The sequence below is a fragment of the Rhipicephalus sanguineus genome, chromosome 10, assembly GCF_013339695.2.
Source record: "Rhipicephalus sanguineus isolate Rsan-2018 chromosome 10, BIME_Rsan_1.4, whole genome shotgun sequence".
In the NCBI taxonomy this organism is placed as follows: domain Eukaryota; kingdom Metazoa; phylum Arthropoda; class Arachnida; order Ixodida; family Ixodidae; genus Rhipicephalus; species Rhipicephalus sanguineus.
Window position 1 is genome coordinate 39,374,524 of NC_051185.1, and position 60,948 is coordinate 39,435,471.

Sequence of the window (60,948 nt, forward strand, 5' to 3'; positions counted from 1 at the left end):
GAAGAACTCCTGATTATGCTTGACAACGCTGAGGTTTGATAACGTGCATCTAAATCGAAGTACATGGGTGTCTGTAAGCGTTTCGCACCGCAACGAAATGCTGCTTCCGTGGCCCGGAATCGAACCCACGTCCCCGAATTTAGCAGCGCATCATCTTATAGACCGTTAAGCTATACCGCGGCAGGTGTCGTAGGCTGTGTTCCAATGCTGGCCAGCATCGTAGGCAGTCTACGCTGACAGCTTAGGAGACAGCATTGAGCCCGAGTCCGAGTAATGGAACGCGTCTGTTGATTTTGTTCTCTACTTCTTTACGTATTTTTTTTGTTAACAGAGGGAGCCTGTAATGTCAATTTACTTAACCGGTATTTTAAATAAATAAATAAATAAATAAATAAATAAATAAATAAATAAATAAATAAATAAATACACATATTCGTACTGGTGATAGTGATTCGGTGATAAGAGGTGCAATTCACTGTATCCAGGCATTACTCGTGCTACATATTTAGTAGTCTTTCAAATTACCCAATAGATCGGTTCTTTTTCCGCATCTCCTCTTTTTTATATATATATAAACAAAACAGCTATTTGATTTCTGAGCCAAATTATAGGATACAACAGAGGTTGTTTATAGGGGCCCTGCGACACAGATTAAGCATATCGTTTTCAACGCTTGTTCTGGTACTGTGGAATGCGCCGACATCGTTGCGCTAGTGGCAACGCCGAACACGAAGATGTTATAACTTAATTTCGGCGGAATCAACTACCTTGATTTCGGACTACAGCGACACACATCGGTTTTTTTTATTATTATGGGAAGTGACGTTACCTGATGCGACCAGTAGCATTTAATATTCAGATGGTAGTAGCTATAGGCCACATTACTGAGCGCTACAAGGTATAAAACCCCTTCTTATACTTTGTCAGAAACAAATCATTTTGGTTAAAAAAAAATTTGCAGTGTCTTAGCTCGGCTGTGCCAGTATATACGTAGCGTTAGCAAAGGTTCAGTTGAATATTCTTAGCTTTCCAGATTGTCTAGGATTATTAGCCTTCTTCTGTTCATTCTTCGTACGCTGAACCGCTAATTGCCAGGCAGTGCTGGGCAGTATCGAAGATACATGTATCTTCGATACTCGTTGGGTATCTTGTATCTGTATCGCGATACGTCTTGCAAAACGAGTATCTGTATCTGTATTTCCGATACATTCAATAATGTATCGTGTATCTTAAGATACAAGATACTGCTATAGAAACACCACCACCACCGTCCTCAAGGTGATATTGCTGCCACTAAGCCACCTGAATAAAACTAACGACAGTAACATTCTTGCATATTTCCGCCAGAGCGCTCCAGCGAGCACAGGCGATGATGTTTAAGCGTCCCTATTGGTGGAGCAGAGTCACGTGACGGCGCTCGAGCCATCGCGGCAAAAACAAGCGTGCGAACGTCTACGCGCAGCCTACCTTTTTTTCTAGCTGTTTCCTTTCTTTTTAGTTGGGTTGATGTCATGACACTTGTTCATAGACCCTGCACTCTGCTGCGTACTCCAATGCGTGCGGCGTCTTTCGCACAAATTCTGATGCCGCTATACTGTCGCTATCGAAGTTTGTCTTGCGGGATGCTTCGTCGCAATATCTCAAGAATGCAAGAATGGGGCTGCTTTGCGTCTCGCGCCTTTCACACGTCAGCGATTTGAAAGATCTTGTGGATGCAAGCTTGACTTACATAGTACGATGAGATTGACTTACATGCAAAGGAGATTCTAACAACCGTCCCACTATCGGTGCTGACGTTAGATGCTATAGAACAAGCATTGACGTAACAGGAAATATTTTGACGTACTGTGTCTTTGTTCTTCCTGCTAAATTATTCGAAAAGTTATTTTAATGATAACTTGATTGTCAGCACAAGTGCTTTCTTTGCTGTCTTCCGTTTGCATCCCATACATTACCTAATCCTCTGCATAGTTTCTTTCCCATCTGTTTATTGTAATATGTCTTTTGTAACCTGCTTCTAAAATACGTTCTCTGCTTTATTCTTATTTTTAACTGTCTGCGAACGTAGTTTTATTTCATATTTCGCGAGCTTTCTCTAAAAGCCCGAAAACATTCACCACGCAACATGTATGCTGCCAAAATAAAATTGGGTCGGTCGTTTTTAAATTCGCTCTACGATGTGTCGAAACGTAGTTGGCCCTAAAGTGAATATTAAAAATGTCGCAATGTCGCATAATTGTTGCAATTAAGCTTAGTACAAAACATATCATAACGAGTGCCACATGACGGCAAACCAAATACCTTTGGTTTCATTCAGCGGCGGTTAACCACTTGTTTTTTTTTTTTTAATATTGGGTTCTACTTACGTGAAACACCCTGTATACTTAATCACTTTGATTGGTTAATACAGAACCACCTTGCTATTTGAGTTAAATATATTCGTTTTCCTTTTTTTAGGTCACTTTAAAGTATTCTTATTGTGACAAATCCGTAGGTAAGCAGAGCTAGAAGTGACAATAGTGTGAATAGCAGTGATAACCTGCGGCGTTTTGTGCCGCTACAATACCTCTGAGACGTTTCGTGGCGGCTCAGGTTCTCTCAGAGAACAAATGGTAAAAGATTGCACGTCAGTGAATATGTTGCTAACGAACGCTTTACGCCAGCAGATAAGTAAAATATGAAAAATGACTGCAGTTTTATGTCCTCAATTAATTGTGAGCGCCGACTATGTAGTTCATCGTCTTTACACGATGCGTCACAAACAATACCGCTACCAACGTTGCTGCTGCTGTACACCTGTCGGTGGATGCGGTATTACGAAAACAATACGCTTGCGGACAAGGTAAGACTGCACAGCGGTATTTGCGCCATCGTGCGAAGGCACTTGCAAGTAGATGGTAACCAGCTAGCTGGTCGCCAAGTAGAGCAGCGACACCAATAAACTACAGAAGTGTCAAGAAAAAACAACTAACAGCGCAGCAGTTAAAGAGCTGTCATGTTAAGCAGCCAAACAAATCCCAATAAGTCGTTTAGAAATGAAACTAATACGCTTTGAGCAAGAAAGTTTGTATCTTGTGATACAAACAGCTATTTCGTTAAAATTAAACAAAGCTGGTCGCAGTTAAGAAATTTTCAAGTAAACACATTTCTAATAGGCCTTTGCTGCTTCATTATATAGATATATAACAGCAAATTTGCAAATGTATCGAAGTATCTTAAGATACAATTGGGAAGTATCGTATCGGATACAATTATTCCGCGAGTATCTTGTATCTGTATCTCAAATACTTCTTGCCCGAGTATCTTGTATCGTATCGCGATACAATTTCAAAGTATCTTTGCCCAGCCCTGTTGCCAGGCAACTACTTCGGGATCCGATGAGATAAGCTTCTCGGCTCTTCTGCGCCGTCGAGCAGCATTTGCGCTCTCCTTCTCCATGGCGTTACCCACCCGCAAACGCCAGTCGGAGGCGCTATCAAGCGGCCCCAGCGCAGTGTCAGACGGCGACTGCATAGCGAAGGCGAATAGTTGCGCGCGCGCCGGCGCCACTGTGTCCATGGCTACGACGTCACTCCTCTCGAATGCGGCGCAGACCAGCAGCGTCGAGCCGCGCGCGGCGGTGGAGGAGTCTGCGCGCGCGCCAGCGCCAGCGTGTCTGCCGCGCCTACGACGCCACTCCTCCCGAACGCGCAGACAAGCAGCGGCGAGCCGAGCGCGGCGGTGTCGGAGAGCGCTTGAGATACCAGCTCCTGTGACCCAGCTATGTGACATTGATACTGATCCTCGCGTATGCGCACCACGGCTCATGACCATCCACGCGAAATCGGCTCCGGCTAGGCAAGTGTAGCTAACGCTACAAAATGACGTACTTTCAAATCAACGGACACGACACTAGGTGCGCTGTGCAACTGGTTGCAATCGTAATCACAAGATACTCGTCAACTCTTCCGCATTTGGCTTTTTCGGCGTCAGGCGACATCGACCTCACCGCTACCTGCGAAACACGCAACGCTCGGTTCGGCCCAATGCTGTCAAGGAAAGAAGAAAAATTCTAAACGCTTACCAACTCGACGCCTTCCGCGGCATCGGGTGGTGGCGTTTCATCCGGGCCCTCGGACAAACCCTCGCGTTGCGCGGGGCTCAGCGAAGCACTTTCAGTTCGCATTGGCTGGTCCTCACACGGCACGATATACAAGGCATCACTCCGTCGCAAGAGCTCGCGCTCGAGGTCCGTTAGGCCTTCTTGCATACTCATTGTGTGCACTACCACGGCCGGACTGGACAGGCGCGTCTGCTAGCCGACGCACGCCGTTCGTCGCGTAGAATTATTGTAGGAAACTGTATGGTTCATCGTAGCCATGGTAGCAACGCTGTCAAAAAGAGCGGTGGCGAAGTACTGTGTGAAGGCCACCATGAGGCGACACTTAAGCTGTCTCTCTAGTGGTACATTCGACTGGTCGTTTGAGAGCACTCTGACTGTGTTTGAACTTTAAAGCTCTTCAACGAGAACTAGCAGGTATGCAAGTCATTTTCTCCTTCCTGATCATGTTCTGACCCTATAATGTTAGTAGCAATCGTTAGTTGCTATTTCGCGTAGTTTTTCCCAGCGCTTGCGGAGCGCTCGAAAACGGCCCGTCGATTGTACCATATACGACGCACGCAGTGATTGGAACCTACCACTGACGTCAGCGGGAGAATCAAATGCGCGAGGGAACGTTTCTTGTCGTCGTCTGCTCGAGTTTTCAACTTTGAAGACTGATAACTTCAGTTTTCTTGCACCGATTTTCATCCTTTTCTTGCGTTCGTCTCGGCATTCATTAGTACACGCATTCCAGTGCTAAATAAGACAGTCGCAAAATTTTCGCAGGCCCCCTTAACGTATATGAATATGGGCCGACAGGATCAATACATCAATTGAGGAGCAAAAGATGGCCCTCGCCTTCGAGTTGTCTTATGCGAATGCATAAGGAACCATGTGAGCTTTTTTTTTTTTTGCGTGCAGTGACGTATGCTTTCTTTGTTCGTTTTCGGACCGAACAGTGTCGTTATTTTCAGATCCAACAGTTGCGGCTGCCTTCGTGGTCGCCCTCCTCGTCGTGTGGCTCGTCTCGTGGTCACCCTCGAACCACGCTGCACCTCCTAGAGCCGCCGTGACTGGTCCTCTATCATCGAAGGCCCCGGATGGCTCTAAGAGGCAAAAGAAGACAAGAACAAGAAGAAGACGAGGAAGACACAGCTCGCGCGCAGCCCCACGAGCACCGCTGCCGCTCGAGTCTTCACCCGACTGCCCCGCTACCTGCACCCAGCCCGATCTCCCGCCCCCGTCTACTACACCAGGATGCAGTCCTGCCTGACTCAAGCTAGAGCTGGAAGATTATCTTTAAATTCGGCCGTAATGATTACAGGTGTAAAAATCAGGACAAAGTGTGCGGAAGTATCAGCAAAGCTGCGGAGAGAATATGCCCGCTGTCCCTCATTAAAGCGCATCAAGTAATGAATGAACGAATTGAACCTTTACTTCATGGAATAGGGCGGCTCTAGGCCGCAGTTTGCGATTAGGTGGGGAAGGGATTGCTGGGTGAACAGCCTCAGTATATTGAACTGGTACCAGTTCTCGTTAATTCATCGTATGCGTAGAGTTGGGTAAATGTCCAATAGAGTCGCTCTCGCACGAGATGGTCGACCGCTTCTACACCGCTCAAAACAGGCCACTTATAGCATAATTCGCGAGTGCTTTTTGTCCTTCATCATTACATTTTAGGACGTTGCCTAATGTTCTTATGTCGTCATGTGACATGTGCTGGATCTTCAATCTTCCTCGCGAGAAAGCTGAGCAACTCCGAATGAGGTGGTGTAAATCATCTCTGCATAATTTCTAACAGTGTGGGCATCGAGTGTGCCAGTGTGTTTGATATTGCTTGTCTTGATCCGATACATTTATCAAGTACATGCACGGTGTGTACGCTGCGCTGGCCATAACCTTGTTCAGAAATATTTATTGCTGGCGGGTAAGTCCACACTTGTCGCTTAACAGAGCTGTAAGATTATATATGCTTGGGATCGACATAGTTTTCATGGTCTTTGTTTTTTTCACGTACGTCGTGTTTTAAAGATCACACAAAATACTGCCGACGTTTACGATACTCCATAATGCGAAACATGGGTGCTGTGCTGCTGTACGAGTGTTTAATTTCGCCATTTACTGGTTGGTTGGTTGGACCTTCGCAACCTGGCGCAACCCACTGTGGGGGATCGGCCATAAGGTGCCGCCATTTACTGATCGAGGCAAACACTTTCAGAGCGACATGTGCGTACGTGCCGTCAGATATTCCTTTTTTCGTTTAATTTTTAATGCTTACTTAAATTGTGTTGTTACATGTTTAACTCTGCTATATTACGTATATTTCGTTACTGTATCTTATTTTTTTATTCGGCAGCGCGCACTGATATTAGACATTTTATTTTATTTTATATATTTTTCTTTTTTAACTTTTGGTGCTCATTTCTTCTTTTTTTTTCGGCGGCAAAGATTCCAGTGTAACCCAAGCGCAACTTCTTTTTCTGTCTTTTAAAAAAGTGTTTCGTGCGTTTATGTTTAAAATATTTATTTTGTGTTTCGTCGGCGAATGTTCTACAGTAATCCAGCCCCCTTCAGCGAAAAAAAAAAAGCGTTGCGTGGCTCAGTCGTTCGAGCAAAGAGACCTCTGGCCACGCTTGTTCGCTCGATTACGGCGAGAGACAACGGACGCCGCTATAAACCTAGGAACAGGCGCGCTCTAAAATTGCCGCGCAATTAGGTTAACAGCACCGTGGACAATCGAAACCGAAAACATCTGTGAAAAAAGGTTAAAGAAGGTGATCAAGCACAAAAAGAAAATGACAAAACTGTAAAAACAAAACATCTAAAGGGTAACAAGATGTGAACAAGCACAAAAATAAAATGACAAAACACCGTAAAAACACCAGCATTAAGCGCCCGTCAATCAAGCATGTGACACCACAGTGCACGCTGCAGTGAAAAATACACGGGAGTCACGGGTGATTTACGGTGACACCGAACGACTCCCCCCGTGCTTCGCCCACTAATCATCATTCACTTCGTGGAAATGCGGTGATTTTTTTTTAAGTTCTCCATTGACGGCTATCTTCCCAATTGGTCATACGGCAGCTTCCTCTCTGAAGTTCATCATAGCCGTAACTTCAAAAAGCATTTTCTTCCTTAGAACAAAAATTGTAATTATAAAGCTTGTCATATAAGAACAACTACTCATTTGCTTTTGATTGAGGTATAAAGTTAAATTTTAATTGGAGCACCACGTGGGGTATATTGCGTCTGAATGTGGACAAAATTATGATTTTCTCAAATTTGTGATTTTTTTGTCGTAAAATCTGCAAACATCAGTGGTTCGAAAATATTTTTAACGTAAGATATACCTTCTTTAGAATAAGTATTCACTACTCAGATATTCATATACACATAGCGCAATATTACAAGGAAAATTATGCAAACAAGGAACATTTTTGCAATTTTCTTGAGACGTATATAGCATAAAAATTGCAGTAATATCATTGAGCTCCGAAAAACTCGCACAAACGCCTTTGCTTAGTATCTAAACCAAATTTGGTATTGAAGCAATCAACGATACTGTCAGAATAATTTTTTTCTGACAAACTACACTCAGGCAACATTCTGCGAAATTCGGAATTCTCCCACGTGATAAAAATTTTTTCACCGAAATATTTTAGCAATTCGCTGTTTTCAATGCAAGAAATCAGCACGATTTTTTTTTTAAACATTTGAGGTGGTCGCCAAAATGACTGGGACGTTTGACGTGGAATGACCCTACTGCAACTTCAGATGTTAAGTGCCCACTACGCCGTAATTCATTTTGCGAATCAGCGAAGGGCCCACTACGCATCCGTAAGGCAACATGCGATCCTACGCAGCTGTTCACATTGTTTATGTTTTTGCTGCTGATGATGATTTGATATGTTTGAGCGCTTTGTAATGGGTGGCTCTTTAAAACACCCAGTCGTTGCGCAATGGACATGTTTTGACGCTTGGCGCGATTCTGCGGTTCTGCAACGCAATATTAAATGCGTTAAGGAGACTCCTTCCTCTACATGACATTCATATAGTGTTTTTTTTTTCCAAGCAGTTTCAAGGAATAGCGTGGCTCTGTGGTAGAAAACCTGCTTGCCACGCAGACGGCCTGGGTTTTATTATCACTCGAACCTGAAGATTTTGATTATTCATTTTATTTGCATATTTCTCGATTTTTCGATCACGGACAAGATGATTTTTCTCTCACAACCAACGACGCCGAGACCGGATTTTCTGCAAAACGAGCCCTTTAACGCTATCGCGTAAAAACTGCCATAGTGCGATGCGGTTCCACCGTTTCAATGCCAGTGAAATCTTCTTCCCAGCGCTGGGTAACATTCTAGATGCTGCCAAATTCGGCCATACTGTCATCTCTGATAGGCCCAGTGGGTTGTCCCAGCTTCTCTGATCGGCTCAGGACGGCGTCACGTCAGAACGAGACAATGCGGAGGAATACGACGAGGACGCTTACTCTGTCTCCACGCATGTAAGAATTAAGTTGCGCTGTTCAGACCACGCATCTACAGTACTCAAGAATAGAAATGCGACATCGTTTTGCTCTTGATAACCGCGTCATGTCACTGCGAATCAGGCCGTTTAAGGTAATGTTGGCTGTGAAGTGTTTCGAGTAAAATATGCGACTGCATGACACGAACTGCAGAAGCTAAAGACCAAAGTACGTGCATTACTTTGCCCTAAACTTTCGTGTTTCAATCTGTGAGTACTATGCATCAGCTTGCCCAAATCCCAGGGCTCACGAATGATCGTAATCCAATGAAAAATTTCCTTTGAAAAAAAAAGTGAATTCCTTGTTTTGTTGAAATGTACGGAAATGAATGGGCGAAGGCAGCTTCCCGGAGATGAGATACGAGTCTACGTTTTCGCATACATCCTGCGGTGGTCTTGACGACTGAAGTACGGCGCCGCGGTGACTAGCTCAGAAACACTTCCTCGAACCTTCAACTCTCGCCTATTGGTTGAAAATTTCACAGGCATGTTTGATGCTTTTCGGGATGCGCTATCAAGTGACCGCTCATTCTGGTCCCGGCATGCAGCACCTTAGTACTGATCAATTTTTGTAGCCAATTGACAGGCTCTTAATTATGTGACATGCAGCATGAGCAAGCGAGTGTGGAGCGGTGGGAGGAGTTGCTGGCCAGTGATAGCCTTGACGATCAGATCAGTTTGATCGACAGGGCACGCAGGGCGGCAACTGCCTTTGGCGCCCTGGACTGAGGGCAGCCAGCACTGCTAGATGGGACTGGTGGACCAAGCTGGCCCCGCGCCACAAAGCCCTTTCTGTGAATATATGTTTTCGTTCTTTCATTCCTTCTTCCTTCATTCATTCCTTGCAAGTCTCTTTATAAGTATGCCTCTTCACTCACTCATGCCACCTTGCCTATTATCAGCTGCGTACCGCGCAAACACGGTATTCTCCATTCCAATGTGTCACGCACCTTGTACTGTTTTCACTGCCTGACGTCACCGCCATCGCTCAGCTAGTGCTCAGCCTTCGATTGTGTCAGTAGTTCACTCAAATTTGACTTGCCTCCACGAGCAATTTTTGACTTGTACTGTAAAGCGTGATATTCCTTCTGGTCTTGTGTGGGCGCAGGAAGCGCACGTGGTTGTTTGAAGTGCGACATTGTGTGCGAATGCAGGTTGTGGATAATCCCCGCGAGCTTACTGCGCATGCGAGAGGGTATGCGCATGCCCTTACTGCGCATGCGCATACCCTCTCCACACACCTCCTCTCCACTCACCCTCTCCCCTTCCCCACTCCACTCACCCTCTCCCCTTCCCCTCTCCACTTTCCCTCTCCCTTTCCCATCTCCCTTTCCCTCTCCACTTTCTCTCTCCCCTTCCCCTCTCCACTTTCCCTCTCCACTCACCATATCCCCTTCCCCTCTCCACTTTCCCTCTCCCCCTCCCTCTTTCCACTCTTCCTCTGAAACGCGGGCTAGACATGCCGAAATTCTCTCCTGCGCAACGCCGCGATGAGCTCGAGCGCATGCGCGTCCCCTCCCCTTCTCTCTCCTCTTCTACGCTGCCCCCCCCCCCTCTCGCCCGCCTGTCGACCGCGTTCCCCGCTCGCCCTGTGAGAATTAACGGCCAGGCTAGATGGAAGATACGACGCGCGTAGCGTCCCTCTTCGCGTTCCACGACGCGAGGTCGGTAGCATGCCCAACGAACGCCAACGGAACGCGATCGTGCAAGTGCTCCGGCTTCGCATCGCCTCATGGTCCCCTTTAGCGGGAGATGGTGTAATTTTTTCGTTATCCCGGCTATAGAACTCACTTATCTAGATCTAGTTGTCTTATCTTGAGAGATAAAGATTGTCTTACGTGGCTTACTGATCTAGATCTACGCAACTTGTTCTTTCTTTACTCCGTCCGTTATATGTTTGTGTTGGAAGGTGTACCTTCAACCACTACCGCTGCCACTATCTATCTATCTATCTATCTATCTATCTATCTATCTATCTATCTATCTATCTATCTATCTATCTATCTATCTATCTATCTATCTATCTATCTATCTGTCTGAACCCCATGACTTACGTCATTCTACGCATGGTGTCCTTGCGCAGTGAACGGCATCTACACGCTTGGGAGAGATTGGGCAACTGGCAAAGCCGCCGTTTTGAAGAAAACCCAACACACTTTCAATAAATAATGTTATCTTCTTGATTCAACAAAACATATGAAACGACGTAAACAGAATTGGAAATTAAGCTGCAGATGGTTTGTCCTCGTTACTTCTAGTGACGTGGCAGGAACCCCCTCATATCACCGCCATCTTGGTAAGGGAAGGCGAATGGCCTCGCCTTTGTAGCATTTGATGGTTTGCCTTTCTTTGAAAGAAGCCGCGAGGAGTAATGTCCGTGCAGAAGTGCCGGGTTCATCTGTCGCATCTTGGAGATTGTTTCTGTTGAAATGCCGAGTTTATCTGTCACGTTTTGGGGAACTGTTTCTTTTGAAATGCCGGGTTCATCTGTCACGTTAGTAGAATTGTTCCTATTGAAATGCCGGGTTCATCTGTCACGTCTTGGGGGTTATTTCTGTTGAACTGCCGGGTTCATCTGTCACGTCTTGGGGATTGTTCTTGCAGAAGTTCCGGGTTCATCTGTCACGTTTCGGGGAACAGGCTGTACCAACGCTGACCTCTGAAAAGAGGTGGGCGAGGGCCACCATGTAGATGGGTACCCCACCGTCGAGCACCGCGTAATCTGAAGGCCCGTAACCAGCAGGCGAACCGCGTTCCGGCGCCACCACGGATGCCCAAGACAGAGGAGAGTCGGAGGTGCCTGCTGTGGCTACCTCCTCGCAGTGTGCGGAACATCGCGCTGTGTCTATCCCATCAGAGGACGAAGAATGTGGGGCCGAGTCCTGGACATAGTTCCATAAAACGGTTCTTGTCTCGTCGACGTCGTCGTTGGGCAGCGATAGTGGCTCGGTTTCGGACGTGGAGGTAGACGCTGGTGGGGGATCTGCTTGGAGGCGACGGCAGCGACTCGAACCCAGAACCGGAGACGAACCTGCCGTCGCACGCCCGCCTCGTCGTTGCCTTGTCCCACTTCCAGGGCTCCGCTTTCGAGCTCTAGAAGCCGTCGGGCCGAAATACGAAGCTTTCAGTGGCATGGCTATCCAAACGAGCTTGATGAGCCGATTCCACTCCGTCTTCTTCTTCTGCTTCTTGTTTGTTTATTTGTCGCCTTAAAGAGACTGGCTCTTCTTGATGATGATGATGATGACCTCTTACTGATGGCGCTTACCCACAAAGGGGGATAGGCTCTTCTTCTTATGATGATGACCACGTTCCTTTAGACTGATCTTCTTTCTTTTATCCATAACCACCACAGGGAGTTGACAAAGAGGATGGATTATACAAATACTGTACTAGAAGATTAAAATTTCGGGGCATCGGCAGAGCAAACGATATCTAAATATAAGAGCATTGGTAATATATCGTTCGAAGCCGGTACAATTTAGCACGGCATTCTTTCGTACTCACTCGGAGGCAGCAGACGTATACACACGCTACTGATGATGACAATGACCTTCCGCTTGTCGGAAAAATTATAGAATCCCAATTACCAGGTCAACTTATTCCTTACAAGTAGTATACTGGTGGAGTGAACTTTGCGACAGCAAACCTTCAAAAGTTGAGCACAATATTTATTTTAGTTTGTCAGACTGTCTGGCACCCCAGCGGGTAGAGCCATACTCGGCATGCTGGGACGCAACCCCGCGGTTGTCGGTCCTGACGCCGTGAAGCTGCCCAACGACGTAAGATCCAAGATTTCCATACCCCGGATGCCGCGCAATATGCATCCAATCTACAACGAAGCACGAAGACGAGCCAGGGGTAAATCTTTGCTCGCCAGTGCCCACTTGCACAAGGATCGAGCCTGCTTTGTAGATGCGGCTTCGTACACTCAAGAAGAAGCCTTCTCCTCAGTGGTCGTCGACTGTGATTGCAAAGTGATCAGCTGCGCTACCATCCGCACTTCTAGCTCCAGCGTTGCAGAGCAGGTTGCCATTGCTCTTGCGTTGATGGACGGTGTGCATGACACAATTTATTCAGACTCCAAGGCCGCTATCAAGGCCTTTCAGATGGGCATGGTGGCTCCCCAGGTCCTACACATCATTCACAAAGTCAAAGACCTCAAAAATCACTCATTGGTCTGGGTTTCCTGCGCACCTTGGAACCATTGAGGGTGTCTCGCTCAATCCCAACGAGGAGGCGCACTCGGCTGCACGAGGTTTGACTGACCGTGTACCGGGTAACGCGTCATCTCCTGGGCGACCCGAGCCTCTCTGCTCGTACAACGAGATATGCAAGCACCACTATCTCTCAAGAAGAGTGTTGCCTCTACCACACTCCTCGCTATGCAGGGCCCAAGCTGTTACTCTCAGACTGCTACAAACAAGCACTTACCCCGAGCCCTGCAGCACTGCACTCAATGTACCCTGAACGGTTCCCAAGCCCGGACTGCCCCTGTGTTGGTGTTATGCGGACTTCGAGCATGTCCTGTGGGGATGCGCCTCTGCCGGTCCCCCTTTCACCCAAACGGAAATGAAGAGGCTCATTAAGGCCCAGGACCAGACCTCTCAAATCCTGGCCGTCCAGAGGGCCCGCGCGAGGGCCGTCAGGTTTAACCTGATGGTCCCCGAGTGGGCCTAGCCAGGTGACGTTGAGTTTACTCGCGTCTATTGTGGACCGAATAAAGTTGTTTCACTCACTCACTCACTCCCTCAGTGCTTATGGAGGTCCTGGACTAAGAACTTCACCCGCAGTCAGGGTCCATCGAAGGACCCTGCGGTTTCTGTATATTTCAATAAATGCTTTCTCTCCATCTCCATTTCTATATGATGAAAACAAAACAATATAACGCGCCTTAATAGAGATGCGCGTCTTCAGTTTCCAGGATGAAGACATCCGGTTGAGTGTGCCGTAACTTGGACAAGAGCACATGTCTTGACGAAAACAAGGTTTGTTATCTACACAGCGTCACTCTACACTGAGGAAATCTTCCTCTTTTTTTTACTCCTACGTGATAATCTTGATAACCCGCAGTGCACTAAATGCTGTCGTTACGGACATAGCATAAAGAGATGCAGATCAGTGGTCCGGTGTCAAATGTGTACAGGACAACGTAACGCGAATTAATATGCAGCACAAGAAAGGTATTGTCTGTGCAGTGGTTCTCGCTCAGCTGACGAGGGTAGCTCTCCTGCGAGGGCCCAGAAAATGCAAATAATGAAGGACATTGAACAAAAACGATCTTCTAGACGTGACGCTCGAACTGTCACTGCAGCGTTCTCGTGGGTACGCCAGTGCTACGAGTCGTATTAATCAGGTGATAGATTCTTCACTCTCGGACGTCACAGCCGCCACTGTTGAAAAGACAATGATTGTGCTAATGGAAAAACTTTTTGTAACGCTGACAGAATCATTGGCACAAATAATGAATGCGCCGATGACTCAAATCCTGCTGAGTGCTAACCAACCAGCTGTGACCTCTCCACTTTTTTCGTCGACTAAGGAGATTATTACAGCTTCACTAGACTCAGGTTCATCAATAACTATCCTCAAGAAAATAATACCCGTCGAAGAGGAATTGTGTACACCAAAAGCCGGTCCGTCTAACATCAGCCGTAAGGAAATAATAATAGTTGAACAAGATTCGGATTGGAGCTCAGATTCAGGTTCCTAAGACTCACAAATGGAATTAGAATCGAGAAACATGAAACGGCGTGCGTCGCCTGGAGCGCAAGGTTCTCCAGTGAGTCGCAATGTTAAGAGTAAAAAATATCAGAAGGAAATCACACAAAAAAAGGACTTTTTGAAAGTTATTATAATGCAGAAGGCAGTGAATGCAGCTGGTATTTCGACAAAATAGGTGGATTAAAAATTTTACAGTGGAATTGCCGATCAATTTTTTCTGCAGCTACTGATTTATTTTGCCTGTGTAATCAACATTCCCCTGATGGAATTGTTCTGCAAGAAACTTGGCTTTCAAAAGAAAAGAGCTTTCATCTTAAAAATTACCACATATTTCGTTTAGACCGACGCTCTCGGGGTGGTGGAGTAGCAGTATTTATTTCTTCCCAAATTGTTCATCCGGTTAAAATTACATGTCAAGTAACGAAATCAGAAAGTGAAATTTTACCTTTAGATATTTCTCTTTCGGGATTTTCGTTAGTAAATGCATATTTTCCAGCAGGTGTTCAAAACTATATTGTTCTAGATTCCGCAATTTCGTCTTGCAGGAAATAAATTATATTGGCGGGAGACTTTAATTCTCATCCCACATCATGGGATTTCAGAACCGATATGAGAGGGAAGCGTTCGGGGGATCTCGTGTCCAAGAATAATTTAACATGCACTAACAAAAGAACACCCACTTTAGTTTTTAATCAGTCACTTTCCGGGATTGAACTTACTTTCTACAGTCCCAGCCTCTCAATTTCTACATAGTCTACTTTGAACTCAGGTCCAAGTAGCGACCATTTTCCAATATTGTTTGAGCCTGTATGTCCGTTGACTTCAGTACCCACCACTCGATTACTCATGTAAATTTTAATACATTTGAAACGTTGCTACGTGAGGCTTTGTCGAAACGGATAGATGAAAATTAAGAACAAAATGCCGTGAACTTAAGTTATGTTATAAAAGAATCGTTAAATAAATCTAAATTCACAGTAAAGGTCTCTGAAAGAAGTTCTTCTAATCCTTGGTGGAACTCGCATTGTTCACGTGATAACAGGTTAAGAAAAGCTGAGCGGTGAAAACCACTTTACAGCCAATGCCACATAAATTGGAGGGATTATAAATTTGCAGCTGCAGTTTTTAAGAGAACAGTCGCCGCTGCGAAGTACAGTTATGATAGCCAACGTTCTGAGTTCCTTTCAAAGCCTGGTAACAGGAAACCCCCTTTTAACTTACTTAAAACTAAAAAGGTCATTCATTCACCCATAAACATCGCATCGGTGGTTTCAATGCAAAGTGAATTGTCTAGTTTTCTTGAAAATATTGCTAAAGGACTTGAAAGTTGCTTCACGACTGCTTGCTCATACCATTCACGGTCTCATGATAAATGTAACGACTTTGAAGAGGTCACAGCTTCGGAACTAGCACAAGTAGTGAAAATATTGCTGAATTCTGCGCCATGCCCTGATGGAATTACTACATCGGTAATAAAAATTATAGATAAGGCTCTGCCCCAGGACTTACTTGCAATCGTTAAAGGGGAACTCCGGCGCATTTTCAACCATATTGAGATAATGCCGTTTTCAAATAGTATTAACAGTCTTGTAACAGCTCGTGTGGTTCATTTTGCTGAGAGACTCGTCAATAATTTTAAATAAGCAATAAACAATGTGCCCAAACCAAAACCGAAATCGGTAGCTGCTTCAGCTGGGTAGACGATTTCGAAGTATTTATCGTATTTCGGCGTCATTGGTCAACAAAATTACCCCAAACTTCGCATGTTAAGTCTATGGTCCCCTCAAAGGAAAAAGCACTTCATTTTTACCGATTAGGAACTACGCAGTCCCTAATAGGCGCCGTCAAAACATGTGACGTCACGGTGAATGGTACGGAAACTTCAAGGTGGCGTCGCCACCAACATTTTGTTTTTGCGTGTTTTCTCGCTTACTAAGCGTCTTCTCGCAGCAAGCGTCGTGTTTTTGGTATCGTGAAAGAGTGCTTTACTAATATGAGAAAAATCGTTTTGCTCTTTAGTGTCCCTTTGAGGTGTCCACAAGCCATTCTCGAACAGAAACTCTTGGAAACATTACCAGTGAACCCCCGTGAAGTACTTATACCAAACAGATCTGTTCAAACAATTATAATAAAATTTGGCGGTATATTTAACAAGAACTGCAAACATTTACCCAATAGGTACTTAAATGGCATTTTGTAAGTCCATTTGTCAAATTTAGAAACAAGCATCGTAATAGCGACTGATGCTTCAGTTTGTGAAGAAAAGGCAGGAGTGGGAATTGCATAATTATTTTTGGTCTCGTCCTTTTCAATTCGTTTTACGCAAATTATCCCTATCTATAACAGAAGCAGTCATTGTGACAGACTGTCTGCCTATCTGTTCTTCATTAACTGCAGATAATTTGTCAAATACCTTAGAAGTGTTTCATTCCCTTGTCCCAGGACATATACATCTGATTCGCTTGGTGTGGGTACCAGGTCACAAAGGGTTAACGCTCAACGAAGACGCGGATGCACTCGCAACAGCATCTCACGATGGTCCCATAATTTCTATATTGCCTACGTTGGCGTCTCTGCGACGCGATCTGAAAAGTTTGCCACGTCGGATAACCTTGCTAAATCTCCTTTGTCAACGTCTGAGTGAGTTTCCTCATCTTAATTATCCTTGGAAAAATCGATGGTGCTCCACTAGAAGGGCAGAAATACCAATTACCAGACTACGATGTCGAGTTCTCCCACTGAACTTTTACCTGAGTGAGTGAGTATGAACTTTATTCAGGTCCTGAGGAGAACGAAAGCGGTGCTGAAGGCCCCGCCAATTAATCCGGCGGCTCCACCCAGGTCGGGGCCGGTAGACAGAGTCCTTCGGCGACGGCCCGGGCCCTCTGGACCATAGAGTTTCCTAAAATGACCTAGAGGGAACTCTGGCGCTGGGATCGTTCAGCCACCATGGGAATGATGGGTAGTACACGGATTTGCCTAGTCTTCGTGCTAGCGGGCTTCGAACGTACTTGCGGCTTCGTTTATTGTTGTGTTTTGGTTTTCTTTCGTGTAAAAGAATGAATCGTTGTGAACTTCGTGACCAGATTTGAATGGCTGAGCCTAAAGAAGTTAAAGTGGCGAAGTGAAACGGCTGACCTTTGCTGAACTTCGTTTTGCGACAAAGTGGATGCAGGCGACGCGGAGCCAAACGGAGCCGAAAGTACGAAGTTCAGACAAATTTGTGTACTACCCATCATTGCCATGCTGGCTGAAGCGTCATGCGTTGCAGCTCCCATAGACACTAGCGCCAGAGTTCCCTCTAGTAAGTATTGTAGGAAACTCTATGCTCTGGACAGCCTTGAGCTGAGCTATGAGCTCTGTGCTTCGAACTTTTACCTACACAGGTCTGGTCTGGTGCAGCGTCCCCTTTATGCGTCTATTGCAACGAGAGTGAATCTATGCACCATTTATTTTTAACGTGCAGATTGTTCACAAATAAAATAAAAAGATTTCTAGACGAACCCTTCCGAAGGATGGGCTTACATTTATCACTTCCGGTTGTTCTTTCCTTTGGTGCTACCGTACTGGGCTTTAGCCACAGGAACGTTTGTGATGCCGCATGTGATTTCCTACGTGAGACAAAACGAATTGAATGTTAAGGTTATCTAATTTCACTTTATTTTTCAACCATATTGGCTTGTCATTAGTTTTCGCCTTGATTATACCAATGAGTTACTTTGTAAACTATCCATTTCTAAACATACTTAGATTGTAAAACAATTTCATCTCTAAAATAAGGTACCGCCCGTTTCATGGCCGATTCCCCGCGGTGAGTTGCGCCAAATACTTTTCAAATTACTTTATTATGATTTTTTATTCAAATTCTCCGCTTCATTGCTTATATTATATTCTATTATTCTATTCTTAATGTTTTTGTTTCATTTTTACCTCTTTCATCTTAAATAGAAAAAAACTTAAGCTTTAATTTAAGAATTATATTTTAAAAACTATCCGGTTCTTGGCCAATCCCCCAGCGTGGGTGTGTGCCAGAGTTTCCAGGATCTACTTTACGCTATTCTACTCTACAGAGGAACAACCAACCAACCCGCCCAATTCTTCGCCAATTCATCATAATGGGTATGAGCCTCTGATATAGGAGAACCGACGAACCAGCTCGCATCGCGCGCATCTTCGTCGCGGCAGCCCCTGGTGGCTTCCGTGCGCGGTCTTCACCGTTCCCGGTCTTCGCAGCGGGAAAATTGGTCGTTCCCCTCGGTTCAAGCAGTTCCCGTGCACCAAGGACATGATGCGTCTGTCCCATAGCGATCTTCGCACATCGGCAAAGGTTCAAGAGTCGTCCGTGAGCTCCGGTTCTGCGGACCTCCTCCGGTAGGCGTCGCTCCGACGGACGTCGAGCATCGGGCGACGTTCCTGCGCCTTCGCAGGGCGACCTGCACCACAGGATTGGCCGTTCGTCGTGGACGAGCTCACCGACAAGTGCGCGACCTGGGCTGACATCTTCGCTAGTAGAAAACATCCAGGACTATAGCGAACAGCAAGCTGTGAGGAAACATTTTCGTTCTGTCTTCAGCAAGCTGACTTATGGACGTTTTTAAGAGGTCAGTGACAAAGGTGACCTAAATAAGACCTCATCATTGCTAAGAGGACTTAAGTGGACGTCACTGCTGCTACGAGGTCTGAGGTCCACTTGACGCAGGAGACACCGCTACTAAGAGGTCTGGAGACGTCGAGAAGGCGGCGACCGGGACTGTAAACTGTGCGACTACTTACTTCAGAGTAAGGCGAGATGGCGCAGAGCGCATCGTTAGCGTCGTCCAAGGCTAGCGAGTCATCGCGGCTCTCACTGCAGACGACCAACAAAACGAACACGTCGGAGCTCGACAAGGGTAACGACGTGGTACCCGGTTTGCTCTATTACGAGTTTCTGCCCCTTGTGCGTCGATCCAAGACAACAGGCCTCCTCGAGTTCCAGGAGTTTGAGTGAGTACATACACGAGCTCTGCACATCGGAAATTCCTGCATGTCTTCTTTAACACAGCATACATGGAGTAGTTGGCAAGCTTGCTAATATTAGCAAGTATACTGTAACACGGTGAAACGCGTGTGCTTCAGTAGATAATAATGCTCCGTTGGGAGGAGAGGGTTCTGAAAAAAAAATGTTAGCTAGCGTTGCCATTTGAAGGAAGGCCTATCCCATGTCTCATATATGGGTGATATCTGAAGGGGATTTGACGTCGGGTTTCCAGAAATATATCGATAGTCATCTCCAGAACGACTGAAATCTGGGCGCCAATTCTGAAATACAGAGTTGTTGTTCCACGGTTATGTTTGAACATGTGGTTACCGCATGGCTTGCTTCACGAAAAATATGCTCGAGACTAGTTACGTCTGTGTAGCTCACGAACATACTCATTAAGAAAATTAAAGAAGAAATTTGGGGGACGAAAACAATCGTATTGTGCGGGTCGTGCCACGTGTTTGAGACCCCTGCCATAGAGCAACAAAACGGTTGTCAATTGTGTAGGAGGTGCAGGTAGTTAAGCGGTATTACGACGCTACAGAATTAGGAGGAATGATACAGGTGAGCCAAATGCGAAACGGGAGTAATTGAAGAAGATGGTCAGGCGAGGCTTCTGTCCTGAAATGGACTCAAGATCGTATTCTGACGATGATGGTGCCGATGAAATCCTTCCAACGCTGGCGTCCATCCTTTGACCGTTCGTCACGCAGCGACGTAGTGGAGCGTGCCAGCGACTGGTACCGGCAGATATGCGGCTACCGTGTGGTCTCCATGGAGACGGTGCAGTTCAAGTTCAGGGACAAGGATCCGGCATCCTCTTCTTCCTTTTCGGGGGAAGCGAAGGGAGACCGCTCTTCACGCTCGGACGAAGACAGCACCAGGCTGTCGGCGCAGAAGCACTACTACGGGGACGGACTCAGGCAAGAAAAGCCTAGGTGGCGCTGCGTTACGAGCTGCTGAGTTTAGAGGTTTATATGATTGTGTGCTAGGTTATTGGTCAACAAGGCGAAAATAAATTCGACGATATAAGATATACAAATATCATAGATAATCTGCTGCGAGTGAGTGAGTGAGTGAGTGAGTGAGTGAGTGAGTGAGTGAGTGAGTGAGTGAGTGAGTGAGTGAGTGAGAGTGAGTGGTGAGTGAGTGAGTGAGTGAGTGAGTGAGTGAGTGAGTGAGTGAGTGAGTGAGTGAGTGAGTGAGTGAGTGAGTGAGTGAGTGAGTGAGTGAGTTATAATAATTCTTGGGGTTTGACGTCCCAAAACCACGATAAGACGCCGTAGTGGAGGGCTCCGGAAATTTTGACCACCAGGGGTTCTTTTTCTCGCATTAGTAAAGTAGTCTTCCGCGATACCAAAACACCGCGCTTGCTGCGAGAGACGCTTAATAAACGAGAAAAACGCGCAAAAAGAAATACAGGTGGCGACGCCACCTTGGAATTCCCGCACCATTTGCCGTGACGTCACGTATTTTTGACGGCGCCTGCTTGGGCCTACGTAGTTCCTAACCGGTTAAATCGAAGTACATTGTTCTCTGAGGGAGCTAGCGACTTGGCATAACGAGTTTGTGGAAATTTCGTCGGGCCAGTGGCGCCAAAATACGTTAATGCTCTTTGAAATGTTTACGTCATGAATTACAAGTTCGGCGCGGAAATTTAAAAATGAAACTTTGAACTGGTTTTCTCCTCTAATAATAAACCTATGGTGGTGAAATAAACTACACAAGAGTTCTCCGAGCACCACTTTATCAATCTAAACCATTCATTGTTTCTTTTGTGTCCCTTTAACGTGCACGTAAATCAGACATCTAAGTACACGGGCCTCGAGCATTTCGCCTCCATCGAAAATGCGGCCGCCGCGGCCGGAATTCGATCCGCGAGCGGCGGGTCGGTAGGTGAGCACCATAAACCACTAGACCACCGTGGCGGGTTGTATGTATGGTGATGTATGTATGTATGTATGTATGTATGTATGTATGTATGTATGTATGTATGTATGTATGTATGTATGTAGTATGTATGTATATGTATGTATGTATGTATGTATGTATGTATGTATGTATGTATGTATGTATGTATGTATGTGTCTACCTGCTCTGTCCGGTCGGTAGATCTGTCATCTCCTTTTTTACGCTAACTAAACCACGAGCCATATGCTCGGTATGCGCAGGGTGTGGGTGTTCCCCTGCGAGGCACACATCAACGGCGGCGTCGAGTTGGGCTACCTCGACCTAGAGCCCCAGTTGGTGGAGCAGCCGGCGGGCTGCATCCGCTACGAGACTGTGCCCGACCTGCTCGAGAGGTTCAACGCCGAGCAGGCGACCGGGGCGAGGCCCGTGCCGGGCAAGGTGATCGGGGTCGAGTCGCGAGACGTGCGCCAGCCCGAGAAGATGCGCCGCGACGTGGACCAGGGGGACGGCTTCAGTTACTTCCAGCTCTTCAGTCTGCGCATCTTCTTCTACAGAGGCTGCCCACTCGAGAGAGGATACGTGAGTGTCACGTGACTCGCATTTCGATGAAAAGGCGGGACACTATACTCGGTTACAACCAAGGAGTTTACAAACTAATTAAAAATTTAGGCTCCGCCCACAGAGCCACGGCGCGCCTGTCATTCACCCGCAAAATACAATCGCGCTAGCTGGTTTCCACTCGAACCGTAAGTACTTTTTTCTCGGCTAACGTACATACTACGCATATCAAGAGTTAAAGGTTCGTCGTTACTACCTAATACGTTATGTTTGGTTGAGCAGCGATGTCAGAATCCCTCACCAAATTTACTAAGACTTTCAAGTTTCTGACCTAAAACCAGCGACCCAAACGTTTTCTGTACGGTACAGTCGACTATCTGAATCATTCGAGATGCGTTTGACGTCAAGAAATTGAGTAAGCGGTATTGGGTAGAGCGATTATGCAAGTTCTCTACGGGAGGGGCGGCGATGGCTTTGGGCGTTGCCGACACTTTTCTTGGGTCGTAACCGACTATCAAGTCAGAGAATAAATTAGTTTATACTGATAAATTATACTAAGAAAACTCTGGTGTCGTTAAGAAAATCAATGTCGAAAGTTTCATTTTAGAATTTACCGCCAAAATCTCAGATGGTGATGTCACGGATTTCCAATTCTTTTTTTTTTATATATATATTGGCCACTTTGGTTTAAGGAAATTTCTTGAAACTTGGTATGTTAAATCTCTGGCTCCCTCAGAAGACAATGTACTTCACTTTTAACGATGGGCAACTACGTAAGCTAGTAGACGCTGTCAAAATCTGTGACGTCACGGTGAATGGTGGGGGAACTTTGAAGTGGCGTCTCCACCCGCATTTTCTTTTCACGCGTTTTCGCGCTTGCCACGCGTCTTCTTGCGGCAAGGGTGGTGAAAAATCTTGAAATGGTATAGCGCATTACGGGGAAGAAGAAACGGCCTAGCAGACCGACACAAGAGGACAGAGCGCTAACTTCAACTGAGATTTATTGTCAAAATGCATCAAATATGTAGACTTGCGCAAGCATACAAAAACACCCTAACCAACGCCAAGATTAGACACCATCGCACCGTCACACACCACAAATTCACAGACGTTTCCCTGATTAAGAAAGGTTCACTTCATGTTCAGATAAAGCCAAGGAAGGAGCGCTGATACACGTGATGCCCGCTCTGGTATACAATGCGCTTCTATTATTTTCTCGAGTGATTGTGACGGGTGCTTTTTTAACACTTCACATTGATCAAACATGGGGGGAACATCCACAATCGCGGCAGTGAATTCCAATATGGCCCTGGATTGGTTTGTGAACATTGTAATGGTGCTCTTTTAGCCTTTCATAAGGCAGCGTCCCGTTTGGCCGATATACCTCTTACCACATGAAAGTGGTATCGAGTAAACAACCCCACGTTGACTGGCACAAACCGAGTTTTGTGCTTGGTTGAGCAACAGTGGCCCGTGATTTGAGGGGAATTGACTGCTTTGCAAAGCCGCGGTAACTTATCCGGCGGCCGGAAATAAACACCACCTTCACGCTTGACTTTCTCCCCTATCTTTTTTAGTCGGTGGGAAATGTCATGCACGTAGGGTAAAAACTACGGGTCTCTTTTCGGTCGTTAGACCGAAAAACGACGTTAGTTTTCGTTCCTTGGCTTTATCTGAACATGAAGTGACCTTTCTTAATCAGGGAAACCGTCTGTGAATTTGTGTGTGTGTGACGGTGCGATGTGTCTAATCTTGGCGTTGCGTTAGGGTTTTTTTGTATGCTTGCGCAATCTACATATTTGATGCATTTTGACAATAAATCTTCAGTTGGAAGTTAGCGCTCTGTCCTCTTGTGTCGGTCTGCTAGGCCGTTTCTTCTTCCCCGTAATGCGCTATACCATTTCAAGTACGACGAACCAACTCGCCCAATCTTCAACACTGGTGAACAATCGCTTTATCCAGTGCATCATTCCGCATGGTCACGCTGGAAATCAAGTGGTCAATACAGGCCTAAAACAAGGCTAGCAATGCTCAAAACCGGGTTAAAATAAACGAGCAAGGCCTACAATAATATAGTTATTAGAAATAACCTAGAAAGTATTTGCAATAATTAACTTAACATCGCTAAAAACGCTTCGAAAACGTGCGGCTGACACCCGCGCCGGGCAAGAGAGGGCGCCACCACCTCTCCAAACGCGCAATTGTTCCTCCCACCAGCGCTTCCCCGGCGTCTTCCTCGAGACATCTGAAGGGGGAAACAGCCCGACGGAACTCGCTGCAGACGACACAAATCTCAACTGCCGTAATTATAACAAGCAGGAAGTCGATGAAGCGCAGCAAAAAGTAGCGCGCATGTCGCACACCGAGTTTGCGAATCTCTCTAACAAGGTTCCTACTCGTGCCGGGGAAACCCTACACGCTTAACTCAAACATTGACGTCATCGACGGTTTGCTAAACGGAGCAGTGGGAACTACGAACGGGAATCGCTGCGTGCCAGTGCTACGCACTTCCTCAGGTTTCACACTATAGTGGAGCTGCGTTTAGCACAGGATTTAAAACTACACGCAGTTAAGTTTAGTGTCCCTTTAAACATGGTTGTGAAGTACTGTAAACCTCAGTATAGTGAAGTTGAAGAGAGAAATTCTCGCTATAACGAAGTTCAATCTTTTTATAGTAAATTCGATTGCCAGCTAGGCAATATGTCATGACGCCCTCTTGCGACTAGGAGCGCAGCACATAGTAGAAGCGGGAATCGAAATTTAACAGTTATTTTGTAAAAAACCGTTGTCCACTTATGTGGGCAATGTTGCCTGCCAACAGAGGGGAGAAGGTGGGGAAGGGATTGCAGGTTACTGGCAAACGAAGCATACCAAGCATCCGCTTGAATCCGGAGCCGACGTGATGTGCAGTGAAGGCGATCGAAACAAGATTAAATAATAACTGTTGGGGTTTTACGTCTAAAAAAGAACGACGTGATTTTGAGGGACGCCGTAGTGTAAAGCTCCGTAAATTTCTACCACCTGGGGTTCCTTAACGTGCACCTAAATCTAAGTACACGGGCCACAGCCATTTTCGCCTCTATCGAAAATGCGGCGCGCGCAGCCGCTCCCGGGATTCGATCCCGCGACCTTCGGATCAGCAGTCAGGCATCATAACCACTAGACCACCGTGGCGGGTAAGGCGAAACAAAGGGAAGCTTCACGACATTGTGGTTGTTCACTTCAAAAGCTTTTTCTTTTTTCTCGCTTAAAACAAAAATTATTGATTTCATACTTTCTTTACAAATGGGAAATAAGGCGTGCTACATAAGACACTATAGCAGTGGTTCTCAGCGATGAATGTTTCGGGGTCCCCTTGTGGACCGGTGGAAGTGATGAGGGACCCCTTGCAGTGAGAGAAAAGTGGGAGGGGGGGGGGGGGGGGAGTCAGAAATTAACGCAACATGTAGCGTGTTTTTCTTCCTGGCAAAGAATGGTCAAAGTGCCACGCCAATTCGATCTCAACAGCTTGACAACAAGTTGTGCGGTCTGCAGCCACATTCAACATTTCTCTAGCTATGTTTGCTCTTCAAATATGCAAGCCTATAAAAAGTACGCTCGCGTGCATATGTCGTTTCATGGAGAAGGGGAAACATAAGTCAGCTCCGCCGCAATGCGAAATTGTTATGCGGTGATGCATAAGAAAAATGAGAAGGGGCCGCTGTCACGGGAAACAGTGTGCCTCCAAAAACGCGTTTTCTTTCTTTTTATTTTTTTTTCGAGGATGGCTTTCAGAGACCTACAAAGATGGCTTCACGGACCCCCATTTGAGAATCACTATTCTATAGGCTATATTTTTACATGGACCGCTACGCTACACGGCGAGAACGAAGGTGCAATATGGACACAAACGCCAATTTTTGATAATTTGATTTTGCCACAGGGTTTCTGCTTTGGTTGCTCCCGCTGTATTTTTATCAGATAGTATATGCACCGACAAAGCCCCCAGTGTGAACAGATTCCTCATTACGCATTAAGTGTATTTATTTAAAAATGTTAAAAAGGGCTGCATTTTGCGACGCTTCCGCATGGCCAAAAGTTGTGCAAATATAATGCAAAGAAGAATGAACTATTATGGTTATGAAAGACCGGCGCCTTGAGATTAAGCGAAAAGATTGTTTTTTAGTAATGGCTCAAAGCAGTAGTTTTGTATATATTATTTCGTACGACACAGTTTCGATTCCACGCGTGATCGTGCGCAAAGTTCGAAGCGCCCTCAAGGTCATTCTGATACATTGTACTCAAGGAAACACAAAATTTTCTTCCGTAAGCCGCCGCTTCAATCACATGCGTCCCACTTACCCATTTATTAGCACGATTATTATTTTTTTTTTTCAGGGGGATTGGAGACTGCCGAGAAACCACCCACCTGGCCCACTAAAAAAAAAATTCTGACTACGCTACTGTAGACATCAGCCAGCTGAATCACCATTCTTTTGATTTACTGACTTCTTTTCTGAAGCAAAAATTGTTTGTGTCACCTCATCATGTTCCTGCACTGTTCCCGCCGTGTAAATAGCGGTGAACAACGGACAAACCGAACTGAAGGCCTACCAAGTTGTAACCCACTCCTATGTTAGTTGTGTTCCAATGTGATGTAACTCTTTTTGGTGTACTGTTTTTTTTTTTTGTCTGTAGGTTGTGTTAGGAAACGCAGCAATTGTGATTTAAATTTAAGAAAAAAAAAAGTATGGCACCAAAAAAAAATGTGGCAGCGGTGGGATTCGAACCCACGCCCCCGAAGAGACTGGTGCCTTAAACCAGCGCCTTAGACCGCTCGGCCACGCTACCGACGATTGTGAGGGCATTCTCTAACGCGTCGTATGCTGAAAGGCGACGCGGAGTTGGCCGAAAAAACTAACATTTGAAATTTGCGATAATGTTTCCACTTTGCGAAACACCACGCAATGCCTAGAAAGTGATCATCCCCGCTCAAAATAGCCTTTCTATGACGTAGTAATTCTGCACGGCCGCAACTACTGTACCGTAACGACGAACCAGTTTTTACCGCAGGAGCACGGCCCTGCTGACACGCAGGACGTGAACGTTCCTGTATTTGAGTGCACACATATCGATCAGTACAGGCGTACACACACGCTTGCGTACGGCCGGCTGCAATGTGTGTGACGTCACGCTCCCACCCACCCAATCGCTGCCTCGCCCTAAAAGCTACGCCGAAAGCGAGCGCGGTTGGTTGCGCCGAGATGACCTCAGAGAGCTACGACCAATGACGAGAGGCTGTACGTAGAGCGCGCAGTTTGAACTGAGCCATATAAGCTCTTAGCGATACTCTAACAGTTCCAGGTGACTCATAACGCTAACATAATTCAAGTGAGCTTTTGCGTTGTTTCCAAGTCTACAGCTGATATCAGCGCAAATGCACAATCAAGGGAAAGGAAGCGCGGCTACAATTGTGCCCGTCAACGAGACGAGCGACTTGGCAGAGAATTCGCACGCTGCACGCAACACTTCGCACCTGCTTTCTTTTCTGTCGCAGAGGTCCGCGACGTGGTGCCGAAGCCGCTGGACGACTACGCCTTCGAGGACTTCACGTGTGTCCTCAAGCGGGCGTCCCAGTGGCTGCATAGCGAGAGCCCGCTCAAGTTGTACAACCTGCAGACTCTCTTCGTCAAGGCCAAGATCGGTGAGCTACCTTCTCGAGTGCTCGTAAAAAAGGCGGAGTTTTCTACAGGACAAGTTGATTGGTGGACATGGATTGCTATATATACGAGGTGGAGGGCGAACTGATCAGCGAACGCTTGTTAACTGAGTAGATATAAGGGAGGAGGCTTGGGAGGAAAGACGCGCTGTCGCTACATGGCGGCAGCGGCGGGATGCAAGCCCGAGCCTAATCAACACACAAGAGAGGTCTTGCGCATACCGCTGCACAGTTCTTGCTCAAATTCCGCAGATATATCGCATTTTATTTTCCCGATTGTTTAACGTACGTAACGCTCTCCGCTATCAGGGACGTAGCCAAGGGGGGGGGGTTGAACCCCCCCCCCCCGAAATTTTTCAATTTTGCTTGCGTATATATACACACACACATACAAACGCACGCACGAACATACATAAAGTATGGTTGAAACCCCCCCCCCCCCCCCCCCCCGAAAAAAAATTTCTGGCTACGCCCCTGTCCGCTATTACTTGTCTGGTTTATTAGAAAAATATACAAATATTTTGTTTGTGGGAGCTGATCGAGCAAGCGCGCTGCTGCCATCACCTACCGGAATCTGTCTCAAGGGCGCGGGTTGCTCCTCTGTTGGATTTAGAAATACAGGGGAGTTACCGTATATGCTACCCTTAGGTAGCATATGGCTGCAACTCTACTGCTCACGTGACCGAAGCACCACCGCCGAATGCCTCCCCGACTAAATAAATCGTCCGGACGGCGGATTCATCGACCGCCCGGCTCATGAGGTCAGTCAAGAGCGCACGTCCATGGGTGCAGGATAACGTTCATCAGCCTTTGAGGAGGAAATGCCGCTGCCTTCTATAAATGTACCCCAACCACGGTTTGGTCTGGAGGTGCGAGCGCGCGCCTCCAGACCAGACTAGACCAGACCGGCCGTTTCCCAACAAGCGCCAACCCTCCCACAACGGCTGCTTTCTGCTGGAAATTATGAATGGGCGGAGCTTCGGGCGATTCCAATAACGTAAAGACCTTTTCACGGGAGAGAAACACCTCCTTTCTGGACTGTGGCACGGGGGTACAAACCAGTGCGACCAGAAGCACGAAAAGCGGCGCGGTGTATCCCTATAAATTAGCAAATATGATAATGACAAGCGCTACATCAAACGATATCGGGACAATAAAATGCGATGTCTCTGGGAAATCTAAGCAAGAACAGAGCATCGATCGGTAAGAGCGAATATTGTCGAAGAGTTTAAGCGAAATACACGGTTTTGGAGTCTAATATATGCGATGTGTTAATTTCGTACTGCACGCAGACGTTCCTCCGGGTACGGCGCTGTCCCGCAAGGTGCGCACGCTGGTTCGATACCTGAAGGTTCTGCGCATCGTGTACAGCACGTTTCCCGAGAGCGCCGCCGACTTCGCGAGCCTGCGCTCTCCGCGGTGCCTGTCTCACCGCGTGTTCATGCCGGCCCTGAGCCGAGACGGACGAGACTTGCCCGTCGCCGAGGCCATACGCACGTTGAAGGCCAACATGAGCCTCTGGAGCGTCGGATTGCGTGAGTTTATATAATAACCCTACACTCTAAGAAAAAAAAAGGTGTCCTTCAACTCTTCTTTTATACACGTGAGTCATATGTGGAGCACTCTCTTTAGAGAGTTACGTTGACTCTCTTTAGGAGCTAGAGTCGTGGGATGTATAACTCTCATTAGAGAGTCACATTGACTTTCCAAAAGGGAGTCAGTGTGACTCTCTAAAGAGAGTGCTACACATCTGACTCTCACATGTATAAAATAAGAGTCAAAGGACACATTTTTTTGTTAGAGTGCAAGGAGATACTTGCTAAGTGGGTGCACGTAGCATACACTGCGAGAAACTTGAGCTAGTCAATTGCTTTTGCGGTAAGTTAGCGTCAAGCACAGGCGTGCACAGAGAATTTGAGGAGGGGGGGGGGGCAAGTGAGTTAAGCTTCAAAACAGCCCTCCCCCCTCTTCCCAACCTCCTCCAGCTAAGGCTTTTACAATCAGAACACAGTAAGGATTCGACGGGGGCTAGGTGGTATAGCGCCAGGACAAAACTAGAAGACAAGACACGTGTGCACACATATGTGTCCTGTCTGCTCGTTTTGTCCTGGTGTTTCAGTATAGCGCAGCAAAAGAACGATCAGAATGCCGTGCGAAGACATGGTAATGACAGGAGGGGGGGGGCCCCCTTCTGTGTGCACGCTTATGGTGTCAAGCACAGAAAAAGAGATGCAACAGCAGAGAGCAAACGATGAATTTTATTCGACAAGCAGGGCAGCAAGGAAAAAGAGTGTGGAGTAATCCGGGCAGTCGGCACCAGTCAAAAAGCATCGAATAATGCGGTATTTCGAATAAAACGCTTTTCTGATGACATAAGGGGCAGCCTGTAGGGTAACCCAGATGGCATCAGACATAAAGCGTCGAACATAATAGTATTTCGAATAAGGCAATTTTATTATAACGAGCGTTCAGTTTTCAACTTGATTTATGTAAAGGAAGTCGCATATCAGTCGCCCTTACTGGACTCACTTTTGCACACGACGCGCACATATACACGCAAACGCGCGCGATGTGGTTGGTGCAATTTTGATCAATTGCTATAAAGTTCTTTTCATGGCCTTCTTCGTTATTTATGTGCAGTTTTACGTTAAATAATATATTGTAATAACAAAATCATGTCGCGTTCGTTCCGTAATTCTACTGCTCCTATTTTACAGTGTCAAATTTCGTTGTATATGAACTGTCGCTGTCCAATGTGCACTTTTTCTTGCCTCTTCGACTTGTCTTGTTCACATTCCCGCATTCTTGTTCTAATTTCTGCATATATTTGTACCCCTTCCTTTTGTTTTCTAACTATTGTACATGTTTTAACATTTTCTTGTGTAATCCCCCCTTTCCCCCCTTTTGTAATGCCTCTAGGTTCCTGTAAGCTACTTTTAAATAATAAATAAATAATAAATAAATAAATAAGCGACAAGGTCCATCGTCATCGTATCGGGCTACATGCAGGAGGCAACATCCTGTGCGCCGAGTCACTGACCGTGGACTACGACCCGTCGGGGCGTGGCCCGAGCAAGATCAACGCGTCGGCGCCCAGCAAGTCCGAGATCATGGCGGCCACCAACGCCGGTGGTGCCGCGCAGCGGCGAGCTCGCGTGGTGCTCTACTTCCGCGTCTACACGGACGCGCCCGAGCCCGTCGAGAAGGCGGCCGCCGCCCCACCGACCTCCATCAGCCGACCCCGCCTGAACGCGAACTCTGTCACACTGTCGAGAAGCGCCGCGGCTGTAGCGAACCGGAAGTGCCGCATCATGTGACGCTGGTCACGTGCTCGTTCCCTCGAGCTTCACACTGTGACGTCACCCGGCAGGTCTCTTGCCTTGGTTGAATAAAGTGGCTCCATGTAGACATAAATTCGTCATGGTCCAGATCGAGCTTGTACTCGTTACAGGAAAAAAGTAACTGATCACATTAACGACGTCGATGACTGGGGCTAGTTGATTCATGTCAAAGTTTTAACGAATACTTTAACGTTAACAAATACATTCTTCCAAAGTGTAATTAATTACAGTGACCAATTACTGCTCCATGACAGTAATTAAGCAATTGGTGAAAAGTAATCGAATGCTTCTATGTTACTTTCCACCCCAAACTTTTATTTTGTTCAAACTAGCCTGGCTATTTTGCTGCGTCCTCTGCAGCCCTTCACACTTTATCGTCACTAACAACTTTCCGAAATTCACATCGGTCATGTTCCCTTGTTTCTTTGTGAAAAGATCAGCAGCAACATAGAGAAATCACGCGGTGCACTCACCTCGCTTGTTTCAAAGGACAACGATCGTCCATTTGAATTGCACTGGGTGCGTGTTAAAGAATCCCAGGTGTTCAATATTCAACGGAAGTTCAATACATTCTGCCTCGCAATCTGATCGTGGTTTTGGTGAGCTAGACCCCAGGATTTAACTATTTGGATGAGAAAGTAGATGCAAAACAAACACTACTCAATGCACATTATGTGCTCAGGTGGTTCAAGCACTTTCCTGATGTCTACTTTAGTTTCAACGATGATGTGTGTACCTGTTACACCTCTAAATATGAAACTAGCCGAGCAACATGTTATACAAAGTCACCTATAGACACGTTTGCTGTTTTCAAACACATTCTGGAAGGGATGCAGTCTTGCCCAAAGACAGAAAAGGAAGAAGTCATTGTGATCCAGGACAGAGGACAGGAAATTTTCACCACTGTTTTTCCGTGGCAGCCAGCCACAATTTTACAAAATCAATTTCATCATATTACATAAGATATACACAGGTTCGGCACCAGCAGGGGGCGTGGGGGGCAGATGCCCCTCCTTAAACTTCTTGCCTGCCCCCCCCCCCCCCCCCCCCACTTCCCCGAAGGTACTCACTTGTCGTGGGTGCTTCCCCTGCTAAAATATCCTGGCACTACCTCCAGATATATAGCTAAACCTAAGTATAACAAACAAACATATAACAAACTAGAGACAACTTCTTCCTTGCCAATACTGGCATTTAACAAATATTTCTTAATAACGAAAGTCACATACAGCAAAGGAAAAAGGAAATTTGTCATAGCAAGGTATGCCTTAGTAAAATGTCTGTCAGGTTCCGGACAAATTTCAGGTTCTGTCAAACGAGACCTTTGAAAGTTCTGAGGCTCTTAAAACTTCTTGAAACTATATTTCAGCATTGCTCTATGTAATGCACGAGTTACTCGTGATAGCACACAGACGCAGATGCTTTTTTAAGGACGTTTATGTCACTGCGCTTGTCTACTTTATGAGAGTGATGAAAACTTAGAATTATTATAGAAAACCTTTACGTCAAATTTATTTACAGATGTTGCACGTATCTAGGTTAATGCACAAACACCGTGCAAATAAGGCGTACTTTCAAACCGTAAAGATGACATTCGTCAGTGAAATAACGCCCTCAGTGTCCGTGCTTCTTCCGCCATCTCCTCAACGGACCTTTTTGGCTTTTTATCGTCCTTGTCATGCTCTTGAAGCTGCAACGTAGCACAAGAAACACTGTGAAGCTGCAAAGGAATTTTTTTTGTATGGTATTCTGTAAAATAAAAGTCTCTTCGTTATTATTTTAATTTCGCTTGACATTTTCCTCACACCTGGTGTAAGCCATGGAGGATTAAACTGAAGCAACAAGATGTCTAGAGTATTGAGCAACAGCTAATTCTCTAATAACAAAAGACAGTAATAATTCTTTTTACTTGATTGGTTCTGCATCTTGTACGTACAGTACACACGAATTGAAATGAGACATCATTTTTTGAAGTATAACGACTGCTATGGGTGATTGCTTGCCATAACCGCATCATGTAGCTGCAAGTCTGGCCACTAAACGTAGGGTTGACTCTGATGTAAGTGTTAGAACAGAATTACACCAAGATGACATGAACTGTAGACGCTGGAAGCAAAAGTACGTGCATTACTTAGCTTTAAATTTTTGCATTTCAATTTTTTTGCGAGTACTGTACCCATACTGATTTTGAGAGGCAACAGAAGTGATTGGCAGACGGCGCTGCTTTTTTTACACCTTTGACTTCATCCTGTTTTTAACTGTTTTGTTCTATATTTCAGCGAAGTATCTATCAGCTCAGTTTCAGCATCATTCTGCACTTGTGGGTGCCCACAAACAAAAGTGCAGCAAAAATTACAAAAAAGCTAACACAAAATTCGAATGGCCACGCTGTTTCAGTAAGTACTCCATTACCATTCTGGAACTAAAACATTCATGTTTGAGACAATGCTTGTTGTGTTGATGCGAATATCTGTTGGCTTGCCGTCAGAAACAACTGTCCAGTCCGGTATTTACTCAACAAAGGCAACTTGAAACGGTGCATTCAAGACAGGCATGCATGTCTCGGTCGGTGACTTGGCTTGGCTCACCCACAGCTGGCAAGCCAACGTGTAAAAAATGCAATGTAATGACACCGATTGCGTGATTGTGCACTAGCAACTATGCAAAACAGTTGTAACTGGATCATCGGAGGCATCGGGCCTGCATTTCTTTTGCAAAGACCTGATTGTGATAAATGTTTTTTTTCTGATATCAGCACATACTCTTGTACTAATGGTTGTTACAAGTGTATACAATCAGATCTGCATGTGAAATGCAACTTAGTTATAACGAGATTTCTTTATCGAATAATTACGACAATTCAGGATTATGTGGTACACAGATTTGGCCACTGAACTAACCTTGACATAGACATTGTCGTTATGAGTGAAGTCACCCGGTTTTCTTGGAAGCACGTGCACGTGAATGTGGTTTATGGATCGGCCTGCGTCTGGACCATCCTGAAAAAAATTGGAATCACAAGTAAATCCTTGCACAGTAAGCCAAGTGTTCAGTGTACTGCAACCAAGGAGTCCAGTATCCCAGTGGACCTTTTCTTACCACACAACTGCCGTATTTTCTGGTGCGTAAGATGCACCTTTTTTTTGGATATTTTTGCTGGTGTGTCTTATACAATGGCATGCTTTATATACGCAAAAAAATCATGCGATTTTGCGAGACCAATATGAGCATATTCATTCACAAGTACGATAAACTGAGCGCGAGAGCATTCGTAAAAACATATCTAATCTTGTTATAACAATGAGGCAGGTGTGGTATTTAGTAGAGCTGTGCGAATAGCAAAATTTCGAGTGCGAAGCGAATTCGAATATTGAAGTGTGAGTTCGAATCGAATCGAATATTTTTCGAATATTTCTCGAATATTTCTACAATATTTTTCTAATACTTTGAAGCGAAATTGCAGAAAAAAAGTTAGAGAGGATTCCTAAGCATATTCTTATGAGATAGCAACATGAAAGTGTTTCTTTTCGCTAGGTTGATGAAGCACTGTCGGGGTGGTGTTTCATAGTTGTCTTATCAAGAATGAGGCAATGTAGAGGCCGAATCCTATTTATGTACATGATTTGGTGCAACCAAAGGGTTGCCGACAACACTTTACACGTGATAGGCAAAGATGCCATTTCCTCAGCCTCTCCTCCTCTTTCAAGTTCTGTGGAAGCACAACTGATGTGGTGGACAAGGGTGTGCTCTCTTCAAGTCCATAGTTCCAAATCTGCCTCGTAGACGTCGATATATAAGAACATCTGAAATTTTGGATGCTAAAAAGCTTCGGCTTCCGATTTGTCGGACTTCCTGCCCAAATTTCAGGTCCGAAACGGCATTAATTGAGCCCCCACCTCTGCCACATCTTTCATCTCCATCTTGGAACCAGCGTTTTCTTGAGTTAATACATTTGCGACCGTAGCAGAGCTTGAAAGGCAGCTTTGCCGCAATACCGGGGTGCGATGAGGTGAAGCATATTGAAAATCGAGAGACCACTTCTAATCGGACGTTGACTGTCTCTTGGCAAAGTTCGGCCGTAACGGAGCTTGAAAGGCAGCTTTGCCACAATATTGGGGTGTGATGAGGTAAATCATATTGAAAATCTAGGGACCACTTCTAATCGGACGTTGCCTGTGTCTTGCCAAAGTTCGATCATAACGGAGCTTGAAAGGCAGCTATGCCGCAATACGAGAGTGTAATGAGGTGAAGCATATTGAAAATCTGAAGGGGTCACTTTCAATCGGACGTTGACTGTATTTGTTTTTGGGAAGTTCGAATAGTTCGAATTGTAAAATTCCAGTGCAAATCAAATCGAATAGCAAACACTATTCGAAAAATAATCGAAATTCCGATTTTCGCACACCCCTAGTATTTAGATGTCAGCAACTTGCTCTTCGAGCAGTGCGGCGACCGCAAAGATTACGGCCACAATAAAAGCCACCGCCGTCACGCACATTATCGTGCTGTTCGAATTATTTGTTCTTAAACGAAGCATTAAACACACGGAACTGAGGCAACAAATAAAAAAGGGTACCACGACATTTCATTGTAACGTTGTAGCACCCACAATACCAGTTACAAAAACTAAAGTGCCACTTTGTTATCATCATCGTCAGTTTCTGTGTGAGACGTCGCGGCAGTCCAGCATTAGTCGCAGCTTCCGGTCGCCATTTACGTCTTGTATGCGTGTGTGTAGGTGTTAACCGTGCAGCGCAATCATTGCTTATGTGTTACCGCCAAGCCTCATAATGCCGTAGAGGCAACGCCAACGATTTGCTCCAAGGTGCTTACAACGTCGCGTAAAAGAGTTACTCAGAGACCGACAACGCTAACCGAGAGATGCTGCCAACCGAGGCGGAAGAACTTTTGACAGTGCACAGGAGGATGTGGCTTCGAATCCAGTGAAATAAATATTGGTTCTCTGCGCCTTAGGACAGTGTTATTTACAGGTTTTATACTGCCGCTTATGGATATTCAGTGCCGTGCGTGACTACGCATTTTGCAATGAATGCACTTTGCATGCGTTGTTGTGTTTTGTCATGTTGACAGAGTTAAAAATAGATGCGTCGTATACAGAGGTGCACCTTATACAAAGGTGCGACTAGGTGCGACTTATACATAGGAAAATATGGGGCATAGACTTGTGGATTTTTTTCATTAGGATCTTCAGTTTAAGTAAAAAAATGTTAAGTCGAAAACGTCACGTCCACTGCTTTAATTACCAATGTCCACTGTACCTACTTAAGTATTTCTAAATCTTAACACTTACTATGCGTCATCCTTCTACATCAGAGAATTGTGTAGTGGGGTTTGCACTATTTGAAGTATAGGTGACATTAACTTTAATTGATAGGTTAATTGATAAACTGAGCATTATTACTTTCTCAAAACTTCAGGGGAAAGCGAGGGCTAAAGTCAACATAACCTAACCACACATAGACCTAAGACCACGTTATCAGACCTCGTTATCACATAATGCTAATTACAATGCTGTTCTGAACAGACAGGTACTGAAAAAAAAAGCATAACAATCAAGCTACACAGTTTCACGTATATACAAAAACTCTAACATTTACAATTTATATGTGTACAGTACTCACAGACTGAAATGCGATCTCTCTTTCTTTTTTTATTGCAGTAGGCTCTAAGTAAATGGAAATATCTTAAACGGAACTTCTGCTTAAATGAAACAACAGCCTCCAGTATGATTGGTTTCGCACTTGAACTCTGCATTCATGCTCATCTCTCGGTAAACGGAACTCCTGTTAAATGGAACACATTTTTTCTAGTCCCTTCAGGTTCCGTTTAACAAGAGTCTACTGTATAACGACTACTATGAGCAATCGCTCGTGGTAACTGTGCCATGTCGCTGCAAATCTGGCCATTAAGGGTAATGTCGGCTCTAATGTAAGTGTTCGGGCAAAAATTACGCCGATATAACACAAACTGTAGACGTTGGAAACAAACATATGTGCATTACTTAGCCCTAAATTTTCGCGTTTCAATCCATGAGTACTGTACATCAGTAACATAAAGTAATGCGTCAGCAAACAGTATAAAGGCAAACTCATTACTCATTACAAAGTAAAATTTCCTGCACAAATAAACATTAATGAAATATTTGTTAATTGCGCCATGCTTGCGAGTAACTTGGGACGAGTGACGACCGTGTTGTGGTTTATCGAACCTACACGATCCCATCCAAGAGATCATGTTCAAAGCGGCTGGCACGGATGAACCCATGACAGCTAACTTGCCTGAATCGACACGGTAGAAGAACTGGCGCCAAAGTGTTTCTCCACCACACTCTGCACCCTCTGGACAACCAGGAAGAGATCCTGAACTTCTTCAGTCGACAAGTCACTCAGCCGAAGTGCCGGCCTGATCGGCGCCACCAGGACGTCTGGTGTAAGCGAAGTCAAGGAAGAAGAAGCTGGAGAGGTAACACACCAGCAGTGTTATGTATTAGCCCTTTCAGATGCGACCTATAAAGAACTGTCCGTAAATTCATCAAACTTATGCAACATTATTTCAAGGTAATATATTGCAACAAAAATAATGTCATAATAGGTTGATTTATGTGTCTTATAGCAATTAATCGGAACTAAATTATAATTAAATATCCATTTATCCTGAAGTAATTAATGTTTTGTTATTGCATAAATAGAACTTGTGGGAACAGAAAGCCCAAAACCAACATTTCTTAGCCGGGCGACTAAATTGATGTCACAGCCGCAATGTTCAAGCGTGTCAGTCTCTTCATCTTCCACCGCGGATGCAAGGCACACTGCCCACTACAAACCAAATTTCAGGCTAAAATATAGTGCAATTCTGTTTTTCGATTATGTTTATTTCAAGCAAATAAAAATTATACTTATGATGTGGTTCGTGGAAAACAGCATGTCTAACGACTCGTCGGATGTGGTAGCGCCTTCAGCAAAGTGATCATATGCAACAGTACACTGCAAAATTAAGTTAAATGACGAGAAATTTATCATGCAGGAGATTCGATTCAACCAAACCTCAATGTATATTGCTCTTCCTTAGCCACTAGTCGACACAACTTGCAAAAACAAGTAATGTACACAAATGTGTACAAAGCATCTCAAAGGGTTAACTGTTTAACCTGCAATTGAAGAGCAAACAAGGACACACATCACTACATTTGTGACTCATGTCGAAATATGAGTTTTCATGCCTGGCCTGCTTGCGTGTAGTATCATGTAAACTTAAGTGAAAGTGACGGTACGCAAAATTAATTAAATTAAATGTGACAAGGAAGAAAAGAGGTTAGGTGAGCACGGACAGAGATAGAGGCAAAATGGAATCGGACACATCTATCTAGAGGTCTGCGTCATACATGCGATGGCTTGTGGTCCCTTGGATACAGACGGCAGCAATACACAGAAAACACTGAGAACAAACACTGAAAGAGAGACAGGACCAAGTTGACACAACAGCAGCACATTATGCCATCCCAGAACACCTTGCAACAGCTCGTTCACAGGCTTTCACGTGTGACACCCACGCTTCCAACCTCTTTTTCTTTTTTCCACGTACACACACATCTTCACTGAGGGCTGTTTGTGTCGCATTCTAACTAAGTTATCGTTATATTTCTTTCTGAGCATCTCTCAAAGCCAAAGACACCCACAATTAACAATGGAGCAATGCCACAGGTCAAGGATACGTCCTGGAAGCACAGGCATCTTGTTTACGAAGGCCATGGACAGGGAAGTCTTGAAGAAGAGCTGCGACGCCTCCAGCGTCACCTGGCCAAACTGGTACTGGCCCTTGTCTGGTACTACTGTTAAAAGTAGAATTACAGTTTCAGAAGTTAAAAAGCTAAGCACCAAGCTAGGGAATACATAAATTTTTGGGTTCTATGTGCCAAAAAAACAGTACAGCTGCGAACAAAATAGGAGGGATTCATCGAGGGTTCATTTTTTTGTTAGACACAACCTATTGAAACCAACAGACAATGTCGCTAAGGAAAGTATTGGGAATGTTGTTTGTAGGTCTTAGCTGCAGCATAGTAATTATGACACAAATGGAAAGGAATTAAAGTGGATGAAAAATCAACTTGCCGCAGGTAGGGACTGAACCTACAACCTTCAGATAACGCATCAGATGCTCTCCCAACTGTGCTACAGAGGCGGTCGCTTTCCCATTAATTTTATTGGGTGTTTGTTTGTGTAATCATGGGTGCCTTAGCCAGCGCCGCTAGCAGCCATGACGGCAACTGTGGAAGACTCTTTTTGAGTGATGAAAAATCGCTAAACAGGGAATGCCACTGAAGCGAAGGTTTCGACAAGTGGACTTGTCATCACCAGGGCAGACAAATCACCTGCACCTTCGAACTTAGCGAGACAGCAACTTAGTCGCTAAGCTACCACAATGAGTTGGATGGCAAGCTGTAGCTACTTCTTCAAGTGTGCAGGTTACAAACTGCCATTTAAGTTCTCGCATTTGTGTCTGCCTCAAAACTAGCCGGAAAGTGAGAAACGGACGGTAAAAGCCAAGGATGTGCCATCACAGTGCACACAACTTCCTCACTTTTTGCGCAATTAGTAATGTTTGAGTTGCAGTTGAACATGCACCACGTAAGTGCAATCCAAACATCCCAATTAAGTTTTGTACCTTTCGCTACCTCTCACCAGAATTCACCAAGTTCTCGTGAAGAACTGAAACAGGCATTCAGTTCAAAAGAAGACTGTGAGAATCCACATTCTCACACCTTACAATGGCTTCATAAAGGAGTACCAACACGAATTTTTGAAATTTCTACGTTGTTGCCGCCCTAAATAAAAAAGACCATATTGCTGAAAATGTCTAGAATAAGCTGGTACCAGAGGATATTCCATTTCATTAATTCCCGTTAGAATATTTTATTCGAAGTTTCCTTTTTCTAGATTTTAGCTTTCCCAACCTAGCACATTCTTCGAAAATTTGCCATCAGACTGCCGTTTTCAAAGTGAGGGACCGTGACAAGAACACAAATGAAATTTCGTTAAATTACCGTAGCTGACAGGACATGACAGGCTTCAAGGCTCTCACGTGACTAAGTGTCCTGTTAAAACTACGAAAGTTCAGCACCGGTTATTGGTGAAGAAGAGGTTTATTGGAGGTACATTCCTTCAAGGATGCCACGTGGTGAGGTAGTGTGAACCACCATCTAGAAAGGCACCAGTGACCAGCAGAGTGCACAGAGCATTCGTGATGCTGCCGGTTGAAGAAGTGTCTTCTTATCACAATGTTAAAATTATATGTTAAAAATACAGACAACTAACAAGTGCAAGTACTTACCATTGTCTTTGGAGTCCCAGCATGGCGAGAGGTTACCGTAGAGGTCGGTCCTCCGGTGATCCCAAACTGGAATGGCACGTCGCACCTTCTTGATCAGATCGTGGTCGATCTCAGCCATTGCCAGGCCAATCACGTCCGAGCACTGGGCCACTACGCAGCCCCACGGGTCAACAACCTAACAGACGAAATAAAAGGATAAGCGTACAATCTGTGCGTTAAAGGTTCGCAGACTAATCGGAAACAGTGAATCAGCTGAGACCAGTATATCATTATTCAGAAACTTAGAAGTATATTTGCCAGACACTACCAAAATCTTAAATGCCTCAGATAGCCGGTTGGTTTACTATGCAGTGTTATTGCACATCACTCATAAGTAATGTGCAAATCCCACATCCCAAAGCAAACTCTTATCTCAGAGGCCTTGGGCATTGATTAGAAATAATGCCCCATCAACTGTGGCCTGGTTGCAAAAAAATGTTCATTTGCCAGTTCAGAACCAATCACTTCTTTTCTTCCTGCTGTTAACACAAAATTTAGGTGAGGCTCATGCGAAGAGGAAACGCGCTGGCCGTCTTCCTTCAGGCAAAAGGCCTTTGGGGGCGCCGGGAAAAGGTGGGGGAGCTGCGTATCTCCAGCAGGAACTAAGTAGTTTGAACAACCGGGGAACAATCTGCCAGCACTTACAAAGGTATGAGCAGACAGCTCATACCTTTGTAAGTGCTGGGTTCTCACTGCAAAGCTTGAGTTGAAGCAACAGACAGCACTAGACAGCAAAGACAAAGAAGCAATAGACAGCGAAGGTAACTTCGCTCGCTGCAGCGGCTGCGTTTGTTTACGCCAGCGTTTCGTTGAGTTATGCCAGGTTGGGTGGTAAAGAAGTGAGCTGCTAGCCTTACTTCGTAACTGCAGTAACTCACCAGCGCATGTCCGTAAGAAGACCGCTTGGCGTTGTGTTGTCCGACTTGGGCAGCAGACACGACGTAGCACTGGTTCTCAATGGCACGCGCTCGCATCATTGCCTGTGATGACAAAAATCAAAGAACTCAGCCCAATAAAATGGACGATGACGAGCTGCTTTTTTTTCCCCTCATTCTCTTCGTTGTGAAGCACGTGTGGCAACTGCACTCTCCACATCATCAAAAGCATAGCGGAGAAAATGAACGTTAATGTGTTGTCATAACCAGCACTTGACTCAGGATCCCCAATCGTGCTCGGTTGTTTCATTTCACACAAATTCTGGAAGCAGTGGCATGCTTGCGTGGACAACAGAAAGCAAAACCAGCAGCTATGCAGCATATGAAAGCAGCACAGCAGCACTGCACACACTGCAACAAATAAGGTAACAGGACAGCACAGTTAATCATGGGGGACTGTTGCGTTTGCAATGTGTTCAGAGTCATAGGATAGAGCCATAGGATAGAGCCGTAGGTATTGTTAAAACTCTGACAATACTTTCCTTATTACCTCGAGAGTTGAACCTTTGCGAATGTGAGCATACAGACTCAGAAAATATCAGTCTCTTTTGAGTCGTTCCTTCACCTTGTAGGTGCACGCATGGTTCAAATTATGAACAACTGAGCTGACATCATGCCTCGGTGCAATGGTGCTGCTAAATTCACCAGTGCTTAAGTAAACCTTCACTAAAACTACCAGACAAGCCTGGCATGACAACGAGCAACGATATTTCCTTCATATGCTTAAAAGGAGTACTGACATAATTTTGAGACATCGTAAAAAGGATGTTTTTCGTTTCCTTGGTATGCAGTGTTAACGCTCTCCAAACACCGGAGTCGGAGAACACGTATAAAATATTTTACTTTCATTTTAAAGTTTTCCTCGCTAAGCGCCAGCAAGGTAGCCTCACCGCCATGGGCATTATCGTGACGAGTCAACACAGTTTTACCGAGTTTGCGAACTCTGCGTCCTGCATGGGGGCACATGGCATGTGGAGATATTTGCTGTATGTTATGTCCAAACCTGACAACACTAAAGAGTCTTGTTCAGTTTTCCATGCTGATTTCAAATATGCAATAATTTTTCTTGTAGGTAAGCTGCTTTACAAGATACACAGTGCTGCCTCTCTATTTTTCCCGAGACAATAGGAAAGATAAATGTTCATCAGCAAGTGAATATTATCAGATAGCTAGATACTACAATATGCAAAAATAAGTGCAATGCTGCAAACAGTTATCAGATGAAATCAGAACTGGTCACTCTGCAGATTGAAATTCAATGCTTGCACCATGACTACTATAAAGAAAAAACAAATCAGATTTAAAACAATCTATGAGCAGAAAATGAGAGTTATGCTCTCAGCACTTTCTGACACACAGATGGGGCTTTATGGTAAAAACAGTAATTACAGCTCCAGCTGTTCTAGATCATGATATATCACTCCAACAAGCTGAATAATCTTGGCCCAAATCTTGTAATCGTCGTACAGATCTAAGCTGCGGATGAAATACTGATCTTATAAGAATTAGGTTAGGCGTTACATGCAAAAAATAGCTGTAGATCTAAATAATGTAATAAAATAAAGACACTGTCTATGATTATGTCTTGGTGTCCACAAGCAATGTCCCCCCTTAAATAGCAGAAATCACTGCCGGGGTCACTGAATGATAATTTACTCATCATTGTTTATGTGCACCACGAGCAGATGACGGATCTGCCGCTAGCACGTCTTGAGTTGCTGACTCTCCGTGACGTCACACTGCGGTGACACGTCACTGAGATGCCACACCCCTTGATATCGAAACCAAAAGTGGTTTTTTAAGGTAGCGGTATTAAAATATATTCGATGCATTCCCAGGCACCACAATACTCTTTTCAGAGTTCTCAACACCAGTGCTTTCATTTAAAGCGATAATCCAAAAATATTTGAAATTCGTGTCAGTACTCCTTTAAAATGTGACACTTCGAGGCACAGTCAAACAAAATTTGTGCGGAGGCCACAAAGAAGTGAAAGGTAACTCCGAAAACTATCAGCGGATCACGCTCACATGCTTTCTGTAGACACCGAGCATACACAGAAGCAGATGAACTGACCTCCCAGTGAGCCATTCCGGTGGGCACGGTGAACGCCGACGGGTACGTCAATATTTCGGCCCCCATTTTGGTCAGGCTGAGAGAGAATTCGGGAAACCTGAGGTCATAGCAGTGGAACGAAGTCGTCAAGGTCACAACGCAACTTCGAAATCTTTTCTTGCAGTTTATTAAGTACACTCAAACCTCATGATAACAAAGTCACATCTGCCACGAAAATAACTTCGTTATATCCGAAAATTCGTTATAAACGTTTATTTGTAACACTGTAGCTATGACAAGACTATTTTTCATTCACTTCGTTATAACCGATAATTCGTTATATCCGTGTTCGTTATATCGAGGTTTGAGTGTACATGGCAAAGCTGGTTAGATTTCCATACAGTATATACCTGCGACTGAACGCTGCACGTCAACGGCAGAGCCATGAAGTGCTACAGGACAAAAAATATCTGAGGTGATCGAACAAGTAGGCTGGCCATAAATTCTTATATAACGCATGTCAAGATTTAAGTACGTGTGCCCACTTGTAAATTATAGTATACATAAGAATAGGATGGTGGCATGTTGGGCCAGTTGGTAAAATATATTACACTGAAGGAAAAGAGCATGCAATTGACAGAACTGTAAACGGGGCCAACAGGCAAGGAATCTGTAATAGTAATTAGTTCGGGTTCACAAGTGTCGTGTTTGCTATATGTATAAGACTAAAGGAATGTACCACAGGTGCCTATCCTGTCTGTCTTGTCCTGTCAATCCTGCACAGCTTTCCTTCAGTCTTAGGAGGAGGAGGATGTTGTCGGTTGCACGCAGATCTGGCATTGAGATAAGCAGGCATTTGCCCCACCTGTCCTTTAAGTCTAATACACATAACAATAATGACAATTTTGAACCTCAACTAATAATTCTTTTTAATTATACAACATGAAGGTCTACAGATATTTAATTAAATAAAGGAAGAATGAGAACTACGACAACTAAACTAAGAGCAGTAAAGGAGGAGCTAAAAAATCAAGTCCTACAGAGCCAGACACAGTGAAGACCAGAAATAAAGCTTTTCAGAGTATCTTGACATGGTAATAAAATACTCTAAGAAAAAATCGAGTATTTGGGGAGTATTTCTGCCCCACAACTACAAGCGTCATCCACCTCGCGTACTTTCCTCGCGTTATTACCGCGGTCCCGGAATTTCCCGGTCAGAAACGGCGCGCGCGCTATCAGCGTGACGTAGCATTCTTGATAGGAAAGTGACGAGAGCCGAGTTTTCAAGAAAAAAAATGCAAGCAAGCCAGATGACGATTGTTGTTGTGTGGCAGAAATACTTCCCAAATGCTCCATTTTTTCTTAGAGTGTATGCTAATGCAAACACAGCTGTGCCAGACACTGCACGTAATGTAGCAAAGAAAGAATAGAAACTGGAAAGGATATAATTCCGAGGCCAACTTTTCCAGCAGGTGTTGTGACAGGTGTGGGGATCGCCGACCCTGCAATGGTGTAGTCTGACTCTCGGCTCCGGACCGTTCCGACGTCAACATCGAAGAGGTGCACCTTGCTGTACGTTCCCACCATGTCCCCCGTGCTGTTGATGACCACATGTGTGTTGTAAATGCGATTGCTTGGTTCGTTTGGGTCCTGCAAAGTTTTGTTATAAAAATGTCATACAATAATACAGTATGCTTACTACTTCATCAATGCCTCACTCCACTAATTAAATGCTTCGTACGTTTGAACTGTTCCCCTTAAATAAATTCATACAAGTTTTGTCATCAGAGAAATTTTCTGTTTTTACAAATATCGCATCAATGCTTTACAAAACATGCAAACTGCTTCTTCCAAATGCTTTTTTTAAAACTTTCAATTAGCAACTCTGCTATAGAATAATTGGGTTGACCACGCCCGACATTGTGTGTGAGCTAGATTACATATTTCACATACTATCTTAGTAACCACACAAAAGCCTTCACATATATATTGTTCTGACATAATGTCCCTAACTGCCTTAGAATATGCACAGAAAACACTGACTACTTAACATATGCACTGTAGAAGCTGGTTTGCAGAACACCTAGTGCTGTTTGCCATGCAGGTTAAAATCATCTTTACAGCCTAACCTTAGAAGTTAATTATGCTGAAGCTATGGACAAATGTTTCAATGAAGATCTCTTCATTGCACATTATTCTAGATGTTGGCCAGGACAGACACTCATGAAGAAATTTAAATACTATTCCATGAGGTGAAACGTAAGAACAATGAATGGCAATGCACATATGTGTGCGTATTTGAAGTCCTATCTACATTTATATACACTTTTAGAAAGCTCAAGGCATACCTTAACATGGACGCTGCCAAGTGACAGCCACACTCCCAGCTTCTTTGCAAGCTCCTTGTACTTAGTAACAATTGGGCCGTCCAGCGGTTCTGCCAGTTCATACGCTTGTGCCTTCTTTTCCGCAATGAAGTCAACTGCTTCTGGCAAAAAGACTACCTAGAAGTGAACAACGATCGTTCAACGCCATGGAAAGGACACGCCATCAATGGCATTGGGCGCTGGACAATTTGATCGCCATTGTAAATATTCACATAGTACCAGCTATCCTCCTTAATACGAACTCTCGGTAAATACGAACGCGGACGCCATGTTCAGCCGTAACGGTGACAGATGGCGCCACCATTCATGAATGGTGGCGCCATCTTTCAAATTGTGAATGAAATCAACGTTTTTATCGAGTGGCGCCGTGTCAGACACATGCACTTTATAAGTTTATCGTGGTAAACGCGTTATTAAACTGAATACAACGGGAAATGCAACCTCTGCATCCAATTTCAGCTCGCACGAGCCAGCAGTTTAGCTGAAAGTCGCTGCTATCCACGAAACACTTGGTTCGTTTTCACTGAACAGCTAGTACAATATGATGACGTTTTAATCAAGTTTTCGTGAAGTTAGGACTAATGTAGCCTGCCAATTAAGACAATGCTAACATTCTGTACACACATTGCGACGCAGGAACGCTTGTAAACTTGCAAACTTGAGCTAATAAATATGCTGCAACAGATATGCGTTCGAGCTCTCACCTTAGCTCCTCTCTCCTGTGCCTTGTGGATGAGCGCGGAGCACGTTTCAAAGTTGGCCGCCTTATCCGACGTGGACGTCACCTGGCACACGGCGACCAGGTTTCCGTTCGAAGTAGACGAACTAAACATCTTGCCTGTTGCCGACGAATTGAGGAACGTCCTCGCGAGCAACTCGCGCAACTTGGCTCGCGTTCTGAGAGAGATGGCGGACAAAGCTGGAAGGAGGGGAAACCGAAAGTTGACAGTTAGTAAAGAGCGGTAAGAACAGAGCGGAAATGACTGGCAGTACGGCCTGCCGGCAGTTTGTTTTTCAGTTGGGCGATAGCGCTTTTAATTGCGCGGTCGTCACAACAGCTGCGAGTGTCCGAGATCGGATGACACATTATCTCTACTTTAGGCAGGAATGTAAAACATGAAAATCAATAGCAGTGAAGCCTACGTACCCATGGTCGTAGAGGCAGGCTCGGACGCTTGATAACTCGACAATCTACGCTTTTACGCTGCAAAAGCCAGTTGGTTTCTGGTACGACCGGTGCATTTCGCTCTCAAAAACAACGCCGAGCCAACCGAGGCACCTAGGGACATCTAGAGAGGACCTCAAACACTAAAATTGCATTTTTCATAGAGCAGTAAACGTAGTGATTTTCAAAGAAGCAGTAGTGTTTGTGCTGCCCTCGAGCGTTCAAAAACTGCCACGCGTTGTTTGCCTGTCTTCCCTCTCTGCCTCGCCTCGCCAGCCTCACGTTACGGATCTCAAAGCCGGCGAAACGTAAAAATGGTTTTGGACCTAGAACTATTCCGCGCCGACAAGGGTGGGGACCCCGAGAAGATTCGGGAGAACCAGAGGAGGCGTTTTAAGGATCCCGGACTCGTGGACAAAGTCGTGGATGCCGATACGGTGTGGAGAAAACGTGAGTTGTTGCGTTGGTGCGTGTGACAAGCGGCTGGTGAAAGCACGTTTTTGCGCTTTGCATGCGCGTGGCGTATCCGGCAATCGCGGCTCCGCGTTTCATCACTCGCTTTCTCGGATACTTTACGGGCTATAAACAGAGACATGTATAAAATGTTCTCAACCGGCGCGTCTGATGTTCCCTTCCCGTGCTTCGTTTCCCGCAGTGAGGCACCAACTAGACAACTGGAACAAGTTGAAAAACCTGTGCAGCAAGGAGATCGGCCAGAAAATGAAGGTAAGGCGATGACAGTCCATTAGCAAGTTGTCACATCGTTTGAACGAAGCCACCCAGTGTACTTTGTTACGCTGAAATTGATTCTAAAACATCAAAACGCAACTCGGAGTGGGCATGGTTTCAGGTGTTCGTAGCGACTTGTTTACGTAAGTCCCTATCGCAACTTGGTTCGAGTTTCAACTTTGCCGTTGAACCGTTACCGCCGCCAACGTTTGCCACTAGTGTATGCCGCCTACATTTTTTTTTTCTTTGTTAGCTTTAAGTTCTGAAAGTGCTATTGTAGTACTGTCTCAAAGCATGCTACTCGCGTTCCATTGTCTTGTCATCTCCAGGCGGCCAGCGGAGCTCGCCCAGTGGACATTGTCTTCTTTTCTTACTGTTGGTTTCAGAAAAAAGAGAACGTTGGGGAAGGCGACCACTTGCCCGACAGCGTTGTTGAAAAGCTGAGCGAACTCACTTCGGAAGTGTTACAGGTAAATCACAGTACCGTCTTATGAATGAGCCTCTCACAAACTACTCTAGAGGACGCCACAGTTTTCATAGACTACTACATTTTAACCCAGTGCCCCGCACAGGGAATAACTTCGGCATCTTTCCGATAAACTGCAGTGGGCAAGTTCATCTTGTAATTATCTCTACTGACACCTGTAACATAACTCTAAAAACAGTATATTTAAAGAAATGATGCCACAATGTTTTGAGAAAACTTGCGCATGTTTTTGTCGCACCCCACACTCATCGGAACCTATCAGGTGCTTTGCAGAGAGGATGTCGGTTGGCACCGAGATTGGGAAACATCAACCAGACAATACTTGTGCACAAACAGAATCAGCTTTTGCATGTGTCGGTTGAATGATAAAAATTGTTTGACCATTCCAAAGGCATGCCTGAATCACGAGAGGTGCTTTACGGTAGGAAGAATTTTGAATTATCTTTTATCGCACATGCGACTTATCTAGCAATGTAATCTCGTTACTCTCCGTTGCGCAGATATTCTGTGCTTCCGTCAGGGTATAGATGCAGTGATGGGGAACCAAATGCATCTCTATACACTCAAAGCATAACACTGCAGCTGCTTGGCAATTATACTGGATAAATGACTTCTGATACATAGCATTTCTTTTTTACGTGTCTTGAGATAAAATCTCCATACTTGACTTTGCCGCTTCTATTTTTGTTTGTTTTTTCAGAGCCTCACCGTCAACCAGATTAAGCGAATCAGGGTGCTCATCGACGAAGCCATAGTTCAGTGTAACAAGGACCTAGACACGTACGAGGCGGAGCGAAATGCCGCTCTCCGCGAGATGGGCAACTGGCTCCACGAGTCCTGCGTCGTCTCCAACGACGAGGTGTGCGCCCCTTTGCTCTTCTGACACCCCGGTCATGCAGAGTTCACTTGGCTGCAATCAAGCGTGATCTGGATTAAATAACTGCCACGGTGGCCTAGTGGTTATGGTGCTCGACTGCTGACCCAAAGGTCGCGAGTTTGAATCCCAGCCGCAACGGCTGCATTTTCGATGGAGGCGAAAATGCTTGAGGCCCGTGTACTTAGATTTAGGTGCACGTTACAGAACCCCATGTGGTCAAAATTTCTAAAGCCCTCCACTGCGGCGTCCCTCATAATCATATCGTGGTTTTGGGACATTAAACCCCAACAATTATTATTATTATCTGGGTGAAATTTCATGGCTGTGATTGGCTCCCCTTCGCAGCTTTCGAAAGAGGCAATCATGATTGGCTAATATGATACCACTCGAAGGTGTCCATGCGATGGGGTTATTACAATAAGTAGCAATGATTGGATACTAGAGGATTGTGAAATGCAGAAAGATTAGTTTCAGAAACAAAGAGAATGGCAGTGCAAGACTCGCTTTACTGCCGCAGCATCTAAAAGCTCAATATTGTTATCATTGTTGAATGTAAGCAAGATTTTCGTGTTGGGTTTTGTCTTGCAGTCATAAAACAGTCAATGTTTTAAATGCTGTAAGGGTAGTAAAGAGGGCTGGTAGAGGTGGTGTGGAACATTCGATGCTCAGAATGACCGTCGCAATTCCTCATTTGTCTGCAGGATGAAAATGCTGTGATAAAGACCCACGGGGATGTGGAGGTGAAAAAGAAGTACTCGCACGTCGACTTGATCGTCATGATCAACGGCATGGACGGCGACAGGGGTGCGGTCACGGCTGGCGGGCGTGGCTACTACCTCATGGTTGGTGCACAGTTGCATTCCGAGCAGGATTGTTACTGCTGTGTCATTCGTTTGGGAAGTTGCCTTGCCTACTGGTTTTACACGGAAGTGTCTGCAGGCTTTTGCGTGTCAAGAAAATGAGCAGACTGACAGAAAAGCTACAATATCAATCAATCAATCAATCAATCAATCAAATCTTTATTTTCAACATTTCATGCTTCTCAGAAGTAGAAAGACAATGCTTATCAAGCGTGTAGGTTAAAGATGGTCCACAAGTGTTGTGCATGATGTCATCATCATCGTCATGATGTTATGAAGGAAAGCGTAGTTTTTTTAATTGTCATGCAGCCTTTCTTTAACTTATTACTTCATTTTGAAGTTTATTAAGCATAGTGTCATACAGGGCTATATGCAAATCGGTTATATAAGTACACGAGGTGGTCCCATAGTAAAATTGTCAAGGAAACCTTTCGTTCAGCGACGCGCAACGCAAAATAGCAAGTGTGAAGATTTGGCAGGATAATAAAAGTATTAAACATATAATAAACATCACAAAGTATCAGTTGCAATAAGTGAAGCCTGATAAGAAACAAGGAAGCATACAAAAAGTATACTTCCTTGAATATTTTGAATCCGGTTCAAACACACTTTGAAGCTTTGTTTGATGTGCATACCAAAAAGAAGAAAAGAAAAGGCGGTATGAGAGACAAATATGAATTAAATCTGTTTGAAATAAGAACCTAAAACTGTACATAAAAAAACAAGCTCAGTGGTAAAAATCAGAAGGACAAAGTACAGAAATGGACAGCAGGCTATGCCATGCATTAAGATGCGAAAAATTAAGCAAAATGGAAAGTTAAGATGATAGAGTACTTGAGCGTAGTGACAGGGACGTAGTCAGTGATGAATAAGTATGGACAAGCTGAGAGAAGGGATTCCCTGGCCATTATGTTGAAACGAGTACGGTGAAGTAGCGGTCGTCGTTTTTGATGGTAGATAAACTGTGCAACATTCGCAGTGATTTGTTTGTCACAAATTAGCGGGTTATAAAGCGCGCGCGAGGCCGCTTTCAAACTGCTACGAGACAGAACGGCGCGAACCGCTCGCCAAGAAGCGCGAAAAGACGAAAAAACAAGCATCAAAAGACGCCGGCGCGCCGCATCCTCCTCACCCAATCGAGCCAGGCGCAGACGACGCGATCAAACGCCCGGCAAATCCTGGATGTTTCTAGAAGGAAGGGGGCACGCATCCGCGAGCGATGCCGCCGCGATTCGAACCTACTAGAAAGCTCTCGCCCTTTCCCCAGGCTTAGCTGTACTGCACGCAGAAGAAACATCCCGGCGCTTCTAGAACCCGGGGGAGAAGGGATAAAAGCGTGCAATCGACGGTAGTGAGGGCAGTGAAGGGAGTCGGCAAGTCAGTGAGCGAGTCAGTCGGCCCGGTGATGGTGAAGTTACGCTAAGTGTGGCTCCGTTAGCCAAAGAAGACGTGTTTATGATGGTGTGCGGTCAGTCGCTCGTCGATCTGGAAGAATCCGATGACGACACCGTGTGAGCCGTGACAAGTCACGACGACGGTTGAGCTACGACGATCAACGCTGGAGCTGGCGTGAGTGTTTCCTTGAAGAGAAGCATTCGATTACCGTCCAAGTATTGCGGACTGGATACGCCATTGTATATTCAGGACTTTAACGGTCATTGAATAGTTGTAATGCATGCGATTGCATTTGTAGCGTGTGATCGGTTTGTTTAGCTCCCGTTGTGTAAACACCATCTGAGTAATATTGTGAAGTTGTAACTGGTACCAGCCGAGTGTGCATGTGTTTGTATTGTTTGTATTGCCTTAACTGAGAATATATTTCGTTTTCGTTTGTGTTATCGACTCTCGGCTCTGACTCGGTCTTTGGACCACAACCGGCGTTCGCTGGCGCACCAAAGGACCAACTCTAAATTGTCCGCGCTTTCGTGGTGCGTTTTCGGAGGGCCTTGACGCCAGCCCTTAGAATCCGCCCGGCGATTGCCGTCCCCATTAACGGGACAAGTGACATTGTTAAAGGAGCACTGTATTAACACACCTCTAACCGTGTCAACACCCCTAAGCATCTAGCTGACGGACGGAAACACAATATGCTATAGACGGCGACACCACGTGATGTGGCATCAAAGACTGAGCTTTCTAAAACTAACATGCCAAGGGTGACAGGGTACCTTTGACGAGGACAGGTCTGCCTATCGAAATGTCGGCCAGCCTATCTCGTTCATGCAACCTTCGTATGGTTACAAAGATTAAAAAATGCAGGTTCTCGCATGTCCCATTTCAGAATCACTACTGTAACTTGGGCAAGACTGTTCTGACACCCTCGCTTACGAGAATGGTGGCATTGGTGTTTGCAGAACGCAGCCGTGTTCCTGGAGCAGGCCCTTCTGCAGCTGGCGTTGCAGATGCTTCACGCCAAGGGCTACTCGCCACTGTACACGCCCTTCTTCATGCGCAAGGAGGTCATGCAGGAGGTGGCCCAGCTCAGCCAGTTCGACGAGGAACTCTACAAGGTGAGCGGCGGAAGAGCTGTGCTGCGCGTGAACTTGAAGCTATAGTTAAATCTCGATATAACGAACTTCAGTATAACAAAATTCTTGATATAACCAAGTATTTCACTTTTGACAACTTCATGCCCATAGAACACCATGTATTTTGAACCTCAGTATAACGAGTCGCGTTATTCGCAATTTCAATATAACAATGTTTCAGTGCTGCCCCGGGGGAAAATCGAGGCGATAAATTGAAACTTCCGCTAGGTCCAGGTGTTGTATGGTTGAGCTCCAAGTGGTTTCTGCGAATGCTTATTCGATATTACCACAGTGCATTGTGCCTGCAAATTCACGTGGTGTTTGAGGGACATCTGGTGTGCTTTGCCAGTGGCACTTACTGGTGAGAACAAGATTGCACGCTTGATAGCTGGCCTCTATAGCTGGGTTTTTGTTGAGGTAGGATTGCAAGAACACTTCCAAAATTAATTTTCGCCATGGTTCTTCCCATAGTCTCTGTGCTGTCTAGGGTTGTTGAGGAGAACATCTAATCAGTCGATGCGTTGCTGAACGATATTACCACGCGCTCTTATTTCTTTATTTTATGTGATTGGGCTTCACCCACAAATCTGTCGCCACCAATCGTGTGGGCCGCGCTTTAATGTCTGAGGAAACTTTGCGATGACTTCAGGCTTTTGCAATAAGATTGCGCGCATGAGGCAAGTAGTCGAGTTTATTCTAGAGCTAACGCGAGCACCAGCGATAACGCTGGAATTTTCTATTACTCGTGCATAAAAGGCAACATCTTCCGACAACCATCGCATTATCAACGACTGATGGCCGTGCTCGCCATTATCATTGTACAGTCAGTGTTGCTTGTACTTTGAGTCTTTCTTTTCGTGGGCACAAGTTCGCTCAATAAAAAAGTTTTATCTTTACCGTTATGAGCTTTGCGTCTTTCGTCATCATACCACGTGACAACATGCTCCCTTCTCTCTGCCACCAGGTGATCGGCAAGGGCGGCGACGGTGCGGTGGACGAGAAGTACCTGATCGCCACCTCGGAGCAGCCAATCGCTGCCTTCCACCGGGACGAGTGGCTGTCGCCGGAGGCCCTGCCCATCCGCTACGCAGGCATCTCCTCCTGCTTCCGTCAGGAGGTCGGCTCGCACGGGCGCGACACCCGCGGTATCTTCCGCGTACACCAGTTCGAGAAGGTCAGTTGCGAGACGTGGGCTTAACAGGCTGTACGTATGCTTTATAGGAGTGTAGATACCAAAATCGTACGGTAACGCGACATGAAACTGACTACAGCATGAGCTTTGCGGGCTTGCAAGAAATGCTGTGACGAAATTTGACTGAGAACAGACAACTTGCAACTAATTTATTTGAATTTTAAAGTCTAGAAGCGAAGCTTGGCTCCTTTTCCAGACTTATTGTGATAACCGTTAGCGAAAGCATCAAAAGAGAGCTGCAAAAAGTGTGGCGTTGGAGTTGTGTATGGCAAATATGGTGACTGCGACTGCCCGGTGTATGAAAATGTTGCACCGTCCAACGCCAACAGATCAAAAATGCAATGATTTTTTTACATCTCCATTTGCTCGAATCCAGGCGTTCGCTCATGCTTGGATTCCCCCAACGCCGATAGCGACAACGAAATGGCCTTGTTGCCGGGAGACACAGCTGCGTGTTTCGGTGTGCTGCAAAGTGGAGGCGGCTGTGTGAAAGGTAGCAGATTTGCTGATGTCACTGCTTTGGTACTCTTTGTCACATTGGTGTCACGTGATTAGTCAATTATGTCGTCCCACAAAGGTGTTTCTACCTCTTGGCAGGAGTTCTTGAAATCTTCACCTGAAGCCTTTGGTATCTACACTCTTTTAACGAAAAATTCGTCTCGCAAACTGGGCGTTGCATCCCGAGCTTGTGACGTCCACTATCTGGTTCTGAAACATTGCCGCTGAATTCCTCTGTTCCAGGTGGAACAATTCTGCATCACCTCGCCGCACGACAACAAGTCGTGGGAGATGTTCGACGAGATGATCGGCAACGCGGAGGAGTTCTGCCAGAAGCTGGGCATTCCTTATCGTGTCGTCAGCATTGTGTCAGGTGAGAGGCTTTCCACTAAGGGGCCAGACCCCCATTGCGAATTTCTGTTAGACGCCGGAAATTGTGAGGCACCATCCGTGGAGTGTTTTACCGGCAGAATTTTTCTTATCTGGCAATCGTTCGAGGGGTTAGAAGAAGTTGAACTGCTCTGAGGTCAGGAGGGTAAATCCACCATCAACAGAGGCACTCTCCCTTATTGCCCTTGCCAGTGCCAGCAAGCTAGAGTCAAGACCTCGTTATAACAATATCCATCTGACATGAAAATATATTCGTTGTATTTAGTAACTCATATCCAATTCATTATAAATGTATGCTCGTAACACTTTGTTTAAGGGAATACTATTCCTCATTTACTTTGCTATAACTGATAGTTCATTATATTGAGGTTTGGCTGTATGCGCCTTCCCTGTGTTCTTCCATGGCAGGATGCAAGGGAACACGTCATGTTGACATGGCGAGCCCCATCCTACCTTTTTCTTCTTTTTATATTTTGGTTTGAGCAGCAATTTCAGCGCTGACATGGCACTTTGCACTGGACAAGGAACCAAAGTCACGTGACATAGTCAGTGACATTCCATGCAGTGCCTATTGCATAAAGAATGTGTTCAGGTCACTTTCTCTCTCACTCAAAGCATGACTCCCTTGAACGGAAGGAAGGGTGCACGCTTTCTGTTCGAGGCTTCAAACATTTTTGCACCATCCAGTTGCTTCGTGCTCACCAGACGTGATAGCCACTGAGTGGGCTTTTGTGCAATGCTTGTTTGCAATGTCTAAACTGAGGTGAGGGGCCTTTAAGCTAATCACAAGGTTTCGATGTAGTGTACTACTTACTCAGACTTGGCACTGGGGTCTGATCGCAAGCAACGATTCTGCGTGCACATTGTGAGTGGCAACATGAACGGCATTGAGCTGCACAGGCTGTTGACGATCATTACCACACGCTTTTCGAACTTCGATGCTGTAGATTGTTGTGTACAATGTTTTCGCCGATATTGACTTGCATTTAGTCATGGCATTTCATGTTTTTGCGAACAGGCAGAAGCTTGATGGTTGTGGGTTACCTCCATTGTGGGTTGTGGGTTGCTGCTTTCCAGGAGCGCTGAACAATGCTGCGGCCAAGAAGCATGACCTGGAGGCCTGGTTTCCCGGTTCCGGGGCCTTCCGAGAGCTGGTGTCCTGCTCAAACTGCCTGGACTACCAAGCACGCCGCTTACTAGTCCGCTACGGCCAGACCAAGAAGATGAATGCGCAGGTGAGGACTCTTTCCTTGATATTTACAGCGAAGCTCTCTTAGTCCATTCTGTGCTGTTGTTGTCGCCATCGTCGTCGTCGTCGTTGTCGTCGTCGTCGTCGTCGTAGTAGTAGCAGTAGTAGTAGTAGTAGTAGTAGTAGTAGTAGTAGGCATCACACAGGCTATGTGACCAGATTGGGGAGGGGGGCAATAAATAAATAAATGAAACGAAATGAGGGTGATTACAGTCAACTGCCGATTTTTCGGACGCCCGATTTTCCGGACATGCTCGAAAATTCGGACGCTTTCGCGGCACCGTCACCAGCCCCGTAGACGTCAATGTATTAGAATGTCCAAAATTTCGGATGTTGAAGCTATTCCGCGTCCGATTTTTCGGACTTTCTGCCCAAATTGCAGGTCCGAAAGGCATTATTTGAAGCCCCCCACCTCTGCCGCATCTATCATCTCGTAGGTTCGAACCAGCGCTTTCGAGAGTCGATCTGTTTGCGATGGTAGCACAGTCCGAAAGTCAGCTTCGCCGCAATACCAAAGCGTTATGGGGTGAAGCAGACCAGAAATTCAAAGGGGCCGCTATCGCGGCGCCGTGCGGCGATGTTACGGATAAGCAGCGGAAATGCACGGAGGCGTAATGGCGGCAGCTGGCAAACGCGCCAGTACGGCTTAATCGCTGACAACCCTTACGATAAGCACCTTCAGTTAACTGCTCGCTAGTGCACGTGGCCTAACGCAGTTGCATGCGTACTGCACGCATTTAATAGGCGAGAACCCAAATGCGCTGCGCCGCCATTCCTGCTGCCTCTTTGTGCGAGACCGCTAAGTGCGCCGCATAGATGCGTTGCCTTCGCGGACGAAACCAGCTCGCCATTGCCGCGCCCGTGTGCGGTCAGGAACTAAGTGCGCATCACGAACCCTTTCATGATAAATGCATGCGTACGTTACAGCAGCAGAGAAGTGACGGCGTCAGCTTACTTGGCGATGTGCTGCACACAACTAGAAACGACCGGCTTGACACGGCAGCAAATGCTGCGTATCGGCGGCGATTCGGCGATGTGTGTGTGCATGTTTACATGCGCACACGCATCGGGGAAAGCCGGATGAGTCGTCCGCTTTTCCGCCACAGTTTTTGCGTTCCGCGTCATCGTTTACAAACGCTTCATGCGAGATAGCCGTAATCTATTCCGCGCTTTGCAGTTATCAGCGGCGCTCATCACGAGATGCAAAAGTGGCGGTCGGCACGTACGTAGTTAAGCGGGCTTCGCGGCAGGTACTGAATGTAATAGCGAGAGCCTGAGCGCACACCAAAATGCCTGATAATTGTACTGGGAAGCATTAAAGCTATTTCGGACGTGGCTGTGGCGCTTTGACCACTTGTGCAGAATAAAAAAGCATGAATTTGTTTTTTCGGACTGCCCGATTTTTCGGACGATTTCGCGGTCCCTAAGGAGTCCGAAAAATCGGCAGTTGATTGTATAATGAATTTTGGTAAAAAATACTGGAAAAGCAATTTGCACTTTTGTTAATTGCATTAACTAGATACATTAATTGTAGTAAACTGCCATTGCCTGAGCTCGCAGGTCACGTGATCTCGCTTTGCCCAATCAAGTGTAAGTGCGCATGTTCCAAATCTAGCGGAGGATTTATGACACTACGTGATCTCGCTAGCCAGTTGCATAAAACTTCTTAGACAGATTACAAGGCCCGCCACAGTGGTCTAGTGATTATGGCGTTCGACTGCTGACCTGAAGGTCGTGGGATCGAATCCCGGCCACGGTGGCTGCATTTTTGAGAGAGGCGAAAATTATGGGTGTGCGAATATTCGAAATTTCGAATATTTTTCGAATAGTGTTTGCTATTCGATTCGATTTGCACTAAAATTTTACTATTCGAACTATTCGAACTTCCCAAAAACAAATACAGTCAACGTCCGATTGAAAGTGACCCCTACAAATTTTCAATATGCTTCACCTCATCACACCCCCGTATTGCGGCAAAGCTGCCTTTCAAGCTCCGTTACGGTCTAATTTGGCCAAGACGCAGTCAACATCAGATTCGAAGTGACCCCTACAGATTTTTAATATGCTTCACCTCATTACACTCTCGTATTGCGGCAAAGCTGCCTTTCAAGCTCCGTTACGGTCGAACTTGGTTAAGACGCAGCCAACGTCCGATTCGAAGTGGTCCCTAGATTTTCAATATGCTTCACCTCATCACACCTCCCTATTGCGGCAAAGCTGCCTTTCAAGCTCCGCTAGGTTGCAAATGGATTAACTCAAGGAAACGCTGGTCCAGCATGGAGATGAAAGATGTGGCAGAGGTGGGGGCTGAATTAGTGCTGTTTTGGACCCGAAATTTGGGCAGGAAGTTCGAAAAATCGGACGCCGAAGCTTTTTAGCATCCAAAATTTCAGACGTTCTTGTATACCGACATACACTAGGCAGCTTTGGAACTCTGTACTTGAAGGGAGCACACCCTTGTCCGCCACATCAGTTGGGCTTCCACAGAAGTTGGAAGAGGAGGAGAGGCTGAGGAAATGGCATTTTTGCCTATCAGATGTAAAGTGTTGTCAGCAACACTTTGGTTACACCAAATCATGTACATAAATACAATTTGGCCTCTACATTGACTCATTCTTGATAAGACAACTATGAAACACCACCCCGTGCCAGCGCTTCATCAACCTAGCAAAAAGAAACACTTACATGTTGCTATCTCATAAGAACATACTTAGGGATTCTGTGCAACTTTTTTCTGTAATTTCACTTCGAAGTATTCGAAAAATGTTTGAGAAATATTCGAAAATTATTCGAAAATTATTCGATTCGATTCGCACTGAACCTTTATTATTCGAATTCGCTTCGCACCCAAAATTCTGCTATTCGCACAGCTCTAGCGAAAATGTCTGAGGCCCGTGTACTTAGATTTAGGTGCACGTTTTAAGAACCCCAGGTGGTTGAAATTTCCGGAGCCCTCCACTACGGCGTCCCTCATAATTATATCGTGGTTTTGGGACGTTAAACCCCAGGTATTATTATTATTACACAGATTACAAGAGGAAGCTTTGGAGCCATAAATGGTTCACCTACCCGGGCATCTCAGTTATTGGGGGTGGGGGGCGGGTCTAGATCTCTCAGTTATGGGGGGGGGGGGGCTGCCCTCCTTGAAATCATCCACCTAAGAAAGAGAACGCAAGCAAGCCAGATAACGATTATTGTTGTGCACTCTAAAAAAGAGTGTATTTTGGGCATCTTTCGTCACGCGACAGTGATCGTCCCGCATGCTTTTTTTGCAAAATCGCCACGTGGCAAGTACTTGCAGGTCACGAATGGCAGGCGTGTGACGTAGCTTTCTCGATAGGAAAGTGGCAAGCACACCATCTTCGAGAAAAGAAACGCAAGTGAGCCACATTACGATTATCGTTGCGTGACAGGAAAACGCCCCAAGCGTGCCTTTAGGGCGCGGCGCAAAAATATTCTTCTAAGGGTGCAATGTTCCTTGATCTTCTGTTACGTTACGTTTCACATTGTGACTGAAAATGTAAAGCACGTACCTTTTGTTGAGCTTTGACGTATCAAAACACTATGCCACAGCTACAGATTGATCGGTACTACATCGTATCCATATTATGACACATTGGACATGGATGAACGAAAGGGGAATTTTAATACATGACAGCTTATTTCACAGTGCGCGACCTAGGAAAAAAGGGACAGTAGAAAAAAGAGTGCTGTCTTTTTTTTCTATGTTCACGTGCTGTGAACTAGGCCAACACGAACCAAAACCAACTCGCCCAAGCTTCTACACTTGTACGCTACATGTGAATAAGACTATCACTGACACCATGTACGTTGACATTGAACACAAGACGTGAGATGTCATCCTCCCTTACGTGACTTTCGAAAAAAAAAAAGAAAACAGCGCTCTTTTTTTCTAATCTGACCCTTTTTTCCTATGTTTGTGCATTGCGAAATACGCTGTCATGAACCAAAACCAACTCGCCCATGCTTCTGCGCTTGTGTGGAAATTTTAAGTGCTCGTTTTGTTTGTTAGACTCAACGTTAAGGAGAACTAACAGACAATCAAGCCAAGAAATGTATAGGGGATGTTATCTCTAGTAATTGTGATGTAAATGTGAACATGTTAGTGTGGACGGAAAGACAACTGCATGTGTATTAATTTCTTGTTCTTGTCATTAGACGGAATACGTCCACATGCTGAATGCAACGATGTGCGCCACGACTCGGGTGATCTGTGCCATCCTGGAGAACAACCAGACCGAGGAGGGTGTCATCGTGCCCGAGGCCCTGCGGCCGTTCATGCCACCTGGTGAGCGCTCGCACCTTGTCACCAGTTGTTCGCGCAAAGCCCCGAGTTTTCCAATGAGCCTCACGACTGGTTCTAGAAATCTGAGGCTCCTGGGCCAGTTTTTCTTTTATTCTTCCTTTCTTTAAACATACTTTTGCTTAAAACAGCTGTTGCTGTGTCTGCTAACAGGTGCCTTTTTTGTAACATCTGGTAATTGCCACCACACATTCTTACAGACTTGCAATACTGATTTGACAGATAACCATGTAAGCCACGAAAACCTACCACAGGCTGAAAATTTCAATTAGAGGCTTCATTCTTAGCCTAAGCGAAAATTCAGTGTTATTACAAAAGTTGTGACCTGGGTATGCCTCATTACTGTAGGACCATAAGTTTTCCTTTTGATGACAGGTGCCTTTGCCGGTTGCATGAGAGCTTGTAATCGAGTGGTGCATGCTTACATTTGCAGCGTACCGGGAAATGATTCCGTTTGTGAAGCCGGCTCCGATCGACGAGGCCGAGACGAAGAAGCAACGCAAGCACCGGGAGGGCATGGAGAAGAAGGGCGGCGACGAGAAGAAAGAGGAATAGAGGACCACTTTCTGTCAATCTGTACAAACTCGTCTTGTTTGCTTTTTCATTCTTATATGAACGGAACCATAAAATCAAGGTCAAGTGAAGGATAACGAAGGGAAAGCTAATAGAGCAGTGTGATATGTAATGGACTGAAACACGATGGGTGTAACATTAAGAGATTAGAAGATGGTCATCGGTATACACTCTAACCTCGATATAACGAACACGGATATAACGAATTATCGGTTATAACGAAGTAAATGAAGAATAGTCTTGTCATAGATACAGTGTTACAAATATATGTTTATAACAAACTTTTCTATATATATAACGAACTTATTTTCGTGTCAGATGCGGCTTTGTTATAATGAGGTTTGAGTGTAGGATATTCAAGTTGAGACTACTAGCACAGTCGACTGTGTAGTTGGTATCAAAGCGCTCCAGCAGTACTTGTAATTTCTTTGCTGTACTCTAAAGTTTTTCA

At 45.4% G+C, this 60,948-nt stretch overlaps 3 protein-coding genes and 1 non-coding gene across 4 annotated transcripts; 2 read left to right on the plus strand and 2 right to left on the minus strand.

The window, feature by feature from the left end:
- The first annotated feature begins 19,124 nt into the window (after positions 1 to 19,124).
- Positions 19,125 to 31,001, plus strand: LOC119406341 (uncharacterized). Its single transcript, XM_049420054.1, has 6 exons — positions 19,125 to 19,318; positions 20,069 to 20,278; positions 21,527 to 21,845; positions 27,219 to 27,507; positions 28,815 to 29,057; positions 30,532 to 31,001. The coding sequence occupies exons 1-6, from the start codon at positions 19,125 to 19,127 to the stop codon at positions 30,837 to 30,839; spliced, it is 1,563 nt and encodes a 520-aa protein (XP_049276011.1). The 3' UTR covers positions 30,840 to 31,001.
- On the minus strand, positions 26,573 to 26,654 carry Trnal-aag (transfer RNA leucine (anticodon AAG)). The gene has a single exon. It is a non-coding gene; the product is annotated as a tRNA-Leu (tRNA).
- Positions 31,002 to 32,039: 1,038 nt separating the features above from the next.
- LOC119371712 (deaminated glutathione amidase) lies at positions 32,040 to 46,912 on the minus strand. Its single transcript, XM_049419709.1, has 11 exons — positions 46,773 to 46,912; positions 46,330 to 46,544; positions 45,587 to 45,742; positions 44,685 to 44,888; positions 43,260 to 43,370; positions 41,129 to 41,230; positions 40,212 to 40,386; positions 38,596 to 38,712; positions 37,163 to 37,308; positions 33,764 to 33,862; positions 32,040 to 32,553 (listed from the first exon to the last, which is right to left on the minus strand). The coding sequence occupies exons 1-11, from the start codon at positions 46,774 to 46,776 to the stop codon at positions 32,461 to 32,463; spliced, it is 1,422 nt and encodes a 473-aa protein (XP_049275666.1). The 5' UTR covers positions 46,777 to 46,912; the 3' UTR covers positions 32,040 to 32,460.
- A 98-nt stretch (positions 46,913 to 47,010) lies between these two features.
- On the plus strand, positions 47,011 to 60,507 carry LOC119371711 (serine--tRNA ligase, cytoplasmic). The gene is made up of 11 exons (XM_037642167.2): positions 47,011 to 47,240; positions 47,446 to 47,516; positions 47,906 to 47,989; positions 48,707 to 48,865; positions 49,585 to 49,725; positions 52,098 to 52,253; positions 53,236 to 53,445; positions 54,205 to 54,334; positions 55,429 to 55,586; positions 59,780 to 59,909; positions 60,358 to 60,507. Exons 1-11 carry the CDS (start codon positions 47,105 to 47,107, stop codon positions 60,477 to 60,479), a joined length of 1,497 nt encoding a protein of 498 aa, XP_037498095.1. The 5' UTR covers positions 47,011 to 47,104; the 3' UTR covers positions 60,480 to 60,507.
- Positions 60,508 to 60,948: the final 441 nt, after the last annotated feature.

Coding starts and splice junctions, on each gene's coding strand:
- LOC119371712 (XM_049419709.1), bottom strand. Junction 33,863..37,162: donor CTTCTACCGTGTCGATTCAG/GCAAGTTAGCTG, acceptor AATTTTTTTCAG/GATGGTCCAGACGCAGGCCG. Junction 32,554..33,763: donor ACGACAATGTCTATGTCAAG/GTTAGTTCAGTG, acceptor GCTACGTTGCAG/CTTCAAGAGCATGACAAGGA.
- LOC119371711 (XM_037642167.2), top strand. CDS start 47,105: ATGGTTTTGGACCTAGAACTATTCCGCGCCGACAAGGGTGGGGACCCC. Junction 53,446..54,204: donor GCGTACACCAGTTCGAGAAG/GTCAGTTGCGAG, acceptor CCTCTGTTCCAG/GTGGAACAATTCTGCATCAC. Junction 59,910..60,357: donor GCGGCCGTTCATGCCACCTG/GTGAGCGCTCGC, acceptor TTACATTTGCAG/CGTACCGGGAAATGATTCCG.
- LOC119406341 (XM_049420054.1), top strand. CDS start 19,125: ATGGCGCAGAGCGCATCGTTAGCGTCGTCCAAGGCTAGCGAGTCATCG. Junction 21,846..27,218: donor GCCCACTCGAGAGAGGATAC/GTGAGTGTCACG, acceptor GTTGTTTCCAAG/TCTACAGCTGATATCAGCGC. Junction 27,508..28,814: donor CTTCGTCAAGGCCAAGATCG/GTGAGCTACCTT, acceptor TACTGCACGCAG/ACGTTCCTCCGGGTACGGCG.